This window comes from Aegilops tauschii, chromosome 6 (assembly GCF_002575655.3).
Source record: "Aegilops tauschii subsp. strangulata cultivar AL8/78 chromosome 6, Aet v6.0, whole genome shotgun sequence".
Classification (NCBI taxonomy): Eukaryota; Viridiplantae; Streptophyta; class Magnoliopsida; order Poales; family Poaceae; genus Aegilops; species Aegilops tauschii.
In genome coordinates this window covers 480,157,473-480,228,724 of record NC_053040.3, presented here as the reverse complement: position 1 = coordinate 480,228,724, position 71,252 = coordinate 480,157,473, and the positions used below count along the sequence as shown (strand labels likewise).

General features: G+C 45.1%; 3 protein-coding genes and 2 long non-coding RNA genes across 5 annotated transcripts; all 5 read right to left on the bottom strand.

Moving 5' to 3' along the window:
• Positions 1-27,831: 27,831 nt before the first annotated feature.
• Positions 27,832-28,952, bottom strand: LOC123494383 (uncharacterized). Its single transcript, XR_012188232.1, has 3 exons — positions 28,797-28,952; positions 28,587-28,715; positions 27,832-28,172 (listed from the first exon to the last, which is right to left on the bottom strand). It is a non-coding gene; the product is annotated as an uncharacterized lncRNA (long non-coding RNA).
• A 5,324-nt stretch (positions 28,953-34,276) lies between these two features.
• Positions 34,277-36,072, bottom strand: LOC109784884 (transcriptional corepressor LEUNIG_HOMOLOG-like). Its single transcript, XM_045230147.2, has 5 exons — positions 35,882-36,072; positions 35,631-35,738; positions 35,467-35,545; positions 35,279-35,391; positions 34,277-35,164 (listed from the first exon to the last, which is right to left on the bottom strand). The coding sequence occupies exons 2-5, from the start codon at positions 35,715-35,717 to the stop codon at positions 35,000-35,002; spliced, it is 444 nt and encodes a 147-aa protein (XP_045086082.1). The 5' UTR covers positions 35,718-35,738; positions 35,882-36,072; the 3' UTR covers positions 34,277-34,999.
• A 794-nt stretch (positions 36,073-36,866) lies between these two features.
• On the bottom strand, positions 36,867-45,952 carry LOC109784883 (transcriptional corepressor LEUNIG_HOMOLOG). Its single transcript, XM_020343500.4, has 18 exons — positions 45,617-45,952; positions 45,484-45,516; positions 45,282-45,379; positions 43,367-43,476; positions 42,974-43,269; positions 42,785-42,860; positions 42,588-42,699; positions 42,041-42,090; positions 41,673-41,975; positions 41,460-41,564; positions 39,977-40,192; positions 39,738-39,876; positions 39,563-39,672; positions 39,305-39,454; positions 38,258-38,413; positions 38,025-38,141; positions 37,623-37,820; positions 36,867-37,382 (listed from the first exon to the last, which is right to left on the bottom strand). The coding sequence occupies exons 2-18, from the start codon at positions 45,513-45,515 to the stop codon at positions 37,239-37,241; spliced, it is 2,412 nt and encodes an 803-aa protein (XP_020199089.1). The 5' UTR covers position 45,516; positions 45,617-45,952; the 3' UTR covers positions 36,867-37,238.
• Positions 45,953-49,094: 3,142 nt separating this feature from the next.
• LOC120965991 (uncharacterized) lies at positions 49,095-66,831 on the bottom strand. Its single transcript, XM_073502226.1, has 6 exons — positions 66,765-66,831; positions 66,263-66,342; positions 65,036-65,200; positions 50,795-50,903; positions 50,063-50,163; positions 49,095-49,308 (listed from the first exon to the last, which is right to left on the bottom strand). The coding sequence occupies exons 1-5, from the start codon at positions 66,829-66,831 to the stop codon at positions 50,066-50,068; spliced, it is 519 nt and encodes a 172-aa protein (XP_073358327.1). The 3' UTR covers positions 49,095-49,308; positions 50,063-50,065.
• Positions 66,832-67,334: 503 nt separating this feature from the next.
• LOC120965989 (uncharacterized) lies at positions 67,335-68,697 on the bottom strand. The gene is made up of 3 exons (XR_005758951.3): positions 68,566-68,697; positions 67,850-67,939; positions 67,335-67,386 (listed from the first exon to the last, which is right to left on the bottom strand). It is a non-coding gene; the product is annotated as an uncharacterized lncRNA (long non-coding RNA).
• Between the last annotated feature and the right edge of the window lie 2,555 nt (positions 68,698-71,252).

The following is a 71,252-nucleotide window of genomic DNA, read 5'->3' as shown; positions in this document are numbered from 1 at the left end:
AAATTTCTCTTGGTGGAAGTGTAGATCGGGGCCTTCTCAACCAATCCCGAGCAAATCAACAAGTTTGATTGGCTAGGGAGAGAGATCGGGCGAAAATGGAGCTTGGAGCAACAATGGAGCTTTTGGGGGAAGAGGTAGGTCAACTTTGGGGAAGAAGACCCCCTTTTATAGTGGGGGGAGCAATCCAACCATTACCCCCACTTCAGCCCCGCAGAGAGCGGTACTACTGCTTGGCCAGCGGTACTACCGCTTAGCCAGTGGTACTACCGTTCCCTCTTGCGGTACTGCCGCTGGGCCCTGAGCGATACTACCGCGGTTGTCAGGGCGGTACTACCGCACTCGAGCGGTACTACCCCCCCCCCCCCCCACTGCCGCGTCAAGTACCGTAAAACCCGACACGGAAAAAGACCCCTCGAATCGAGGCCGTACTAGCACGAAGCCGCAGCGGTACTACGGCTGGGGACTACAGCGGTACTACCGCTGTGGAGCGGTACTGCCGCTTATAGTACCCAAGCGGTACTACCGCTCCGGCCCGCGGTACTACCGCTGGGACCAGAGAGGGCACAATGAGAGAGGGGAACGAGCTCATCAACGAAGCGGAAAGGCTCGGAGGGTGTGCAAAGGAAGTGTACGTGATGATTCCACCCTAGCCTTTCCAAAGCGGACCTCCTCTTGATAGTACAGTGATCCCTACGAAACTAGTCCACCAAACTAATTCGAAAGTACTACACCGTCTTTGCTTCAAACTCCGAGGGGAGGGAATCGTCTCGTGCCAAAGGATGAATCTCCGAAAAACTCAATGCACACGATTAGTCCGCAAAAGCATTGTCATCAATCACCAAAATATCTTAGGGATAAATATGCCCTTACAATCTCCCCCTTTTTGGTGGATTGATGACAATACGGGATTTGCACAAACGGGAAAAGACAAAGGACATAAGCAAACCCCCAAATCTCTAAAATATAGACGGGCTCCCCCTAGATGTGTGACATCAAGATAAGTGCTTTGGACTGCACGACACACATACTAGGATCAACACTCCCCTTGTATTTTAGAGACCAACAACCTAAGCGTGATTCAAGAGAGCAGGATATATAACATAATAAGCATGCAACTCATGAGATACCAAAAGACTAGAGACATAGATAAAGATATGAAAAAGGATAAGGTAGCATATGTCTCACACCATATGACTGGAACTTAGGTCTCACGGAACACAAACCAAACAAAGCACAAGGTAGCAAACACAACGAAAGCACAAAGACAAAGACACACTCGCAACACAACGACGCAAATCCCTAAACTCTCTCCCCCTTTGGCATCGAGACACCAAAAGGGGCAAAGAGCTAACCTACGGCTCCAGGTGAGAGCATGCTGAGGATCTCGAACATCAGGACTCTGCGTGATCATCTACACCACCATCCTCGGCCGGAAACTGCTCGGCATCTGAATCGGTCCACGGACAGTGCTGCTGGATCCACTCCTCCTCCTCAGTGATCTGACCCTCAGAGCCGCTGGTGACTGTCGCACCCAACTGACGCATAAGCTCCTTGTGACGTCCCCTTGCCTTCTTCTCAGCCACATGAGTCATGTACTGACCGTGAGACTCCATGCAGAACAGCTTCTTCATCTTGTGTTTGAGCTTCTTTGCCCAAGAGGGCTCTGCCGCAGAAGGCTCTGTCCCAGAAGGCACATAATCCTCATCGTCATCATCGGCCTCATCCTCGCCCTCGGTCTCCATGGTAGCGGCAGAAGACGGAACCCCAGATGTAGGAACGGAGGTGCCCCAATTATCCTTCTTCCTCAGACGCTTGATCTCATGAGAAACCAACTCTCCAGTTTCCAGCTGCTCCGCGGGAAAGGAACGTCTCCAGGCCTTCTCAATGAGCAACATGATGAATGGACCATAGATCAGGCACTTGCGCTCAGAAATGGCAGTGAGAAGTTCAGACCACATAACATGAGAGATGTCCAGGGACTCGCCAGTGTTTGCTTCCTTCTCACGCTGGCAGAAGAGAAGCATATCCACGAGATAGGAGTGAACCATATCCAGATTCCCGATGCGAGGAAAGAGGGTCTCTCAAAAGACACGATGAAGGATGTCCAGGTAGGCAGACAACTCATAGGTCTCCTTCTTAGTCACAGGGTGAACCTTCACAGTGCAGTAGGGCCAGAGGGCTTGCTTGTGAGTGGAGTTGACGTTGTGGTGAGGGCGAAAGCCAATAGGAGTCTCAAGCCCGCGATCTTCCACATGAAGTAACTCCATGAAAGCCTTCCACTTGACAGACAGTAACTTGCCATTTGTCATCCAGGTCAGAGTCCTTTCTACATCAGTTCCAAGATGGACAGTAGCAAAGAACTGAGCCACCAAATCTGCATCAAAGTCCTTGTTGAACTGCATGATTCTGAGAATGTTGAGCTGAGTACACATCTGAAGAGCTTCACCAAAGTATTCGGGATCCTTCTCCATGGCATCCATGTCGATGGAGCGAACATTAACAAAGAGATTCTTCTTGGCCTTGATCACATCAAAGTAGATGGCAAACTGAAAGCGGTTCCAGAACGGGCGGTTGACCAAACTGGGTTCTTGGTCTTCCGCATAGGGGTTGCGGCGACGCTTTGCCCAGAACTCCTTCGCAGACATCTCAGTCACAGTCTTGGCCCTTGGCTTCGGCCTGTTGGCAAGTTTCTTCTGACGTTGAGGATTAGCACTTGAGGAAGCACCCACTGGCGGCGGTGGAGCACTGGAGGAACCACCAGCAGACTCATATGTGCGGTACCGCTTTGACGTTGAACGTCCGGGGTTGACATGGCGGACTTGCTACTCAGGATGTTCATCACCTGGAACCAAACACACGAACAGAAAACCAACACGAAAGAAGAAAGCGTAAGCCTCCAAACAAAACAACATGGATCAAACAAAGGTAGGGAATGATGGAATCTGGCAGACAGCGGTAGTACCGCTGGCCATAGGCGGCAGTACCGCCCAAGCGGTAGTACCGCCCCAGCGGGAGCGGTAGTACCGCGCAAGACGGGGAACCGGCGGTTCCTACTGCCGTGGTCAGATCCGGCACTACCGGACTGCCAAATTCAAAAATAATCCTACCAAAACTTAATCCACATAGTCTAGACGCCTTCTCCAAACTTCTCAAGTCGAGATTTAGCCAAAAATCTAGAGATGCAACCACTATTGCCCCAAAAACACTAGATCTGAGAACTAGACAAAAAGAGAGAAAGAACGAGGGCAATACCGGCATCCATGGCAAGAGGACGAGGTGGGGGTCGACTCCACCGAAGGGAATGGAGAGGGATGGCCCAGAGACGGCGGCCCGCCGGAGCCCTCCCGCGGCGAGGAGTCGCTGGAGAGAGGGAGAGGGACGAAGGGGTGGTGCGAATGGTTATGGGGGAGGAGAAACCTCCCCCTGCCCCGACATAACCCCCTGATCCCGCCCCCCAGCGGTAGTACCGCTCGGGTGGGCGGTAGTACCGCTTGTCAACATAAGCGGTAGTACCGCTCGGGTGGGCGGTAGTACCGCTTTTCAACATAAGTGGTAGTACCGCGCACCACCAGCGGTAGTACCGCCCAGCCAATACTCCAAAGACTAGACACAGAGGCTTAGCTCAAAATAAGAGAGAAACAAACGGCAAGAAAAGAGAGCAAAACACACAGCAACAAAAGCATCAGCACGAGGACAAGAACCACACACCTCTACAAGAGAGGGCGGTGGCCGAGGCCACCTATGTTTGAGTCAATTGGTATGGCACCGCGAAGAATTATCCTTGAGCCCATGACCAAAACTCGTCTTTGAAGCACAAGTACCATCAAAAATGGCTAATGTGAAAGAGTTGATCAATTTATGCATAATAAGGGGAGGGAGATTTCATTAAGAGAACAACACTCCCCCTATGTCCATGCCTACACCTAAACAAGATAACAAGTCGAGTATGGTGGGGAGTGCAAGTGCTCAAGCAACATTGCTCGAATCAATGATATTTAGCTCATGCCTTAACTCGCGAAATCTTGCTTCATCCAATGGCTTCGTGAAAATATCTGCAAGGTTATCATGAGTGTTGACATAGTTGAGCTCGATCTCCCCTCGCCTAATATGATCCCGGATGAAGTGATACCGAATCTCAATATGCTTCGTCTTGAAGTGTTGCACCGGGTTGAGAGAAATCTTGATGGCACTTTCATTGTCACACCAAAGAGGCACTTTGTCACAAATGACACCGTAATCCTTTAAAGTTTGCCTCATCCATAAGAGTTGTGCACAACAACTCCCGGCCGCCACATACTCCGCTTCGGTGGATGAGAGAGACACACAACTTTGCTTTTTGGAAGACCAACTTACCAACGAGCAACCAAGAAATTGACACCCTCCGGAAGTGGACTTCCTATCCACTTTGTCTCCCGCCCAATCGGAGTCCGAATAACCTACAAGCTTGAAGTTTGCTCCTCTTGGGTACCATAAGCCAAAGTTTGGGGTATGAGCCAAATATCGAAAGATTCGCTTGACCGCCACAAAGTGGCTTTCCTTAGGTGCGGCTTGAAATCATGCACAAATTCCCACACTCAACATGATATCTGGTCTAGATGCACAAAGGTAAAGTAATGAACCAATCATCGAGCGATATACCTTTTGATCCACCGCTTTACCATTGGGATCGATGTCAAGTTGGCACTTGGTGGGCATTGGAGTGGACGCCGGCTTGACATCACTTAGCTTGAATCTCTTGAGCATGTCTTGAGTGTATTTGGCTTGGTTGATGAAGGTTCCTTCTCTTCTTTGCTTTACTTCGAAACCGAGAAAGAACTTCAACTCTCCCATGGAAGACATCTTGAACTTTGAGGTCATGAGTGCGGCAAATTCCTCATTGAAAGCTTTGTTAGGGGAACCAAAGATAATGTCATCAACATATAGTTGGCACACAAACAACTCCCCTTTGACCTTCTTAGTAAAAAGAGTGGGGTCGATTAGCCCAACTTCAAACCCACGATCTTGTAACAACTCGGTAAGGTGGTCATACCACGCCCGTGGGGCTTGTTTAAGGCCATAGAGTGCCTTATCGAGTTGATACACATGATCGGGAAAGTAGGGATCCTCGAACCCGGGGGGTTGTTTGACATACACCAACTCATTAATAGGTCCATTAAGAAAAGCACTCTTCACATCCATTTGTTGCAACTTAAAGTTGTGATGAGAAGCATAAGCAATCAACAAACGAATAGATTCAAGGCGAGCAACGGGAGCAAAGGTTTCACCGTAGTCGATACCCTCGACTTGGGAGTAGCCTTGTGCCACCAATCATGCCTTGTTGCGGATGATGGTCCCATGAGCATCTTGCTTGTTCTTGAATATCCACTTCGTTCCAATGACATTGTGGTTCCCCGTTGGCCTTGGCACTAATCTCCACACCTTGTTGTACTCAAAGTTGTTGAGTTCTTCATGCATGGCATTGAGCCAATCCGGATCTTCGAGAGCTTCATATACCTTTTGGGGTTCCACACAAGAGACAAACGCGTGATGTTCAAAATAGTTTGCCAATTGTCTACGAGTGCTTACCCCCTTTTGAATGCTTCCAAGTACATTCTTCATGGGATGACCCTTGGTGGAGATCTTGGAAGCAATCTTGGCGGCACGACACTCCAATTCCTCCTCAGAGGTGAGTTGAGGAGCGGTCACTTGATCATCTTGAGCGCCGTCTTGAGCTTGTTCTTGATCTTGAACTTGCTCGGAGGAGAGAACTTGACCTTGGTCATCACTTGGTGTTTCTCCACCGTCTTGATCATGATTTTGCCCTTGGTCTTGTTCATGATGTTGAGGGCCTTCACTTTGTTCTTCGGAAGCATGTGGGCCTTGGGTTGGTGATGGCTCCACTTGAGTGGAGCATTGTCCTTCTCCTTCGGCCACAAGGGGTTCCTCAATGGCTAGGATAAAACCAACACCCATTCTTCTTATGGCTTGAGGAGGAATTTCATCACCTACATCACAAGTGCCACTTTGCTCCACTTGGGAGCCGTTATTCTCATCAAACTCCACGTTACACGTCTCCTCAATAAGTCCCGTGGATTTATTGAGGACATGGTAAGCATGAGAGTTTGTAGCATAACCAACAAATATGCCCTTATATGCTCTAGCCTCAAATTTAGACAATCGAACACCTTTCTTGAGAATGAAACACTTACACCCGAACACCCGAAAGTACTTGAGGTTGGGCTTGTTACTGGTGAGTATCTCATATGGAGTCTTGTTCAAGCCCTTGCGGAGGTAGAGCCGATTGGATGCATGACACGCGGTGTTGATGGCTTCGGCCCAAAAGTTGTATGGAGACTTGAACTCCGCCATCATGGTCCTTGCGGCATCCATCAACGTCCGGTTCTTCCTCTCCGCAACACCATTTTGTTGAGGGGTGTAAGGTGCGGAATATTGATGCTTGATCCCCTCATCACTAAGAAACTCATCCAAGGTGTAGTTCTTGAACTCGGTGCCGTTGTCACTTCTTATTGTCAAGATCTTTGCATTGTGTTGACGTTGGGCTTCATTTGCAAAGTCAATGACGGTTTGTTGGGTCTCACTCTTCCTCTTGAAGAAATACACCCAAGTGTATCTTGAATAGTCATCCACAATTACCAAGCAATACTTTCTACCCCCAAGACTATCAAAGGATGGAGGCCCAAAGAGATCCAAATGAAGGAGCTCCAAAGGCCTCTTCGAGTAAATGAGAGTCGTGGGAGGGTGAGCCTTCTCATGAAGCTTTCCTTCGATACAAGCACTGCAAGCACGATCTTTAGCAAAACTAACGTTTGTTAGTCCACGGACATGGTCCCCCTTGAGAAGACTTTGCAAAGATCTCATATTGACATGGGCTAAACGGCGATGCCAAAGCCATCCCACGTCAACTTTAGCCATTAGGCATGTCGCGGTCTTAGTGGGTCGCTCCGAAAAGTTAATCACATAGAGACCATTCTCGACATGCCCAACAAAGGCTACTTTAAGAGTCTTGCTCCACAAGAGGGCCACGGTATCAATATCAAAGAAAGTGGCAAAGCCCATGATAGCAAGTTGACGAACTGAAAGTAAATTGTATGCAAGGGACTCAACTAGCATGACCTTCTCGATCGTGAGATCATGAGAAATGACAACTTTCCCGAGTCCCAATACCTTAGAAGACGAGGCATCACCCCACTCGACATTGGTGGGCATAGATGGAATCTTGTGCACGTCCACTACCAAGTCCTTGCTTCCGGTCATATGATTTGTAGCTCCACTATCGAGCAACCATGATCCCCCACCGGAAGCAAACACCTACAAGAGATCAATGCTTGGTTTTAGGTACCCATTTTGTAATGGGTCCTTTGATGTTAGTAACAAGGGTCTTAGGAACCCAAATGGACCATTCAATATACTCATGAGGAGAACCAACAAATTTGGCATAAACATGCCCATCACTAGCACGGCATAACACATAAGAAGGATTAAAGTCGCCGGCTTTGTTGGATGGGGTGGTATTGCCCTTCTTGACACCGTCACCCTTCGCATTGTTCTTCTTCTCCTTGGAAGCACCCTCTCCCTCCTTCACAAAAGTTTGCTTGAGAGGAGGAGGTCGTTTGGTCTTGTCATTCTTCTTCTTGTTCTTGGGCTTGGGTGCGAACCCAATCCCCTCCTTGGCCACATCTTCCTTTTGGTTTCTCAAAAGGTCGTTGAGGTTCTTCTCACCTTGTATGCATGACACAAGGCCTTTCTCAAGCTGCTCCTTCAACTTAGCATTCTCCTCAACAAGGTGCACATGCTCACAACAAGGGTTAGTAGCATTTGCATTATCAATTATCACCATATGAGGAAAGGTGGCTTTCTCCTTAGTTAGCTTTACTTGGAGTTGATCATGAGACTCCTTGAGGCTAGCATGAACACCCTTCAAGACTTTGTGAGCCTTGTCGAGAATGTCAAACTCCTCTTTAAGTCTAGCAAGATCAACCCAAGTTTTGCCTTCTCGGAGTTTAGCACAGGAGACACAACAAGAGCATGATCAAGATCTTTCTTTAACTTAGCATGATCATCGTTGTATGACTCCTCAAGAGCCAAATGAAGACCACGCTCTTCATCAAGAGCATTGGAAAGATCCGAAATCTCATCGGCATAGTCACGACTATGCCCCTCCATCTTAGAGATGGTATCTTCATGAGCCTCGATCATGTCATTGGCTTCACCAAGTTGTTCCAAGAGAGCAACGAAGTGCTTCTTGGATTTACCCTTGAGTTTACCCATAAAGGTCTCAAACTCATTTTCCTCCACATTTGTCCCCTCATGTTCATCAATGCTATCCGTCGAAGAAGGATGATTAATGATGGTAGTTTTGATGGTGGGGATTACCTTGCTGGTGGCTTTAGCCATGAGACACTTGGCGGTGATGTTCTCATTGGGTGAGTCGAAGAGAGACATCCGTGGAGTCTTCGCAATGGCAACGGAGGCCATGGCAACTGACTCACCATCTTCATCATCGTCATCATCCTCATTGTACTCTTCTTGTACCACCAATGCCTTGGGAGGAGTCTTCTTGGTGAAGTTGCTCTTGTTGGGGAACGACTTGGCCTTGTCCTTTCTAATGAGCTTGCCACCATTGTCTTCCCTCTTCTCGTAAGGGCACTCCGCAACAAAGTGGCTCACATTGCCACAATTGAAGCAAGTCCTCACTCATTGCTTTCCCTTTGCGCCACTTGAATTGCTCTTGTTGAAGTTTGGCCTTGTGTTCTTCTTGCTCCAAAATTGCCTTGAAGCAAGAGCCATGTGTTCATGATAGGCATACTTCGTATCTTCGAGGTTGCCCTCCTCTTCTTCCTCTTCATCCTCTTCCTCCATACTAACCTTGGCCTTTAGAGCAAGGTTGGGCTTCTTTACTCTTTGAGAGCGAAGAACCGCATTGTCGGCAGTCTTGTCCAAGATGCTCATAGCAAAAAACTCATCCAACACTTCACTTGAGGACAAGGTGTGAAAGTCCGGCCTTTGACGAATTACGGAGGACATGGCTTTGTGGTAGGGCATCATTGCCTTGAGGAATTTGCGCTTTATCCAATTGTCATCCATGTCCTTACTTCCATGATCTCGGAGAGAGACCGCGAGTTTGGTTACTCTCTGAAAAAGCTCACGAGGTTCTTCATCTTCTTTCATTGCAAACTCGTCAGCTTCATCTTGCACTACTTCATAGTTGGAGCGTTGAATGCTTGCGCTTCCCCGATAGAGGGAAACAACTTGGAGCCAAGCATCTTTGGCCACGGTGTAAGGCCGGAGATGAGGAAGATCTTCGGGTGGGATTGCTTCTTGGATGATGAAGAGAGCATTCTCATTGAATTGATGATCCACAACTTCTCTAGGAGTGAAGTTACTTCGGTCATGTGGATAAAAACCTTCTTCAATGATTCTCCAAAGGTTAGTGTTCACATGATCTAAATGACGCTTAAAACAATAGACCCAAGAATCAAAATCTACATTCTTCTCAATCTTAGGAGCCGGGCCGGCATGATTTAAATGAGTGGAAGGGAGCGGTCCACCATAGACAGGTGGAGGTTCCACATGGGCAAAGATGTCGGTGCCCTTTTTACCACTAGAAGAAGGAGCTTTCTCGCTAGTAGCTTCCCCTTTGTTGGAGGTAGCATCCATCACCTTGTTGGCGGGATCACCCACTTTCAACGGTGCGGTGGAAAGCTTAAGCCCTTCTAAGTATTTATTAAACATGCTTTCGACCTCGGTAGTCATGGAGGTTTTTAATGTGTCCAACGCCACATTTAATTCCTCACGAGAGACCGCGGTTCCCCCATCTCCCGTAGACGAGACCGGATTCACACCGGAGTGCTCCTCCACACCGTCTACGACGTCAACCATACTCTTCGGATGGTAAAGTCCTTAAAAAGAGACGAGGCTCTGATACCAATTGAAAGGATCGATATAGTTGACTAGAGGGGGGGTGAATAGGCAACTAACAATTTTTAGCTTTTTTACCAAATTAAACTTTGCATCAAAATAGGTTGTCTAGATATGCAACTAAGTGAGCAACCTATATGATGCAATGACAACAAGCACACAAGCAAATAAGAGATATAACACGAGTAAACTTGCGAAAGTAAAGGGACGAGATAACCAAGAGTGGAGCCAGTGAAGACGAGGATGTGTTACCGAAGTTCCTTCCTTTTGAGGGGAAGTACGTCTCCGTTGGAGCGGTGTGGAGGCACAATGCTCCCCAAGAAGCCACTAGGGCCACCGTATTCTCCTCACGCCCTCACACAATGCGAGATGTCGTGATTCCACTATTGGTGCCCTTGAAGGCGGCGACCGGACCTTTACAAACAAGGTTGGGGCAATCTCCACAGCTTAATTGGAGGCTCCCAACGACACCACAAAGCTTCACCACAATGGACTATGGCTCCACGGTGACCTCAACCGTCTAGGGTGCTCAAACACCCAAGAGTAACAAGATCCGCTAGGGATAAGTGGGGGGAATCAAATTTCTCTTGGTGGAAGTGTAGATCGGGGCCTTCTCAACAATCCCGAGCAAATCAACAAGTTTGATTGGCTAGGGAGAGAGATCGGGCGAAAATGGAGCTTGGAGCAACAATGGAGCTTTTGGGGGAAGAGGTAGGTCAACTTTGGGGAAGAAGACCCCCTTTTATAGTGGGGGAAGCAATCCAACCATTACCCCCCACTTCAGCCCCGCAGAGAGCGGTACTACCGCTTGGCCAGCGGTACTACCGTTCCCTCTCGCGGTACTGCCACTGGGCCCTGAGCGGTACTACCGCGGTGGTCAGGGCGGTACTACCGCACTCGAGCGGTACTACCCCCCCCTCCCACTGCCGCGGCAAGTACCGTAAAACCCGACACAGAAAAAGACCCCTCGAATCGAGGCGGTACTAGCACGAAGCCGCGGTGGCACTACGGCTGGGGGCTACAGCGGTACTACCGCTGTGGAGCGGTACTGCCGCTTATAGTACCCAAGCGGTACTACCGCTCCGGCCCGCGGTACTACCGCTGGGACCAGAGAGGGCACACTGAGAGAGGGGAACGAGCTCATCAACGAAGCGGAAAGGCTTGGAGGGTGTGCAAAGGAAGTGTACGTGATGATTCCGCCCTAGCCTTTCCAAAGCGGACCTCCTCTTGTTAGTACGGTGATCCCTACGAAACTAGTCCACCAAACTAATTCGAAAGTACTACACCGTCTTCGCTTCAAACTCCGAGGGGAGGGAATCGTCTCGTGCCAAAGGATGAATCTCCGAAAAACTCAATGCACACGATTAGTCCGCAAAAGCATTGTCATCAATCACCAAAATATCTTAGGGATAAATATGCCCTTACACCCTTGAAGTACAAAGTGTCATCATCAGCAATAGTGAAGAATGAGGGCTTTCCTTCTGCGAGGTAGCGCTTAATCTTGTGGGCTTCAGAGTCATATCCCTGTATTCTCTTGATGGAGTCCAAGAGATCTGGTTCGACAGCCAGGGTATTGAGGGAACCCTGGAAAACAACACGGAGGTTCATCTTGCGAAACTCCTTAGGAGGGGGAGCGAGTGCACCCGAAGAAACAATATGGAGGTTCGGCTTTCTGAATTCTTCAACAAGCTAGGGCTGAACTTTGTGAACCTGGAGGTGGTTGCAGTAAGACTTGCGGCTCAAGGCATCAGCCATTACATTAGCCTTGCCTGGCGTATAGGAAATACCCAAGTCAAAGTCTGCAACAATCTCCATCCATCTCTGCTGACGGAGGTTCAGGTCTGGCTGAGTAAATAGATACTTCAGACTTTGGTGGTCAGTGAAGATCTCGCAACGATTATCGAGAAGGTAATGTCGCCACTGCTTCAGCGCATGAATGACAGCAGCAAGTTCGAGGTCGTGAACTGGGTAGTTCTCTTTGTGAGGGAGCAATTGCCGAGAGGCATAGGCAATCACTTTGCGGTCTTGCATTAGGACACAGCCTAATCCTTGACGGGAAGCGTCGCAGTAAATGACGAAGTCCTTAGTATCAAGTGGAGCTAGCACTGGGGCAGAAGTCAACTTGTCTTTGAGTGCCTGCAAACTTTCCTGACATTTGTCTGTCCATTGGAACTTGACGCCCTTATGCAACAGGTTAGTCAGAGGCCTGGCGATCTTGGAGAAGTTCTCGACGAATCGACGGCAATAGCTGGCGAGACCGAGAAAACTTCTGACTTGCTTAACATTCTTGGGAGGAGTCCAATCAAGGATAGCCTGGACTCGTTCAGGGTTGACGGCAATACCACTTAGAGATGACATGCCCAAGATAGGTTACTTCGGGTAGCCAGAATTCACATTTGGAGAACTTGGCATATAGTTGATGCTCTCGTAGCTTTTCCAGCACAAGACGAAGATGTTCAGCATGTTCCTCTTTGTTCTTGGAAAATACCAGGATATCATCCAGATAAACCACGACGAACTTGTCGAGGTAATCCATGAATATATAGTTCATCAGACGAGAGAAGGTGGCTGGAGCATTGGTTAAACCGAAAGACATGACGGTGTACTCGTATGAACCATATCGAGTCACGAAGGCGGTCTTTGGGATATCCTCTTCGCGAACACGGATCTGGTGGTAACCCAACCTCAAGTCGAGTTTAGAGAACACTGACGAACCAGCCAGTTGATCATACAAATCATTGATCCGAGGAAGAGGATACTTATTCTGAATGGTAGCTTGGTTTATAGGACGGTAGTCTTGGACCAATCGGTTTGTCCCATCCTTCTTCTTGACAAAGAGAGAAGGTGCTCCCCAAGGAGAGCAACTTGGGCGGATGAATCCTTTGCGAAGGGATTTGTCGATTTCCTCCTTAAGCTGAAGGAGTTCATGTGGCGGCATCTTGTAGGGTCGCTTGGCTATAGGAGTGGTGCCTGGTTTCAAGTCGATGATGAATTCGACAGCTCTAGCAGGGGGAATCCCTAGAAGTTCTTTAGGAAAGACGTCGAGGAATTCACGCACGACGGGAATGTTTTCAATGCCCTCGAGTGGTGCAGCGTTCAATGCATTCAATGCATAGAGCCTTGCCTCGGCATTTTGCACCAGATGAGCTTGGTAAGTAACTATTTCATCTGAAGGGTGTAGCAGATGGACGGTCTTAGTGGCACAAACGATAGAAGCAGTATGCGCTTTTAACCAATTCATTCCCAGAATGAGATCAATGCTACAGGACTTCAGTACGATGGGAGAGACAAGAAATTCCAGTCCTTCAATTTCAACAGGAACGTCGTGACTAACCATAGAGGTTTGACATTGGCCCGCAGGGGTGTGTACCACTAGCGGAGTGTTCATCTCTTCGTATTTAATGCCATGCATGAATGCAAATTCTGCTGATATGAATGAATGGGATGCTCCTGTATCAAATAAAACGGATGCTGGTACTGAATTTACGAGAAGAGTACCCATCACGGTAGCAGGCTGGTCTTGAGCTTCGTTGAGATCAACGTGGTTGGCATGAACACGACCATAAGACTTGGCATTTTTGCTGCGGGGCTGGTTGCTTCCATGGCCAGTTGCTGGAAGGGCCAGTTGATTCTGGTTCTGGTTGCATTCTCTAGCACGGTGTCGTGGTTGACCACACCTGAAGCACAAACCATTATTGGGAGTGGGAGCAGGAGCTCGGGGTGGTGGTGCTGGAAGCCTTGGCTGCCTAGTTGGAGGAGTAGGCAGACGAGGTGCAGCATAGGTCTGCCTTGGGGCAGGTGCAGTTGGCTGGTACATGCTATTGGGAATCCATATCTTACGCTTCTGCGAGGGCGGGCCTGAAGATGAGCCCGTGTCACGGTTGCGCCTGTGAGAGCTCTGGTATTCCTGCAGACCAGTTTCGACATTAATGGCCTTGTTCACCAAGGTGGCGAAATCAGTAAAGTCATGCACTAGAAGTGCGAGCTTGATGTCAGCTTGAAGGCCATCACGGAACTTCTCCTGTCTGCGTGCATCAGTTGCAATGTCCTCTTCAGCACAGCGAGACAAGTCCAGAAACTCCCGCTGATAAGCTTCAGCAGTTTTGTTGCCTTGGGTGAGGTTGCGGAACTCACGCTTCTTCCAGTCCATGACTCCCTGAGGAATGAAGCGGGCACGGAAAGCAGCTTGGAAGTCTGGCCAGGTGATGATTGTTCCAGCTGGTAGAGTACGCCTGTGGCTGTCCCACCATTGAGCTGCGGGTCCCTTCAGGAAGAAGGAAGCAAAGGTGACATAGCTGGCAGGGGCTACATCGGCAGACTCCATCTCATAGGTGATGTCACGGAGCCAGTCATCAGCATCCAGAGGCTGAGTTGAGCTGCGGTACATAGTTGGGTTGAGGCGCATGAAATCCTGCAGAGTTACTGGGGTTGACTGCTGGTCCATATTGGGGCGAGGAAACTGAGCCATCATATTTTCCATGAATTGGCGGTTCAGTTCGAACTGTTGGATCATACCAGCCATGTACTCAGGTGGTGGTGGGGCATTGCCACCACTACCACGACCACCTGGTCTAACCATCCTGCTAATATATAACAGGGGTAGTTCAGCATTGAGAAATTTGCAAAGACAAGAATCATTCATGATGAAACATGCATAATGAAAGGAGCACGATAGCTACTACATAGTAGTCGGCATAACTTACAAAAGGGGTCATGCATAGAGTTCAGTACACGGAGTTCAGTACATAGACTAAAATACCATAGGCGGCACACAGGCTCGCGGCGAATGCATCTAACACTAACAAGCAAGCCTACATCAGTCCCAAGAGGTACTGTGGAGGTAGGTGTAGCCTGAAAGCTGGTAGTGTCGCATCGGGAACTCCACGTCAGCAACCTGGGGTCCGCGAATACTCTGGTGCAGAACCTGACGCTCAGGTGGCAGAAGAGGAGCAAGTGCGGGAGAGTAGCCTCCCACCTCTGGCCAGCCGACACCCTGGGGCATCACAGTCCTGGCTAGCTAGATCGCAGAACGGGGCAGCTCTCTAGATCGGACAAAGGGGTGCAACAGCGTCAGAGCACGGTAAAGGTGCTTACGGGTGGTGTACAACTCGTGGCGAAGAGCTCGGTTAGCTCGATCCAGCCCATCAGCATGCAGAACCAGGTTCTGATGGTAGAAGGGCTCTCGGGTGACAGTGGAATAGGCAGCAGTATAGTATCCCTCTGCACCAACATCAGATGCGATAGCAATGTGCCTGAAAGGGGAGGTGTCCAACTCCCGATACTCTCCACGAAGACGTGTCAGAGCAGCATAAGCAGCATCATGGACAGCCATATCGATGGTCACTCCAACACCATGAGCGGTATGCAGCACAGTAGTGGAGTCATACTCCCGAGAGTAGAGGTGGACGATGGCACGGTACTACTCCTGGCTAAAGTCCTGGTACTCCTCGTAGACGGTGTACTCAGGGTGCCAGCGATAACCCAGATAGGTCATCATCTCAGCTAGCACAGCAGGTGATCCCGGGGCACCAATGGCCGTCGTGTGGCGCACGACCTGCCTCGTGGGTTCCATCTGAAAGCAAAGATGTTTCAAAGGAGTTAAATGACAGTGTGGGAATTGTTCAAAATACTATTCTAAGAAATAACTATGGCTTATCCAACTTTGGGGTGAATGTGGTCACGAGATCCTAGTGTTAGAGTTAGTAAATTCGTTTAACCCGAGTAGAAGAGAGTTCAGAGTCCCAGAGTAAAGGTCGAGGAGTAAAAGATCCTAGTACCACCCAATGGCGACGTGGGCCCGTAAGACACATAGCCATGTTAGTAAAAGTTTTGTAATGTCTAGACTCGACTTCGGCCAAGGAGTGTGGAAAGGGGGATTCCTGCAGGCAGTCGGCTCTGATACCAACTTGTGACGCCCCCGATTTAATCGTACACTAATCATGCACGCAAACGTGTACGATCAAGATCAGGGACTCACGGGAAGATATCACAACACAACTCTAAAACATAAATAAGTCATACAAGCATCATAATACAAGCCAGGGGCCTCGAGGGCTCGAATACAAGTGCTCGATCATAGACGAGTCAGCGGAAGCAACAATATCTGAGTACAGACGTAAGTTAAACAAGTTTGCCTTAAGAAGGCTAGCACAAACGGGGATACAGATCGAAAGAGGCGCAGGCCTCCTGCCTGGGATCCTCCTAACTACTCGTGGTCGTCGTCAGCGGGCTGCACATAGTAGTAGGCACCTCCGGTGTAGTAGGAGTCGTCGTCGACGGTGGCGTCTGGCTCCTGGCCTCCAGCATCTGGTTGCGACAACCAGGTAGAAAGGAAAGGGGGAAAAGAGGGAGAAAAGCAACCATGAGTACTCATCCAAAGTAATCGCAAGCAAGGAGCTACACTACATATGCATGGTTATATGTGTAAAGGGCCATATCGGTGGACTGAACTGCAGAATGCCAGAATAAGGGGGGATAGCTAGTCCTGTCGAAGACTACGCTTCTGGCAGCCTCCATCTTGCAGCATGTAGAAGAGAGTAGATTGAAGTCCTCCAAGTAGCATCGCATAGCATATTCCTACCCGGCGATCCCCTCCTCGTCGCCCTGTTAGAGAGCGATCACCGGGTTGTATCTGGCACTTGGAAAGGTGTATTTTATTAAGTATCCGGTTCTAGTTGTCATAAGGTCAAGGTACAACTCCGGGTCGTCCTTTTACCGAGGGACACGGCTATTCGAATAGATAAACTTCGCTGCAGGGGTGCACCACATAACCCAACACGCTTGATCCCATTTGGCCGGACACACTTTCCTGGGTCATGCCCGGCCTCGGAAGATCAACACGTCGCAGCCCCACCTAGGCACAACAGAGAGGTCAGCACGCCGGTCTAAATCCTATGGCGCAGGGGTCTGGGCCCATCGCCCATTGCACACCTGCACGTTGCGAATGCAACCGAAAGCAGACCTAGCCTAGTAGGCGTTCCAGTCCAATCCGGCGCGCGCCGCTCAGTCGCTGACGTCACGAAGGCTTCGGCTGATACCACGATGTTGAGTGCCCATAACTGTTCCCGCGTAGTTGGTTAGTGCGTATAGACCAAATGGCCAGACTCAGATCAAATACCAAGAACTCGTTAAGCGTGTTATTTTGAAGTAACCGCGGACGTCGTCCAGGGCCAGGCTCACCTCTCGCCTAGGTGGTCTCAACCTGCCCTGTCGCTCCGCCACAAGATCCACTCGCGGGTACTCCTACGAGCCGACCCGACTTTAGTCACCACAGGTATCATGTATAGAGTATATAAGTATATACCCGTGATCACCGCCCAAGTGATCACGGCCCGATAGTATAGCACAGCAGACGGATAAGAATGTAGGGCCACTGATGGAAAACTAGCATCCTATACTAAGCATGTAGGATTGCAGGTAAAGGTAACAACAGTAGTAGCAAGGACAGGCTATGCATCAGGATAGGATTAACGGAAAGCAGTAACATGCTACACTACTCTAATGCAAGCAGTATAGAGAAGAATAGGCGATATCTGGTGATCAAGGGGGGGCTTGCCTGATTGCTCTGGCAAGAAGGAGGGGTCGTCAACAGCGTAGTCGGTCGGGGCACCAGCAGCGGCGTCGGTCTCGTAGTCTACCGGAGAGAAGAGGGGGAAGAAACAATGAATACAATGCAAATAGATGCATAACGATGCATGACATGACAAAGCGTGAGGCTAGGTGTGCCCAAACGCGGTACTAGGTGATACCTGCTAAGGGGGGAAACATCCGGGAAAGTATTCCCGGTGTTTCGCGTTTTCGGACAGATGAAACGGAGGGGAAAAGTTGCGAGTTAAATAGGTTAGGGGTGTGTGGAGGACGAACGGGCTGCGTATTCGGATTCGTCTCGTCGTTCTGAGCAACTTTCATGTAGAAAGTATTTTCATCCGAGTTACGGATTATTTTATATGATTTTCTAAAGATTTAATCATTTTCTAGAATTACTTAAATTAACAGAAAAAGGAATATGACATCAGCATGACGTATGAGTGACTTCAGCAGTCAACAGTCCGGTTGACTGGTCAAAACTGACACGGGGGACCCACCTGTCATAGACAGTGGGTTAAACAGAGTTCAAACTAATCTAAATTTAGTTAGTAAAACTACTGGGCCCACCTGTCAGTGTCTAATTAACTAAACTAATTAGTTTTAATTATTAAAATGTTTTAATTAGAGGATTAAGAGGTGGGACCCGCACGTCAGTGGCTGGGGCCTGCCCAGTCAGCACAGTTGACCAGGTCAACTGGTCAACAGGGGTCCAGGGGCCCCACTGGCAGTGACACGGAGGGTGGCCCCAGGTGTGCCACGTCGGCGGCCGGCGCCAGAGTTGCGCCGGCGAGCTCTCCGCGGCGGCGAGTTCGCCGGGGAGGCTCGGATCTTCGCTACAGAACGCCAAACCATGCGTTTTCACCTGCGTTCGAACGCTGACGCTGCCGCGCGTCGAGTGGTGCCACTGGACCCACCGGAGATGGCCGGAACAGGGAGCTGCAAGGTCGCCGGCGTCGATGGTCTACGGTAGCTCGGCGAAAACGAAGAACTAGCGTGCGCATAAACAATCTAAAGCGCCAGGCTGCACCACTGGAGTGCCCCAAGCACGATGGTGTGCTCGGATGGCCATGGCATCGAAGGAAGCGACGACGATGAGCGGCACGGCGGAGCTGCATTCGGTCGTCCACGGCGGCGACGTTATGCGCAGCAGAGCGAGGGGGAGGCAGGGGGAGGACGTGTGGTGCTCACCGTGCGGGCGCAAGGAGGCCCCGTGAGTGAACGGGAGCGCAGAGGGAGGCCGCGGTCGACGGGAATCACCGGCGGCCGAGGCGGAAGGGGACGAGGTGGATCCGGCGCTGTGGTGCCTCCCGGCTCCAACGGCGGGCACCGGTCGACGTGGAGGACGACGTCGGACGCCTACGGCATGTCGGGGGTGCAGGGCAATGACGGTGGCCGCGGGGACGACGGAGAACGGCGGCGAGCACGCTATGGCAGTGGGGAAGGAGGGAGCGGCGTGGATCTGAGGGGAGAGGGAGAGGCGCAGAGGCCGAGAGGGAGAGCGGGGGCGAGTGGGAGAGGGGCCCGAGGAGGCGGGGGCGCTGGCGACCTTATCCTCTCCTCGACGCCGACGAGGGAGGTCTGGTGGCGACGCGCCCCTGTTCCGACCCGGGTCGTGGGAATAGGGAAGGGAGACGAGGCAGGGGGGCTGGGCCGGCGGTTGGCCAGCTGGGCCAGGTGGGCCGGTCTGGCCTGTGAGCTAGGCCGCCTGGTCCAGTGAGGGGGGGTTCCTTTTCTTTTCTTTTCTTTATTTTTCTTTTCTGTTTTATTTCACTTTAAAATACTTAGGCACTTTCTAAAAAATTGTTTTCTCCACAATAATTACAAGTGCAATATTTGGCACCCACCGAACATTTTTGTTTTGACTTTTGAAAACTTTGGGTGTTTGTCACTAATTCATTTTTTTGAATTTCAAATGTTTTGAACTAACACTTGATTAGCAACAGTAATAGAGATGACATGGCATCATCAGGAGAGTTTTACTGTAGCCTAATTATCCGGGCGTTACAACGCTCCAAGCAAAACACATATCATGTGGTGAATACAAATATAGTCTCAAGTAAAGTTACCGATAGATGAAGACGAAAGAGGGGATGCGTTCTGGGGCATCCCCAAGCTTAGGCTTTTGGTTGTCCTTGAATTTTACCTTGGGGTGCCTTGGGCATCCCCAAGCTTAGGCTCTTGCCACTCCTTATTCCAAAATCCATCAAATCTTTACCCAAAAACTTGAAAACTTCACAACACAAAACTCAAACAGAAAATCTCATGAGCTCCGTTAGTATAAGAAAACAAATCACCACCTTAAGGTACTGTAATGAACTCAATATTTATTTATTGGTGTTAAACCTACTGTATTCCAACTTATCTATGGTTCATACCCCCCCCCCCCCATACTAGCCATAGATTCATCAAAATAAGCAAACAACACACAAAAACAGAATCTGTCAAAGACAGAACAGTCTGTAGAAATCTGTATCAAACGTATACTTATGTAACTCCAAAAATTATTAAATAAATTGGTGGACGTGAGGAATTTTTCTATTAATCATCTTCAAAAAGAATCAACCTAAAAGCACTCTCCAGTAAAAAATGGCATCTAATCTCGTGAGAGTAAAAGTTTCTGTTTTTTACAGCAAGATCGCAAAGACTTCACCCAAGTCTTCCCAACGGTTCTACTTGGCAGAAACACTATTAAAACATAAAACTACATCTAAACAGAGGCTAGATGAATTATTTATTACTAAACAGGAACAAAAAGCAAGGAACAAAAATAAAATTGGGTTGCCTCCCAACAAGCGCTATCGTTTAACGCCCCTAGCTAGGCATAAAAATAAGAATAGATCTAGGTATTGTCATCTTTGCTAGGCACTTCAATTGAACACTTATAAACCTTAGGAAATTCTTTCTTTTTGTTGATGATCAAACTCTTAGGCAAGAAATCAAGAAACTCGTTTGTAGCAAAAGGTTCCTTAATGATAGCAAAAAAGTTGGGGTGAACACTTATTGATTTGAGATCTTCATTCTCCTTACTAGAAGATTCACCCTTATTTTTAGGAACATACATAAACTTGGCAACTTTGGTAGGAGGAAGGTTCGAAGTGTTTCTAACGGCAGAAAAGGCAGAGCCTAAGTTGGTAATAATATCCTCGAGTTTATCAATTCTAGTGGAATCTTGATCTATCTTTTCATTAACTATGGGTTCCTTTTCTCTAAAAAAAAACAGAGTAACTCCTACCTTAGATCCATATTGGGTAATTTGGTTGTGGATCTTTTTATCCAAATTCTTGATCAACTCTACAGTGGCAATTTTATTTTCAATAATATCAAGCCTTTGCATCACATGTTCCAAAGTTAAAATAGTTCCATTAACCAAAAGAGGTGGTGGGCCTAACAAATCTATCATAGCATTATAAGAATCAAAGGTATGGCTACCCAAGAAATTCCCTCCGGTAATTGTATCAAGAATATATCTATTCCAAGGAGTGATGCCTATGTAAAAATTGCGAAGAAGAACGAAAGTAGATTGCTTCCTAGTAGATCTATTCTGAGCATTGAAAATTCTATACCAAGCATCTTTTAGATTTTCTCCTTCCCTTTGTTTAAAATTAAGAACTTCATTATCGGGAGTACTAACAATGATAGGAGGACTGGCCATGCCGGCGAAATAGACGATCTAACTCACAAACACACAAGAGGCAAGTGAAAAGAGGCGAATGGAAAAACGGCGAATAAAACGGCAAAGGTGAAGTGGGGGAGAGGAAAACGAGAGGCAAATGGAAAATAATGTAATGCGAGGGATAAGAGTTTGTCATGGGTACTTGGTATGTCTTGACTTGGCGTAGATCTCCCCGGCAACGGCGCCAGAAATCCTTCTTGCTACCTCTTGAGCATGCGTTGGTTTTCCCTTGAAGAGGAAAGGGTGATGCAGCAAAGTAGCGCAAGTATTTCCCTCAGTTTTTGAGAACCAAGGTATCAATCCAGTAGGAGCCTGCACACAAGTCGCCTAGTACCTGCACAAACAATCAAGAACCTTGCAACCAACGCGATAAAGGGGTTGTCAATCCCTTCACGGCCACTTGCAAAAGTGAGATCTGATAAAGATAATAAGATAGATATTTTTTGTATTTTTGTTGTATAGATTGGAAAATAAAGATTGCAAAATAAATAGTAAACTAGAATTGTAGATTGGAAACTTATATGATGTAAAGTAGACCCGGGGGCCATAGGTTTCACTAGTGGCTTCTCTCATGATAGCAAGTATTATGGTGGGTGAACAAATTACTGCCGAGCAATTGATAGAAAAGTGCATAGTTATGATGATATCTAAGGCATTGATCATGAATATAGGCATCACGTCCATGTCAAGTAGACCGAAACGATTCTGCATCTACTACTATTACTCCACACATCGACCGCTATCCAGCATGCATCTAGAGTATTAAGTTCATAAGAACGGAGTAACGCATTAGGCAAGATGACATGATGTAGAGGGATAAACTCAAGCAATATGATATAAACCCCATCTTTTTATCCTCGATGGCAACAATACAATACGTGTCGTTTCCCTTTCTGTCACTGGGATCGAGCACCGCAAGGTTGAACCCAAAGCTAAGCACTTCTCCCATTGCAAGAAAGATCAATCTAGTAGGCCAAACTAAACCGATAATTTGAAGAGACTTGCAAAGATATCAAATCATGCAAATAAGAATTCAGAGAAGAACCAAATAATATTCATAGATAATCAAGTTCATAAACCCACAATTCATCGGATCTCGGCAAACACACCGCAAAAGAGTATTACATCGGATAGATCTCCAAGAACATCAAGGAGAACTTTGTATTGAGAACCAAAGAGAGAGAAGAAGCCATCTAGCTAATAACTATGGACCCGAAGGTCTGTGGTAAACTACTCACACATCATCGGAGAGGCTATGGTGTTGATGTAGAAGCCCTCCATGATCGAATCCCCCTCCGGCAGATCGCCGGAAAAGGCCCAAAGATGGGATTTCACGGGTACATAAGGTTTCGGCGGTGGAAAAGTGGTTTCGTGGCTCCCCTGGATGTTTTCAGGGTATAAGAGTATATATAGGCGAAAGAAGTAGGTCGGTGGAGCTACGAGGGGCCCACGAGGGTGGGGGCGCGCCTACCCCCCTGGGCGCACCTCCCTACCTCGTGGCCGCCTCGTTGCGTCTATGACTTCCACTGCAAGTCTCCTGGATTGCGTTTGTTCCAAGAAAGATCCTCGCGAAGGTTTCGTTCCGTTTGATATTCCTTTTCAGCGAAACACTGAAATAGGCAAAAAAATAGCAATTTGCACTGGGCCTTCGGTTAATAGGTTAGTCCCAAAAAATATAAAAGAGCATATTAAAGCCCATTAAACATCCAAAATAGATATTATAATAGCATGGAACAATCAAAAATTATAGATACATTGGAGACGTATCATCGATCAACTTAGTATCGCAGTTCTCTAGGTACTGTCGCATGAAGCGGTAGTACCGCTTTACTACGGGTTGTGCCATAACGGTAGGATTTGTCCCCACGTATAAAAGGGGGTCTTCTCCCCAATGGATCTTATCCGTTGAGATCATGTTTGCCCTCCATTGTTTACCTCCTTTGAGCTTGCTATCTCTCAATCCCTCCAATGATTCTTGATAATTCTTGAGGGAAAAGGGAGAGGAGATCTAAATCCACATTTCCACCAATCACTTTCCCCTCTTAAGTGAGGGGAACCCCTATGGATCTAGACTTGGAGCTCTTTGTGTTCTTCTCTTTGTTCTTCCTGTCATTTTTCTCCATAGCATTAGTTGTTGTGGTGGGATTTGGGAGAGAATGACTTGGGCACTTCGTGTGCCCTTGCCATTGCATTTGGTGCATAGGTTTGAGTTCTCCACGGGGATACGTGGAAGTGAAGTTTGAGTAGCATATTACTCTTGGGTGCTTGATACCCTAGATCTTGTTCCTCTTGGGTGCTTGGGCGCCCTAGACGGTTGGTGGTGTCATGGAGCTCAATCATTGTGGTGGAAAGCTTCGAGCCAAGCGTCGGGTCTCCAATTAAATTGTGGAGATTCCCCCGAGCAATTTGTACTGGTTCCGGTGACCACCCCCAAGGGTTGTCAATTGTATGGGTTCGGTGACCGCCCCCAAGGGTTGCTATTTGTACTGGTTCGGTGACCGTCCTCAAGGGTCTCTTACCGGAATTACGACATCTTGCATTGTGCGAGGGAGTGAGGATATTACGGTGGCCCTAATGGCATTTTGGGTAGCATTATGCCTTCACACCACTCGAAATGGTGATTAGAATTATTAAGTGTGTGAACTTCGGGATACATCGTCGTCTCTGCGTGCCTTGGTTATCTCTTACCCGAGCTCTTTAATTATGCACTTTACTTTGTGATAGCCATAGTGTTACATGCTATCACTTAGTTGTTTATCTTACTTAGCATAGTTGTTGATGCACATAGGTGAGCCTACTCGATTTAGGTTTTGTGCTTGACAAATAAAATGATATTTTTATCTCGCATTTGTTCAAACCTAAATCATAATTATTTTAAAACGCTTATTCACACACACCCCCATGGCGACATCCATGATCTTTCACTCACGTTCTTGCAAAAGTTGGGGTCATTTGAACAATATCCAAAATAGACCATGTTCAATAGATGTTGTCCGAGTAGGCAAGAAGGCTCTGTCTAAGAGCACGTTCTTTCTCGACATCCTTGAAATGGCCCCAACTTTTAATTTTCATGGCCATGTATGGCCAATTCAAGGTACCATGCCAGATTTTTTTGTTTTCGACAAAATTTGCATTTTCTAAAGTTTTCTCGGTTAAAAAAAGACCAATAAATGGTCAGGCGTGTCGCAATTTGCATACGGTGTCGGAAATTGTTCAAACATGATATGTGTGCCTACCACTGGCATTCCTACCTGCTTGCAAAAGTTGGGGTTATTTTAAGGATGTCCAAAAATACACCATGTTGAACGGACGGTGTTCGTGTAGGCTAGAAGGCTCCGTGTGAAAGCATGTTGTTTCTCGACATACTTGAAACGACCCCCAATTTTTTTCCTATGGCCTTGTATGACTAATTCACGACACCATGCCAATTTTTTAAGTTTTCGACAAGTTGCATTTTCTAGAGTTTTCTTCGTGGGAAAAAGATGACAAATGGTAGGACGTGTCACAACATGCATACAGGGTCGAACGTCGTTCAAACCAGACAGGGATGGCTCACATGGGCATACCCAACTGTTGAAAAAGTTGCGGTTAGTAATGAGATTTTTTAAATAATACTATGTTCAACAGAGAGTGTTCAGGTAGGCCAGAGGGTACGTTTGGGAGCACTTCAATTCTTGACATCCCTTAAATAGATTGATTGTTTTCATGGCCTTGTATGAACAATACAATGCACCATGCAAGTTTTTTGGGTTTTCGACAAGTTTTGCATTTTTTTTGGAGTTTTCTATGTTAAAAAATACCGATATATGGTCAGGCATATCGCAACTTGCATACAGTGTCGAAAGACATGCAAACCAGGCATGGATGCCTATCATGGTCATGCCCACCTACTTGCAAAAGTTGGGGTCATTTTAAGGATGTTGCAACGGAGGGTGTTCGGGTAGGCTACAAGGATTCGTTTGAAAGAACATTTTTTCGGCATCCAGCAAATGACCCAAACAAATTTCCGCCATATTATATGACTAATTCAAGGCATTATGCCAGGTTATTTGGATTTCTGACAAATTTTGCATTTTCTGATGTTTTCTCAGTGAAAAAGGACCAATAAAGGGTCGGACATGTAACAACGTGCAAACGGTGTCAGAAGTCGTTCAGACCTATGCCTCATATGTCTGTGCCATACTGCTGCAAGAAGAGACATTTATCCATAGTCCAGAAAACCACCACTTCAGAGGAGTGTGCTAGATTAGGCTAGACGGGTGCATCCGTGACAATGTAGTTTTTTTTTAATTCGAATGATTCTATTATTTGCATTTTCTGTCATTATCAATCAACATGAACATTTTCTTATGTACTAGCTTTCTTTAAATTTTTCAATAATTTTGAAATTATAAATTATGTATGAAAAAATTATAAAATCAAACACATTTTTCAAAATTACTAACAAATTCCTAACAATTGATGTTGAACACAAATTTCAGAACATGTACTTTAAAAAACAACTATTTTTTAAACACAAACATTTCTTAATTTTGTGAACAAAAAATTCGAAAATGAAAACATTTTTAAAATTCGACTCCCGGTGGGAGCGGATTTAAACAGGCCTGGGCAAAAATTTCTGCAATAAAAAGGACTGTGGGGCTGTTGCTCTACAGTAAATAGTCAAAAAAAATTAAAGGTAAGAACATTTTTTGGCATTCCCAAGAATATTTCAAATTTTTGAACAGATTTCTAAAAGAATAATGATGTTCAGAAAAGAGAAAAAGAATTAACATAAAACAAAAGATAGAAAAGAAAAAAAATTAGGGCTTGGCCCTCACTAGGCGACGACATTGCTCCCGTTGGGCCAAACAAAGCATTCGCTGATTTGCAAAAAGTGCATCTCTTTTTTCGTAATATTTTTGTAAAAAATTCAGAGAGTTTGAAAAAGAAAAGTAATCCACCAATTTGTGAACTATTTCTAAAATTTGAGAATCTTTTTGTAACACAATTTCTACCTATACAAAAAAATCGTTGGTTTGTAAAAAAATGTAAATTTTGTACAGATTTTAGAAAAACTTTCACTAAAAATGTTGCATAAAAATTCATTAAACTGAAAAGATTCACAAATTTGAGAAAAAGCTGACGGCGCCAAAGACGATGGAAAGACCTTTTTTTAGGAAAGACGATGGATATACCTATTTACCGCTCCTTGCGACAAATTATGGCTCAATCACACAGAGGCGAGCGAGCTAGTGACTACCCTTAATTAGAAGGGGGTATAGAGAGATCTCATTCATTGTTGTGTTTAGGCAGATAAAACCTAACAATTTGGAGCACACATAGCAAGAGTCGACAACTCAAACTAACTTACTATATATATTGTCGCTCACAACACACGGCGATTTCACAACTTTGCTGATTACAAAGAGATCAAGATTACAAATGAGTTACGGTTGAGCATAGGAAATGTTACATCTTACATCTGACAAGCATTCATAAAACGGAATAGGGGGGCGGGGAGAGCGCAACTTTAGTCCTTTTCATGTTTGTTATCTTTGCGCGGACGCGGTGTTTTGGCTCCTACGTGCATATGCACCCATTGTCTAAATGCACATTTTGAAAAGTTAAAAAATCTAGAACAAAAATCCCGCAGTATATTTGGACATTCTATGTGCATGCACAAAATATGGGTGAAAATCGACATTTTTTGTGGCTTGTGTAAAAAGATAAAGAAATACAAAATGAATAGTTGTAATGAAGCATCAGAATTTGTCTTTTTTTACACAAGCCACAAAAAACCTTGTTTTTCACCGAAAACTTTGTACACGCACATAGAATGTCCGGATATACACACGGGATTTTTGTTCGGAATTTTTCAACTTTTCAAAATGTGTATTTAGACAATGGGTGCATATGCACCTAGGAGCCATTGCCAATTTCCGCACATACACACACCTATCAAGATAAATACACTTCCTTCCTCTCACATATTATTCTTACTTCCACAGCTTGACAGATTTGTCGTGGCTCGCGGAAGCCACCATCCCGGTTACCGGTGATTGTGCCAACGCGGCAATTATACCTTCGTGAGCTTGTACCATCATAATTTGGTTGTTTACCATGTCCCATAGCTCCAAAGACTGCATCGACGATAAATTTTGAGTGAATTCCAGTATTTACCCCCTTACTTTGACATTTCTTACGCGAATTACCTCATTTAACAATTTTTCATCCGGATTACCCCATTAGCGATTGTTGTGCCAACTTTTAACCCTTTTAACGAATTTTATGTTGCGGATATATAGCTCCTCTACTGGTTGTTTTGCCAGGCAAAGGGTCGATGGAGTTATGTCTACTAACAGTAATATCAGAGGCTGGTACTTGGATTTTTTGCCACTTTCAGAGGATAATTTATGTCTACTAATTTACAGCGCCTTTTGCCAACTTTTACCCCATTTTAAAGAATTTTATGTTGAGGATTACCCTGTATATGATACTAAAGTACGGAAAACAATAACATCAAAATTTGATGTTAACATCTTATATAAGCTAATAACAGGACCCAAACATTACAAGACATATCAACATAGCTTCGGCTAGCATATGGATGTTATAGGGAAATATTAGCAGCCTTCAAATTATAATTAGAAAAAAGAACCTTAACAACAAAGCAGAAATGAAGATTTCTAAAGATAGCTAATTAAATTTACTGGTAGAAAAGTACAAGGGTACACACTTCGCAAAAACAATTAGACATGCTTCAAATGCAGATAGTAAAGAGTTTGAAACTCAAATGTTTGAGCGAGTGCTATACCTGGTAGCCTCCAATCACCAAGAGGTTGGTATAACTTGGATGGAACACACAAGAATAGAACGCATTTCCATTTGAGCTGACCTCATGAGTGCACTCTCCTGATGATACTGACCAAACCTTAACTTGATCCTCACTGACAGATGCCAGGTACTCCCCACTGTTATCCCAGCACAACCACTGCACGCTTATGTTATGGCCCTGAGATTATAATCAAACGCTCAAGTTTGAAGATTACTTGGCACAAACTTAATGATTGCAATCACGAGCTTATTTAAAAGCACTGGAAAAAATAGCGCGCTATAGGGCCGCTAATAGCACGCTATAGCGTGAAGGAAATTGTCTTGCTAAATTAATCAGTGTACAATGTCTCGTTAATGGCATGCTATAGCGCGCTATAGCATATGCTAATAGCATATTTTTAGGGGCGACACTATTTTGTGTAGCGCGCTATTTTTTTCATTGTTTAAAAGAGAGAGGGAGGAAGGGAGAGAGAGGCAGGGGATTTGAAATGTGAATGTGCAGGGGCAACAACAGAAGAAAACATTGCAAATGAACTTCTCATTGAAAGAAATGAAACATTGCAACATTGATGCATCTGTGTTCAAAACAGACCTGCAAGGTGTACTTTTTGGTATGTGTGTCAACGTCAAATATAGAGACAACATTTCCTGTAGTAGCTGCGAGTAATTGTCCAGTGCTAGGTTGGAAACGAACGAGAGGACCGTCCTGTCCAAAGTCAGACTTACAAAACAGCAAATTATTCAATCATATTGTATAAGTTATTAAGAAGATTTTTAAGGGATCAGAAAGAAGAGTGTTAACCTTCATGGCACCTAGATAGGTAAGCTGAGTCACGTTCCAGTACCGGATTTCACCATTCCTATCACAAGAACACAAAAGGTCTGTCTTCTTTGGATGAATATCTAGTGACACAATTGGATATTTATGCCCAGAGAATGTATGATGAGAGAATCGAGTCTGCCAAACAAGAAATTGAAGTTTCAAGCAATATACAAAGTGCAAACACACAGATAATACACATATATGAATTATGCTCTCTAATTCATTTTCACAATAGTCATGTTTCATATTATAATCCGAGTCATGAATAATATAGATAACTGAAATAACCTCCACAGCCTTTTCCAGTACTCTAGTAGTGGTAGGTACATCGAGAATGGCGTTCTGGCTCCCGGGAGAGCGCGCACTTCCCGCATGAATAGTAAACAAAACATACTCCCTCCGTTCCTAAATATTTGTTTTTCTAGAGATTTCAACAAATGACTACATACAAAGCAAAATAAGTGAATCTACATTCTAAAATATGTCTACATACATACGTATGTTGTAGTCCATTTGAAATGTCTAGAAAGACAAATATTTAGGAAGGGAGGGAGTATATAGTAAATGCTTTCAAAAAATTCTGGATTTTTTGTTGATGTTCCTATTAGTGTCGCAAGCATCCTTAAAAATTATGCGAAACGGAGCAGCAGCTTTTCTCCGGTAAAAAAAACAAATTTAGGGTAACATTTGGTGTTTATTTTGTTTTCTTTACACAGGACAAAATGTTTAATCTTTTTGCCTACAAATTTATATGTAGCACGTGGATGTGACAAAGAACACACAGAATTTTGTGTTGGAATTTTTTTGGCATTTCAAAAAATATTTTTGTGCGCAGGAGCGTGCGCTCCCGGAGCACCAACAGATTTCCGTAAGTACATCTTAGTACTGAGAAGTGGAGTGCATGGGCGACTCGAGCGGCGGCTAGGGTTTCAAGAGCTGCCACCTACACATCCCCTCCCCCTCCTCGCCGCCACCCGAGGAGGTCGCCGGGCAAGCCCGCGCGGCCACCGGTGACGGTGACGGCAAGGCCTTCGCTGCTTTGTTCGCGGAGGTATGGATCCACGGGGCGGCGGCCCCTGCCGGTGCGGCGTCACCGTTCGCGCCTTGGACGGTGTGTGCAAGGGGCTCAGGTCGGTGTCCTCGGCCAAAGAGGTGGTGGGGCGTCGGCGCTTGGCGGCAACAGCGTGGAGGCCTTCTTCCTTGCCAGATCTGAAGGTTTGTTACTCCCTCCTTCCCGCCCCTTCCCCTTTGCGCCTGTTGCCAATGGCTTCTGCTGGATCCGGTGCTTTTGGGGATGGTGGTGTAGATCGGGGCTGGGGGAAACCCTAGGTTCGGCCCGGCAGTGACGTCGGCTTTGGGTGTCGTATTCTTCTTGGAGGCGGTGTTGTTGTTCCTTTTCTTGCCACCTTTGTTTCTTCTCCAGGGTGAAAATCCAAAATCCGGCCTGGTTGGGCAGCGGTGGCGCCATGCGTGACATCCCCTCCATGGAGGTCTTGCCTGGGGAGCTATGGATTCGGGTGTGGGTTGTTGAAGGTAGGGGCTTTGGCCAGCGGCTGATTCCTGCGGGTGTAGTGCTGAGGTGTTGTCCCGCTGCCCTGCGTCCGCCTGTCTGCTGCTGCCAGGCACTCTAGGTCCGGGTCAGTGTGTCCGGCATGGTGAGTTGTCTTCGTCGCGAAGGTCAAGATCTGTGGGTGCCCTGGATTTTGAGTTTGCCTCTCTCTAGCTCTCGGTGAGCATCTCCCAAGTCCGACGGTGAGCGTCTTTTGAGCCAAGACGTGAGGGTTGTGGCCCTCTTCGGTGGTGGAGGGAGGTGTTGCGTTCAACCTTTTCAGTGTTCATCCTTGTTCTTGTCGTCCATTCAGTTCAAGTTGTCCCAGTGGTGCTTCTACTGCTCTTTGTCCTTGGCGCCTGAGAGTTGCGGTCATTTGCTTCTGCTAGTTGTGCTTTATCTTTGTATCTCTAGTTACTAGCTTTGCGATGTGCTGTAAGTTGTGGAGAGTGCCCCATTGTATCTTTCGGGCGTTTTCTGATGTTTCTTTTTATGTCGTTTGTATTCTGTTTCGTGTAATCTTCGCCGGTTGATGGCTTTGTTAATTCAAAGCCGGGTTAGGTCCGAGCCTACTTCAGGCTCGGGCTGAGTCTTTTCTGTAATGAGGCATAAAAGAAATAGGCCCCCCTAAATAATATTTGGTCAGCATACCATTGAGTGCATGTTGGGCAAACTTTGGCAAAACTCAGTGGAAGTAGATTTGAGCAGTAAAAATTTAAACTGGACAATAGTTTTCCAGTTTATTGATGACTTGCGTAAAAGAGAAGCATGAACTACGCCGAACACATGAAGCTTGGTGCCGAGGCTTATTTGTTGTATCGCTTGGTCTGGGTTACGATACGCATATCTGCCTAGCCTTTTTTTCAAAAAAGAAAAATCACTGACATGTACCAACAAGGTATGGTTGTGGGCGTGCCGCGTGGGACCTTGCCACTAGGCTAGCTGCATTCAATAGATATACCAATGTGGTTCGGACGTTCGGTTCAGTTCATATATTTAAAAAAAGAGGTAAATACACCAGGGGTTTTAGAACTTGCACGTGGCGGTCACTTTGGTGCACAAAGTTGAAAAATACATATTTGTGGTCACTAAACTTATGAGACCGTTCAAATACAGTCACTCTCCCCGTACGTCACTCTCCCGTACGCGCGCGTATACGTCGACGCAAGCGTGGCACAGGCTGCTGTCAGTGACACATGGACGCATTTTGGCACAAAAACCTTTCTTTTCGTTTTTGTACAAAAAAGTCAACCACCGATGGGACCTACCTGTCAGGAGGAGCGATAATTTATCTAAAAATGTATGAACGGCCAAGTCTCGAACCCCATAAAACTATCACAATAGACGTCACAGCCACTGCACCAGAAGTCTGTACGCAACTACCAGGGATAATTATTTTAAGGATTTTTATCAGTTTTGCCATCGGTCGTACTACACTACTCAGTTCTGCCACTAAATTTTTTCACTGCTCAGAAATGCCACTGTTTCGTTAGGCGCGTGCTCAAAAAAGCCATTTTTTCACCGTTACCGCCAGGTCAATGGACGTTGACCAAAGGTAGATGACGAAAATACCCCTATCCCATTTGTCAACTATCCTCTCTTTGTTTGAGCTATGGGCCCACCTGTAAGGCGAGCATGAAAATAGAAGAGAAAAATTGGAGCCAGGAGATTTCGAACTCAAGACCACGTCCTGGACAGGTGCGCGTGCTAACCAGTTGAGCTAAGGGAAAGTTTTGATACAAAAGGAAACGTATATCCTATATCCTTTAGGTAAATATAATATTCAAACCAAACAGTATATAATATCCTTTCTTGTTGCTCACTACTCCATTTCTCCAGCTAGCTAATTCATGCATCACACGCTAATTGACAGCAACAACAAATATGATAGCAGGAGCACATGATTTTCTAAATTCCTCTGAATATTTCAGCATGGTGCTTGCCCATTTTTCTGAAAACAACACAAATGCAGCAAGGTTTACAAACTTCACAGGTGCAGCCTTTTTTTACTTCCAGTATCCATAATTCCATAGCCATCCTGACCATCAGAACACGTGTACCAAATTGCACACGAGTATCAACAAGGGACCAATCAGCTACTACAAATTCTACACAAGAAATTCCATCTCTAGTAGCTACTATGAGCCACACACGCACCACACTAAGAATTAGCATACTCACCCTGCCGGAATTTTAGAGGCTACAACATGTTGGGGCGTCCGGTGGCCGACGCACTTCTCCGATTCAGGACGGTTGTCCGTCGCCATTGCCATGGAACAAATCACTTCAAGGCATCACGGGAGGTGGCGGAGCTGGACTTGGGAGGAGCCGCGAAGTCAGGCGGGAGAAATGCCGGAGCTGCCTGCCTTGAGTGGCGGTGCTGGGCGGGAGGCAGCGCTGGGCGGGCAGCGCGACGGCTGTGGCGAGTGGAGTCGCGCCGGAGCTGGGCGGGCAGCCGGGCGACCGGCGGTTGCAGTTGAGCATCGGCAGGCGACGGCTAGGAATTGTGGTTCCGGCTTGAGAAACTAATACGAGCAGGTTAAGTATTGGATAAGGGTAAGTACATCTGCTCCTCAATCAAATGCTTCAATCGGGTGTGGTGGTTAGCTTGCCCGCTCACCACACTTACGTCTCTGGTTGGATCCACCTCATCTCTCTTTTCCTCCTAATTTCTTTTCCTACTCCTTGACAAATTGGGCCCACACCATGGAGAGAGATCTTGCAAATGAGCCCAGGGGCATTATAGTCATATAACATGGTCAACGTCCATTGATCTGACGGTAACGGTGAAAAAATGGCTTTTTTTAGCACGCGCCTAACGGAACAGTGGCATTTCTGAGCAGTGAAATAATTTAGTGGCATAACTGAGTAGTGTAGTACAACCGATGGCAAAACTGATAAAAACCTTTTTTTTAATGTAAAAAACGGAAGCGCTCGTCGAGCAGAAATGGGTTGTGGTCCACGCGATCCATTTTACACTTGTTTTTTCTTCAGAAATTTGAAGATATTATGTAAATTATAATGCCAATAATAAGATAACTTCCAAAAATTGTTCATGTATTATTCTAAAATAATACTTATGAATTATAAAATATTTGTATAATAATAACACAAATAGTTTTTTAATATTCATAATTATAAAAATGTTCATTTTCTAGAAACATTCATAGCTAAAAATTTCATTTATCATTACACCTGTCTGTTTTATTTTATAAACTAGACGAAGTCCCGCGCATTGCAGCGGCAACCTTGTTAAAAATGTATGGATATGTGGTAGAAGACTAATATTAATGCAAAAACAAATATAAACGTCTGTTACATGAATTAATTTCCTGGAAACAAATTCATGCATGAGGTTGGTGGAAAAAGTAACTTATGACTCCATGCATGACTTGATGATGTGGCATTGTTGCATGGAGAGGAAAATTACATAGTGGGTTGTACCTATTTAGGAATAGATGATTCGTGGATCATAAAAAAAATTCATGTATTATTTTCAAATTATATTTATGAATAATAAAAATATTTGTATAATTATAATACTAGTACTTTTTAAAAGTAAATTGGTAAATACTACTTTAATTATACAAGCATTTCAATAATTACATGCACATTTGGTATAGTTTAAAATGTTCATACTTTAAAATCTAAATTGTTGGTATGAATATGTAATCGTGTCAAATATTTAAATTATAATTTTGTTGAATATAAGTCATGAGTAAAAAATATACACAAGTTAATATTTAAATTTTATTAACTAAACATTTTTTTTTGTTTTAAAAGAATGTTTAAAGTTTATACAAGATTATATATGCAATTCAAAATATGTATGTGCGTTAAAAAACTACATGACATTTGTAAAAAAAAACACTGTAAAAATATGTGTGTAAATTAAAGCATGTGCATTGCATTAAAAAATGTTGACACATTTCAAAAAAATTATATATTCGTGTAGTTTACACAACGTACAATTATATTCACATAATTCAGAAAACTGTTCGCGTGGTCTTTTTAATGCTTGAACATATTTTGAATTACACAAACATTTTTATATGGCACGTACTTACATAGAACAAGAGTGATAAAAGCATATACATTGTTTGTCCCTAAACTACATCACATGTCGCTGTTGCTGTTGCACTGTTTATGGTTATTAGATAGATTTCTTCATTAAAAAGTTTCAGTCCGCGCTAATAGGATATATAAGGTAGTCGTGCTAAGTAACATTTAGGTACTGTTGGCGTGGTGGTTGTCCAATCGAGCCACCTAGCAGTACGAACGTGTGATCGAAATCACCTGCCCCACTATTTTGCCTTTTTTATTTGAGGGGTTTCCTACGGAAATAAAAAAAGGCTGAGGGCTATTCTAAAAATCTATCATACAGGAACGTTTACAGTGGCTGACAGCGGGCCTGTGCCATGCTGACGTCGGCGAATACGCATGCGTACGGTGAGAGCGACTGTATTTGAACGGCCTCGCAAGTTTAGTGAGCACAAACACGTATTTTGCAACTTTATGCACCAAAGTGACCGTCGCGTGCAAGTTCTAAGACTCCTAGTGTATTTACCTCTAAAAAAAACTACTTTCAGGTTTTATTCACAAATTTGAACCAAAATTTTGAACTTCCAGAAAGCTAAGCATAACTTACATCTCTAGCATTCCATAGCTTAATTGTTTTGTCAAAAGCAGATGTTGCCATCTGTGTAGAGTTAGGTCTGAAACAGACATCGGTGATAAGGTAAGCATGCTCTTCTGGTAAATGATGTGTCTGGAAAGTGTCCATGTTCCAAACTACAGCCTGGGAACAAAAATCAAGTGAGGCACCACATATACTCATAAACACCAAAGGTGCAGAAGTTCCAATCTTAAGAGAAAAAGGTTCACACAGCATGGCAGTTGCTCTTACTCGCACCTTGTTTTCATGTCCAGCACTTGCCAAGATCCTGCCGTCGGAAGAGAAGTTGCAGCAGACTAACTTCCTGCTGCTTGCTGGTCGCCAGCAGTTAACCTCGCTGAAGGTGAAACCTAGGCGAAAAGGGGCAAGTTACATAGACGATGGTGTTGGCACAATACTGGAAAACATCAGAAACACTATACTACCTTTTGAAGCCGCCGGATCAGGCTCTGACGGGCTTATTTTAAGTTGAGTAAAAATGCCCTTTACGTCTTCGAGATCATCCTGGTAGACACAACAATCACCTTACAAATCTTTCCGACGTATAATGGCCGTAAGTTACATCGAGCAAAGCGTGAGAGTGAGCTACCGTTTGATTTGAAGAGGATGCGAGTCCAGTACCATCCTCACCATGCATCATTGAATCTTTTGGAACATGGCGCATGTTGTCAGCCATTTCCGAGTCCTTCAGGTGTATCTGTGGATATAATAAGAAATTAAACATAGGTACATGGTGCCAAGCAAATATTACCTACCACGACCCTTATTTTGAAACGGAGGGAGTATATAATAACTGTGGGTACATCACATCAGAAAGAAGCTGATTTCAAGCCTGATTACTAGGGATATAAGTTGCAGCAGCCACGGACGCGGCAAGCCCCGCCCCGGCCATGCACCGGAGGTGGATCCGAAGGACCGGTCTCCGGGTCTCCGGCAGCGAGGAGGAGGAAGAAGAAAGGAGGGAGCCGGTAAGAGGGGAGAGGGAGCCGGCGGGGCGAGCTGGTGTGGTGTGAGTGTGAGCCAGTGAGAGGGACGGGCCGATGGTTGTTAGCGAGAAGACTTGGTTAATTAATTAAGGATAATCTTGCTTTCCCCTTATAACCACCGACGGCTGCTCCACGTTTTGGCTGGTTTGCCTTTGGCGTGCTGTGGGATTAACTAAAAGGACAGCTGGTATAGGACGGGCGTGTAGTTTTAGATCATCAATTTGATTAACTAAATATGTGGTATGTCTCGTAAATATCATATAATTGGATTCATATGTGGATGCAGTTTTCGTACAGATATTTTTCATCACATACAAATTACAATACATAATTAGCTAGCTAAATTGTCAACCTAGTACTCCTATACACCCAAATGGAGGTTTTTCTTTTTATAGAAGCTAAACAAGTAATAACAGCTCTTGATCTCTCATTCTATCTCTGTTCAGGAGAGGGGGAAACAATATGTTCATCACTGGTAACGAGTTAGGAAAAAGCTGAAGCAAGCCACTGGAACACGATCAAAATTAAGTTGTGGAATACCTCAAAAAAGTTGTTGAATGTTTCAAAAAAAAAAGTTGTTGAACACGAGAACAGCGTATGCATGTGACATTGCAAAGAAAAAAAGGGACGACTCCCTCCGGAAAAAGACTTATAAATAATTCCTTCTGAAGCTGTAACATATGAACACTATCTCTTTTAGTGTTTAAATTATCAACTTGGCATCTCAAAACCTGACGGACTGCACACTTCAAAACCTGACAAACTGGAGCATGCATACCAATACTTGCAAGCAGCAGCGTACCAATTTTATGCAGAAGATCAAACAAGAACAGCAGCAGTAACAACTCAGAACTAACTTACCATATACTGTTGCTCGCAAGACCCACGATTTCACAACCAACCGACAGAGGCTAATTGCAACGAGTTCTTCCAGTTAAGCACCGGAATGTTACATTTCTTCTTTCCTGTCTTTACGCTACACACACACCACCTATCAAGATACATACAGTTCCTTCCGCAGACTCGCCGCAATCAGCCCTAAACAGCTCGACCGCGGCGGGCAACCAGCCAAGCTACTCTTTCCTTATTCGCCTTGATGGAGGTACAACACAATCGACAACAACTCATTCTATGCCTCGACTGATGGAATATCAATTTATCTGGAGAAGAAGAAAAACTATCTAGGCACATCGGCTTTATTATTATTATTGTTACTTCCACAACTTGACGGAGTTGTCATGGCTCGCAGAAGCCACCATACCGGTTACCGGTGATTGTGCCAAAGACGCAATCAGACCATCGTGCGCCGGTACCGTCATGCTTTGGTTCTTTACCATGTTCCATAGCTCCAAAGACTGCACCGACAAAAATGCCGACAATAAATTTTTAGTGAGTATAAAAAAAAAAGTCACATCAGAGTTTTAGTAGCATATGGCTAAATACTCCCTCTGTAAACTAATATTTTTAGTGAGGCGAAAATGACTAAAGATGTTCATTGGCAAAAATAATACAAGGGTGCACACTTCACAAAACAATTGGACATAATCCTAATGCAGAATATTAAATTTAAAACTCAATGGAAGAGCAAGTACTACCTGGTAGCCTCCAATCACCAAGAGATTGGGATAACTTGGGTGGAACACACAAGAATGGAACTTATTTCCATTTGAGCTGACCTCATGAATGCACTCTCCTGATGATACTGACCACACCTTAACTAGATCCTGGCTGACAGACGCAAGGTACTCCCCAGTGTTATCCCAGCACACTGACTGCACGTCTGTGTTGTGGCCCTGAGATTATAATCAACGCTTAAGTTTCATGATTACTTGGTACAATCTGATTGATTACAAGCACCGCCGCATTAAAAAAAATCCCAATGATGAGGGATTTGGAATGTGCATTTGCGGAGGCAATAACAGAAAACATTGCAGATAAACTTCTCATGAAAGAAATGAAACAGTGCAACATCGATGCGTTTGTGTTGAAAAACAGACCTGCAGGGTGTACTTTTTGGTATGTGTTTCAACATCAAATATGGAGACAACACTTTCACTAGCAGCTGCGAGAAACTGTCCGGTGCTAGGTTGGAAACGAATTTGAGCAGTACCACCCTGTCCAAAAAAAAGTAGTCAGACTTACAAAAAGACAGATTATTCAATCACATATTTTTTGTTCATTATATAAGTTATTAAGAAGATTTTCAGGGGCCCTAAAGAAGAGTACCAACCTTTATGACACGAATACAGGAATGCTGAGCCACGTTCCAGTATCGGATTTCACCATTGCCATCACAAGAGCACAAAAGTTCCGTCTTCTTTGGATGAAAATCTAGTGACGTAACACTATAATTATGCCCAGTGAATGTATGCTGCGAGAATGCAGGCTGCCAAACAAGAAATTCAAGTTTCAGGCAATATACAAAATGCAAACATATATACATACAGCTAGTTCAAAATTCAGGGGTCTGATGGTGGCACACTTAAACAATCGCCACATAGTGGATGCATTCACCTCTGATAGTACATTTGTATTATGCTCTAATTTATTTTCACAATGCTCATGTCTCGTATTATAATCTGAGTAACGAATTATACGGATAACTGAAATAACTTCCACCACCGTTTCCCATACTCTAGTAGTAGTAAGCACAGATCAGTACTTAGACACAGTGTGCTTGAGCATATAGTGGCTTATGTTGCTATACAAGGCAGTGAGGCATAGCAAATTTTTAGCACCCCTGAGCAATAGTTTGTCAGCATACCATGGAGTGCAATATTGGGCAAGATTTGGCGAAGCTCACTGGAAAACGGATTTTGGTAGTAAAAATTTGAACTGGACAAACTTCTTCTGTTTTCTTGAATGGCTGCGAAAAAGGAAAAGCACAAACTACGCCAAAGAGATGAGCAGCTTGGTGCCGTTGCTTGTTTGTTGTATCGCTTGGTCAGGAATCCCATGACCGTATCTGCCTAGCCTTGTTTTCTAAAAAAAACACTGAAATGTTGGTATCACAGCTTAAAAGCGTGAAAATAGAACATGCCTTGCATGAGAGTCGAACACGGTATCTACTGGTTGTGTGTGGGGGGTCTTGCCACTAGGCTAGCTGCATTGAATAGATACCAGTATGGTTGGGTCCCGTTCATACAAAAAAATTAGAACAACTTTTGAGTTTGATTCACAAAATTCGAACCAACATTTATGAATTTCCAGAAAACTTAATCTTGTTCTAACAGATATTTTTTGCTGGCACATACATAAACTGATGAGCGTAACTTACATCTGTAATGTTCCATAGTTTAACTGTTCTGTCAAAAGATGAAGTTGCCAGCTGTGTAGAGTTAGGTCTGAAACGGACATCAGTGATAATGAGACTATGCTCTTCTGGTAAATACTGTGTCTGGAAAGTCTCCATATTCCAAAGTACAGCCTGAGAGAACAAAAATCAAGTAAGGAAGCACACCCATAAACACCAAAGGCAAGCAGGTTCCACTCTTCATAGAAAAAGGCTCATTTATAGCATGGCAGTTACTCGTACCTTTTTTTCATGTCCAGCACTTGCCAAGATCTTGCCGTCAGAAGAAAAATTGCAGCAGACTATCTTGCTGTTGCTTGTTCGCCAACAGTTAACCTCACTGAATGTAAAACCTAAACAAAAAAGGGTATGTTATGTATGTGATGTTTGCAAATACTAAAAACATCATAAGTGCTACCTTTTGAAGCAGGTGGATTAGGTTCTGTTGGGCTTTTAAGTGCAGCAAAAATATCCCTTGCATCTCCCTCATCATTGGACAAGAAAGATTCAACATTGTCATCCAATGAGCCAACATCACCAAAAGGTTCAAGATCATCCTGTTACATAAAACAATAACCTTACATATCTAACTGGCATAGAATGGCTGTAAGACAAATCCAGCACAACATATTAGATGAGAAAAGGTAAATGAGCTACCATTTGATTTGAAGAGGATGCGAGCCCAGTTCCATCCGCACCATACATCATTAAATTTTTTGGAACATGGCGCATATTGCCAGCTACTGCAAGTCCTTCAGGTGTATGTGTGGATGGAGTTGACGGTGGAGAGTTGGCTGAAGGGCCCACCGTATTTCCTGTTCCAGTACTATTTGCTGGGCCTGACGATGTAGCTTGCTTTCTTTTTCTGTTGTTCTGGAGATAAACAATTAAACATAGTTACATAACACCAAGCAGATATAATATAAGATAACCATGACTACATCACAAAGAAGCAAATTTAAAGTAAATCATGCATTCAGATATCTTTTTATGGAAAATCAGTCCACTAGTCAGCATTAATTAGTTCAAATAGCTGAAACAAACAATACAAGGAAAATACATTTGAGGTTAACAACATGTTGAGCACATGAAATGTTATGGATATGGATACTTGGGATGTTAATTGCAGTAGCCGCCAGTTAGTTCGAAATAGTACAACAAAATCTCTACTCTCTACTTTTTCTACACCTATAAAAATCTGAGTTGGTGATGATGGTGTGCCTGCCATCTTTCACCAGTAGCCGTCGGATCTAGATCTGACGCATACAAAGCAAACTGCAGCAGTTTTGCAAAAAGATGCCCGACACTTGTTTTCATATTTACAAACAACTCCTTGTCTCTCACAATCAGCCTTAGCTCTTCCCCACCACATCCAGAAGGCCACGGAACAATCTGTTGTGATGGCCGCTGCCGGCGCCATCCACCCCCAATCTTGGTGTTCCGTGCAATGCGCGGGCATCTTACTAGTTTTTTTCCTATAAAAGACTCAGTTGGTGATGATGGTGTGTCTGCCATCCCGTCATTTCTGACCATCAGATCTGCATCTAACGACTGTGAGGTAAGTTGTGGCATTTTTGCAACAATACCCCACTTCTCAGCTCCAATTTGCAGAAAACCCCTTAGTATCTTGAAACCAACCACATCCCTTCCTCACCTCATCAAAACAGCCTGAGGAATATATTTTGAGTGAAACGTAATAAATTTTTAGTGATATATATACACCAAAACTAGAGTGTTTTTCTTTCAAGTTTGTGGACATGAATTATTCTACTTTGATCCGTTGCAATGCACTGGCACATTGCTCGTAAAGAAACAAAATCGAAGGTCAATAACTTGTCAGGAAATCACCCCACACATGTGCGCCCAAAAGAGGAGGACAGGGGATGGGGTGGGGCGGGGGTGGGGAGAGGGGGAACGGAGACAAACATGAAATTTGAAACTTTTAATGCCATGGAGTTTACTTAGATTTGTTTCAATGGAATAACTAAGTCGACAAATTCCATAGTCATCTCCATACAGATTTTTCGTGATTGTACTCCCTCCAGGCATTATTTCCAAGAGAACTGTTCCCAAGGAAACCAACAAAGAAAAACAATACTGTGCCAAGTGTCTTTTCCTGGGTTGGGCATGATGTCAATACCTGTTGCATTTGCTGCTGATTTAGCTGCTGCTGTTGCTGGTTCTGCTGCTGCTGTTGTTGCTGCTGAAGATGTTCCTGTGATTGCTGAGAAGATGTTTGCTGCATCTGGATAACTTTCCGCCATAGTTAGATTCCAGCCGTATACAGCTAAATAAAATAACCTCTTAAGACCAAACTCCATGTAAGGAATAGAAACTTCCAGAATAGACAAACCTTCATGAGATATTCTTGGTCTGCTCTAATTTTTGGTGAACTTGATTGCATTGGGGAACTAATGCAGCCATCAGTCCCAGCAGGTTGTCCGTCTTTACCATTCATGCCACCCCTGGTCAATGTCGTAAATCTGCGGGGGTCCATATCCCCATAATTAGTTGAGTTGTTAAGGTTCCCTTGTACTTGAGCCTGTGCTAAGAGTTGCTGTTGCTGTTGTGGTGACATAAGTTGGAACTGTGACTGTGTTGAAAGAAATGGCTTCTGCATTTGGGCACCTATATTTGGCCGAAGTTGGTCTATTCCCTGTAAGATGATAATTAGATTCAAGAACATAGTATATGGAGGCAATAAATATTTGGAGAACTTACAGTTAATGGCCAGCCCTTCAAGGGTAGACCACTCACTCCTTGGTTCAGTCCTGTTGACAGGAAAAGACACCTCACCACAAAAGCAGAATGAACAAAACGAGAGAACGATAATTTTCATCTTGAGAACATTTGCTAAGTAATATATCACGTTATATCCAGGAGATAGTCCCACCGACTAAAAAACCTCAGAAAAACAAATTTAGTATGGCTTCTATATTCATTAGCCTTTAACTTTATAAAGCTATTGCACAAATTTACTCATGCTACACAAAGATAAAAGGAAAGTTAATTAAGAGGGTTATTGGAAGTCCATCTACGCCATCATACAATAAGCGTAATAGGTTACTATCATTCAAAATGGTGTTTATCAGGATAGAAACAAGAGATGGTAACGATGCACTTTGAAGCATAAAAATTGCATAAGCTTTCATCTAGAAATTTGGTTCCCGCAATTCTATGACAAAAAGACAGGAAAGACAGCAAGTTTGACACAGCAATGCATTTCTTGCCAATTGCTGACTCTAAAAAGGAAATCAAGGAAAGCTACCTGCACCACCTAATCCAGGTTTTTGCTGAATTATTCCCTGTCCGTATAAGGAAGATGGATCCATGGGCATAGATCTTTGGGCTACACCCATGTTGCCTTCACTCTTAATGTCCTGTTAGAAATCAGAGTATTCATTTCAGTGACTAATGGAAGAAACTGTGAACTAAAATAAAACAAGAAGGGGTGCTGTAACCCACAATTGTTTGTTGATTCCGAGCCTGAATCTGTTGCAGCGTAGTAGATACATTTCCAGGATTTCCAGGAACTAATTGCCTGTTTCCAAAAAAAAATGTTTTAGTGAGAATAACAATAACACACGAATACATAATCTGTCTTCTCTTTTTGAAAAATCTATCAAAAAATTGGGCTGAGATCTGGAGGATCACCCTGTATGGTTTGTTGCAGCCGACTTAAGAAGAGCCATCCTACTAGCATCGATAAGCTGCGATCCTTCGGAGTCCATTGGATGAGGGTGCTTCAAGCGCTCTTCGTACATCTTAGCAGCTAAAACACTAGCTGTCGATGGCCCCAGAATGGCATCGGAGTTTAGGCCATTTATTGGACCGTTAAGCGAAGGGTGGCCTGAATTAGTTCGCTGCATTTGAGCATGCCTTTGTTGGATGAGTTGCAATTGTTGCATCTGCATCTGCTGCTGGTGCTCTCTCGCTTTTATTTGTTGTGCCTGTATTCAAAGAAATATACATGGCGTAAGGATGTCCTATCAAAATATGAACTCATGCATGGTGAGTGACTACGCAAATTGGCAATTCCCAATCTACCTCTAGGTAAGCTGCTGCAACCTCCGAATGTTTCTCATTTGTCCTTGCAATAAATATATCCCAAAAGACAGACCACCACTCAAAGAGAAAGCCCCCAGGAGCATCAATTGCTGCATGACAAGTCAAAATTAACCACAGTGGTATTTGGATGAGTCTCCTCTACATCTATAAAATAATAATAATAATAACAACAATATGATTAATAAAATGAATGAATACCACATGCATAAGGTGTTGGAAGGTATTAAAACGGCACACAAGGTACTAAAACAGCAACTGTTTCTGTTTCACACCATTTCCTAAGGATATGACTAAAATGGCAATATTCTGTTTCACACCATTTCCTAAGGATATGAGTTCAATTCCCATGTATGGCATTGTTTGCCTGTCCAGTATGCTCATGTTACTAATTTTACCTTGCATGTGTGGTGCTGTTTTCCACTCTAGTTCTCTTTCCAGATGTGAACATGTGCCACTAGCCATGTGGTAGATAGGTCCCTTTAGGATACGTGTTCATATCATGATATAAACTAATGTAGATTCTAGAAGCTGTGCGCATCCAATCCTGCTATACAACTACAGTACCATTCAAAATAGGTATGCACCCCATGGCAATGAAACTGTAAACCGTTATTACTTGAGAAACTAACAGGTCAAACTGTACTTTCTTAATTTCTATTTATACGTTGTTTACTTCTTTAGTAGCGTTCAGTAGAAACATGACTGACATGTGACAACTCTCAACAGCTTGTGAGAAGGTGCATCGTCAACTCATCTATATAATATATCTGAAGAACTCACACGTATAATTAACCCTACTAGACATAGTAAATCTATCTGAATCTTCAACCCAATTTAAGCAAAACAGAACACACTGACATGATCCAAATCATCACTATGGGAAATAGCAGCGAATTGAGAACTAGACAGTAGCCTAGTGCCAAGGGTCACAGTGGTGCACCCTGCGCCCAGAGTTCGAATCCCGTCGGAAACGAATTTCTGACGCCTCACTCGGGTGGGCTTCTTCTATAAAAATATGTCCAGGATGCTAGTGCCCATGGATCTCTTTTTTTTGGATATAACAGCGAATTCATCCGAATCACCATCAAGAAACTCATTACTGTATGGTAATGCTATCCCAAGATAATTCGTGTTTGCTGTATGAACAAGACCACAAAAGATCCATGCAGTTCTGCTTTGCATGCATGCACAGCACAGCACAGCACATCCATACAATACATTCATGTACTCCCAACAAAAGACGCTAACAACCAAGTAACTGAAATACTCCCAACAAACCAGATCAACACAAGTTAGTTATAAGCCACCGGGCGCAGGTATAATAAATTGTAGCCTTGATCAAGTAAGATGAGTAAAAGCATGCAAACAACATCCAGAACACAAATGCACCACAATTACCGCCGTCCTCGCGATAATGATAGTTACTGAAGACTATTTACACAGCTCAGGGAATGACTCCCCCGAAAGCCATGCGCCCAGCGTGACCTCAAAGATCTCAAACCTCTCTTGAAATTTGAAAATATTCCACCTCATTCAGCTCGAACCCTCAAAATTCCACCCCGTGTACCCAGCAACCGTGCTGAATTTTCCCCCAAAACTCTGCAAAGCCACCTTCAAGGCCTTGAACTCCCTGCCCTGATTTGGCACAAAACTGCCCGCTGGGTCAATTAAGATGAGGAATTCCCAGCCCTACTACTTAGCTAGCACGAACCCACCATTACACTCGAATTCTCAGAGCAACCTAAGCTGAGAACACTGGGAAAGTGGCAAACCACTCCGCATTCCGAATTCACGTCCCCACCTACAGACGCACACCCCTCACAAACCAACCTAACCCCAGAAAAACAGCACGGGGATTCAGACAGCTAAGCGGCAGCTGGGGATGGATGCTCACCAACTGGGTCGGCAGCGACCTTCCCCTCCGCCATGAACGCCTTGGCGGTCGTCTGCAGGTTCCGCTTGAGCAGGTAGTCGTAGATATACACATCGAGCCTGCACCACCACCAGCAAAAAATTAGCCAAAAACAGAGCAGCGAAAAACCCACCCCCAAACAACACATCGAGGGAGCGAGGGAGGAAGGAAGCAGCTCGCTCACATCTTATCCGCTTCCCAATTGCTCTGCGCCATTCTGCAGCCACGAGAAGAGCCAAAACAGCGGAAATCAGTCGGGGAGGCGGCCGAATCGGGCGCGAATTCGCGGGGAACGAAGGGATCAGAGGCCACATTACCGGCTGGGGGCGGTCCCGCGGCCCGGGGCCCCGGAAATCCCGCGGAAATCGGGCGACGGGGCGGCCGGCGGGAGGGCCGGTAATGCTCGATCGGCGGCGGCGCGCTGGCGGGGGCAGGCGCGCCGAATTCGGAGCGGGCGGCCGGCGGGCGCGCGCCCCGAGCGCTGGCGAGCGGGCGGGCGAGCGAGCGAGCGGGTGGCTGGCCTCGGGTAGCACCACCGCCTCGGAGCAAGAGAGGAGAGGAGTAGAGTAGATGGGACAGGGGAGGGAGACAGGGAGCGAAGGAGGGGGGAGGAGAGGGTGTGGGGGTGGGGGTGGGGTTTGATCCGCGGCTCGGAATCGTGAGCCGGGTTCACGAAGGTTCGGATGACAGGCGGGCGCCGCAGTGCTTTTTGCAGAACCGCGCCCCGGGAACCTGCTATTTCAGTAGAGCGGCATCCTGTTTGGCTTGCTGCCAGTGGTAGAACACTAGGATACTATGACAAAAATGATTGTTGGAACAAGAATGTGTCAAACAACCTCAAGACTATTTCTGTCCTATGGATCCCAAGAAATATTTTGATATATGGTTGCTTATTTATATATGTGTAATATTCGCATTTAGTCGATGCACTCCGCTCCACCGCCCCATGTCACGATGACATCGAGACCGAGGTGGGAGAGACGTGGGAGCGCTTGCCGGCGTCGCGCGCCAGTGCGTCTCAATAAATTTTTTGATGTGAGGCTAGTGCATCCTAGGAAATACATTTAATATGTGGCTGCTTATTTATATGTGAAATATCCACATTTACGTCGAGGCATGCAGCGTCACCTCCAGGCTGTCTGATCGGATCATGAGCCGGATGTGCACCCCATCGTTTCGGGTCAAGATGAAATCGAGGCTGGCGTAGGAGACCTGGGAGCATTTACCGTCGCGCGCCAGTGCATCGTAGATTTTTTTATGTGTGGCTGCTTATTTATATGCGAGATATTTGCATTTACGCCGAGGCATGCGATGTTACCTTCGGGCTTCTGGTCGGATCATGAGTTTAATGTGCACTCCACCGTCCTAGGTCACGACAACATCGAGTCTGACGTAGGAGACGTGGGGGCGTTTGCCGGCACTGCTCGCCAGTGTATCAAAAGAAATATTATGATATGTTCATGCTTATTTATACGTGAGATATTTGCATTTACTTCAAGGCATGCGACGATTGCCTCCAGCCGCGAAAATAAAAAGGACTAATTAGAGGAGTGCATGCCAAAGTTAAAATGTTGGAAGACCTCATTTTTTACACACAAAGCCCCCCTACGCCCGTGCTGGCAATACGCAGGGAAACACAGGGACCGCGAGGCGAATCCGTCCGACTAGACTCGGAGCCGAGGCGGCAGGCTCGGAGGCGTGGGGATTGGAGCACTCGATTAGGCTCGGATTACTATGGCGCTCCCGGTGCGCCGCGCCGAACAGCAAACACGAAATCCAGCCAGCCCAGCGCGAGCAAATGATGTGGCGGCGCGAGCCGCTGGACCCGTTTGGTGTCTGCTGTTTCGCCAGGGGATCCGTGAAAGGGCGGGGGCGAGGTGTGGTGAGCTTTCACAGTGACGATGTCCCGCGTGTCCGGGATCCCATGCGGCCCGCCCCGCTGTGGCCACCTCTGTGCCCGCTGCGCTGCGTGCGTGTCCTCGTGTGCAGTTTTTCTGTTCGGCTTTTGGTTTTAATTCTTTCGTGCACGTAAGGGAGGGCGGGGAAGCTAGCTGTAACGCAGGTGGAGCTTTTGAATGTGCACGTAAGGTAGGCAGAGCTGTGTATTGCCCTGATGCAATTGATGCCGGTGGTGACGTACGTATACATACAGCCTTTTAACGTACGTACGTACGTGTGAGAAGGTCACCACCAAAAATATAGATAAATGTTATACTTTGTGTATTTATCAAAGTATTTCAAACTATTCATATTGTATCAAAGTAAGCGAGGTGGTATTTGCTTAACGTCTTTCAAACTATTCGTATTGCAACCTGAGAAACCTCGATACACCCATCCATAAAACTGTTGCATTGCAAGGTATAGATAAATGTTATACTTTGTGTACGTGAGGCAAAAGGGCGCGATGCCAGGAGCTGACTGTAAAATCAGTAACTGTAAGTAAGCTAAAACAGAATGAAATGAAGCCATATCAAAAAAATTAAGGGGGATACATATATAACAGGAAGAATCACCAAAGAACCAGTTGGAAACAAAGATTGTTCACGTGCACAAAATGAGAAGCCACCAAACAGCATACAAACATAGAAAGCACACTTCACGATAGATTTAACACCAAATATCATAAGCATAGAGTGTGCGACAGCACGGGGTGGCTTAAAGACGATCCAGAAATTTGCATAGGTACCTAAAGTCTTAGCATAATAGAAATGACAACATGACACATCCAAAATAAAGTGCAGCATATGTACAATAAGTCCAGATCATTTCGATAGGCATAGCGGTAGTTACTCAGTAGGAGAACCGGCTTCTAATAGCGCGACCTTTTATCCAGATGCCCTTCCAAGCGGCCGCTCATGTCTTCCATTTGGTCTGGAAGATCTCCAACAGAATACCCACGGCAACTGCATTTCGAATGTGCACAGAGAAGTAGTGCATATATCTGACAGCAAGAAGCCAACCTCTAGCAAGCTCCTTCTTATTGGTGCGTGACTCCTTTAACTCCCGTGCAGGCGTTCGGCATGGCGCTGCTGTCGTTTGGACGAAGCAACGTTTAAGTCTCTGACAACCGTGTTGGTCATATCCTCTAGGTATCTAACAGCCTTTATGGCAGCAGTATCCTCAGCAGTCTCGTCGTCCATGCAATAAAGTCACGGCACGAAGATGTCGCTGATTGGTCCAAGATCCAAGGTAGAGGTGTCGAAAGAGACAGTTACACGAATTGTGCCATCCTCATGAACAACACGATCGTATTGGGATGGTGACAGCAAAAGGTGTGCTAAAAGGCTGTCAAGAACCGTCCTGTGCGGGATCCTAAAAACTCGCTGGGTATCCTGCAGTGCACGAGAACACAAAACATAAGGTCATCATGGAAACTGGTCGTGGATAAATGCAGTCATAGTGATGAAAAGGAGATATTATGTATCTAGGTTAATCTAGTTGTTACAGAGCATGTCACAGCCAGATACCATTTAGAGACGGAAAGATACCATGATCATATATGTTGTAGTCTGCTTGTCAAATACATAGGTACATCAGTTAGCAACACATGGCTAAACGAATGAGCTTCACAAGTACAAATCCATTACAAACCAAAGCACTAACTGTAGAGTATGATTGTTCATAGACAATAAGGTGAGGCCATCCATGAATGGTAAAATGGAACACAACATTATAAGTAACATGGCATATGAAAAGCGATGCTAAGATAGAAGGGGCCTTTCCATCCAACACGCGATGAAGACCAGTAATTAACATTTACTTTTTGGATTGGAGGATGATTCTTTGAACTGAAGATGAAAAAACAGAGGAGGAGCATTGACGATAGAAGTACCGATACAATTTTTGAAGCTTGTTTTTACGTGTAAGAACCAATTAGCATCAGTGAGCGGTTATAGGATGCAACTCATCAATCATATATATTGTTGTTTTCTTACCGAACAAACATCAAGTGGAAAAACTACAAACAATCTTCACTGTCCATCCCCGCGGCACATCATCATTCTTGGAACTGGAAATAAAGAAAGGTCTAAATTGGCAGTAATATGGTATGAAAAAGAATTAAATAGTATTCAACTCCAGCAGATTATATAGCTTACACTAAGCAGAAAAATACACTCAAATGGGGTCATGCTTTCTACTCCACAATGCTTAGAACTGAGGGGAGTTAACAAATCAATAATAGTAAATAGGCTCAAAATTACAATTTGTTATTATCGTCGTTGGACGACCAAAATTAGCAACACAATCAGAGGGCCGTGTAGGCATCTACGTTTAATAACAGAAAAGGTAGGGGACGTGTAGGCATCTACGTTTAATAACAGAAAAGGTTGACATTAAATATACAGAATCATGAGAATGTATGTTCTTACATTGAAAAGATGTTCATCGTCGTCATTGGAAGGAGGCACAAAGAGACACATAATTTTCAGATGTATAACAGTATAAGCACATTTTACACTGACTATGATATAAGCAGAAATGGATCACACTATAGTCCATCTACTATATAGTCCAGTTAATTACTGCATGCTCATTTCCTCTAAATGTGAATATATATGTAACATTGAGAACATGATATATCTTGGGGTCTGGGATAACACATCTAAATCCTAGGTAGACATCCAGGTCTCCTATAAAATTAGGAACAATAAAAGCAGAAAATACCAAGATTACTATGATTTTGTTTAACTTGGGGCATCAAATGTTCATGCAAAAGATAAGATCATAATAGAAAGGACCAACATATTTCCAATAGAACTCACCTTCTAATTTTTTTGAGGATTCTTTCGGTACACAACATAAGCCTTCAAACATTTGAGCACATGATATATCTTGAAAACTGCAGCACCTTGTGCAAACCAACCTGCACAAAAGACACAATGCATTTTCTTTTCTTCAGAAACACCACTTTTGGCAACAGAAAACAAATTATAGTGGAACTAAATAAGAACACGTTGGCATTCTTTGGATTCTTGACATGGTAGCAAGGAAAAAGAACATGCTCCAGCAGGCAAATTAGAATTGGCAAGATACTAAGAAGCACAACACAAACTGATCAGCAGTATAATCTTATTGGCATCCCCGAGGTAGTACGCATGTATACCACTGCAAACTTATTGGCATTCTAAACTGCAGTTGACGCATACACCAAGTCACACATACAGAACTGCAAGTGTATTTTCTTTTCATAGATAAACAAACTTAACTATCTCAGCAAGTACCAAAACGTAAATGATCTCACTATCTTTATCTAGTCATACCAAATAAAAATCAATACCAAAACTAGATCAGAGTCAATAGATCTGGAGTATTCTCTCCGAAAAGGGCATTCTACTGGACCATGGGGCTTTCACAACAATAAAACTATAGCAACTACTGTCAACCGATTAGTATTTTTATATATAGACCAAAGAACAGTAAGATTCACTCACATAAACCCTAGATCAACACTACAGAAATATGGAATCTATAAGCTGCTGATAGCTCGTGTTTACCTTGTTCATTGGTGGCACCATGGACTGGATTTTCCTTGTTCCTGTCGCCGGCATGGTGGAGAAGAGCTCCCTCCATGTGCTCTTGGTCCAGTGCTCCAAATAGAAGACCCTGCAATACACATACGACTCAGCTGTGAGCGCCTGGCATAAGAGCATAGGCCAACCAATAAGGATGCCAACCAACAAGGGATGCCAACCAACAAGGGATGCCAACCAATAAGGATGCTTACTCCATTCTAGCACAGTTTAAGTACGAGCAAAAGAAAATACATAACTGAAACCCCATTATAGTACTGCTATCTTGTCTGCATATAAGAAAGCAGTCAAAACAAAATGACCACATCCTGTACCTTGAAGCGAAGCAAAAGCACTTCTATAAGATAACAACAATCACCAGACTACAACTATCAGCAATACCCCTTGGCAACCTTAGACCAACACCCGAATTGCTTCCAAGATACAAACCATCAGAGTCATGAGAGATGATACATTATGTATGTGAATGATATCTGAATCTTAGAATAGCAGGTAGACTTCCTTGTATCTATTTGGAGTGCCAAAACAGCAGGAATTTGTTAACTGGAAATCATATGAAGTTACATCATGACATTTATTTTAAGCACTCTTGCTTGCAGAAGTGGCAAAACATAATGGAATACCAATTTCAAACCCAATAAGGTTTAAAAAGTGTATGTCTAGTAACTAATACAATAGATTACTAAAGAAAGGGATCGATTGTTAAAAGACTCGAAAGTAAAAAGAAGAAGAGCATATGGCCATTTGAGCAATGATTGTACGTCTAATGGGGGCCATTTTCCAGTCTTTTCTCTAGCCGACAGCCTAATTGTATGGCTGTTGAAACCATTTAAAAAAATAAAGGCTAAGGAAGAAGTGTCAACCTCAAAAGAACATGACGTTGCTACCAGCTAATAGGTGACCATGGGATCTTGTATCATAGTTGTATTGTGATCTGGTCCTAAATATAGCAAACCAAATACTCACGTCCCCACAACAAAGCATAATTGTTTAACTAAAACAAAAAGCTACATGCAAGCACATAGCAAGAGAAAAGGTTCGACATAATGTCCAGCATTTGTATCAATCGGTCATATATAAAATCATTTTGCCGCTATAAACAGCATTGTAATGGTGGAGTAATCACCTGAGAAAATTTAAATTACAAATAAAATATCTAAGACTAAGCTCTAATCGGCAGCACGCCTTGGCGCGAGGGTGCCGGTTCCAACGATGTGCCCAAGCAAATAATGGTGAAGTTCGTAGAAAGCCAGGCTTAGCGTGTGCGTTCAATGAGGATAACAAAATAAAAGAAGAAACATTCACACGTAATCAGAGCAAGACATCATCGATGGATACCAAAACTATAGAACAATACGTCTCCATAGCCACCAGCTAGTAGGAAAAGGGGCTTTTACCCCAGTTTGTAAGGGCCTTTTGTCCCGGTTTTCGAACCGGGACTAAAGGGTCGTTACTAAAGCCCTAACCCTTTAGTCCCGGTTCTTACACGAACCGGGACAGAAGGTCCTCCACGTGGCCGCTGCTGCCAGCCCAGGCAGGGGGGGCCTTTGGTCCCGGTTGGTGCCACCAACCGGAACCAATAGGCAGGGCCTTTTGTCCCGGTTGGTGTCACCAACCGGGACCAATAGGCATCCATGCGTCAGCATTTCAGGGGCTGGGGGTTTTGTTTTTTTAAAGGGGGGGGGGGGGGTTGGGGGGTTAATTTAGGTGTTTCATATATTGTGTTAGCTAGCTAATTAATAGAGAGAAGTGTCCTCTCTTATCTCCGTGCTTGGTCGACGCTACGTACTATATACGTATGGAGAGGACTAGACACGCTAGCTAGTAATCAAATGAAGGAAACAGAAGATCGTCATGAACATATGCATACAGAGAGAAGTGATATCGACCACCTCTCCTTCTCCGAGAGATTGGTCGAACAACAAGTTCTCGTATATCTATCCGACACTACCGGCTACATATATACAATAATTATCTCTTACAATACAATCTCCTAATTAAATTGTAAGAACGCAGGGTCCACATAGTATTCTCCATTTTTAGCGATCACGTGGTCAAGGAAGAATGCCGCCAATTCCTCTTGAATTGCTCGCATACGATCTGGTGCTAGGAGTTCATCCCACTTCCGAAACATCTAATTTGAAGAAGGGGGTCAATACATATATATATATATGAATAAATGAAACTCAACACAAATGATGGTAATAAAATAAAATTGTGAATATTATTGCTTACGCACTTCATATTGTTCGTCAGAGTAGCCCCTCTCACAGGTCGTGTAGCGGATGGACTCGCAAACGTAGTATCCACAGTAATTATTCCCGGGTTCCTGCCACAACCACTTTACAAGAAATAGAGGTCAATCAAACTGATAAGCAAGCATGCTAAATGGTATTGATGAAACTAGCGCTTGAATCACTAGGAGATGCGCGGAACATGCTACTATAGTACTTACTTTCGGGTGTTTAAATTGCAGCTTCTTCGGCAGTCCCGGAGCTTTTGTGGTGAATTTTCTCCAAACCCTGCCAGACAAAGAAAACAATTACTTGATATCAGGAAATGAACAAAGTTGCTGATATGGTGGATAATGATCGATTTAACTTACTTCTCGAGTATTTGAGTCATGTTCGCAAGTCCTGGGGATCTTTTCGTCTCGAGTCTAAGACGGTTACTACTCCCTGCTCAAGCTTAATCTCTAGGAGAATATAGTGGAAGCTGCGCATGCATGCATAAGTCATCAATTACATTACCATAACCTGGACTAATAAGGGAAACCGAATATGCACAAGACAGTAACACTCACTTGAAGTTGTAAGGAAAGAGTATTATATCTTTGTTTTGATTTAATACCAACGATCGTAGCAAGTTGGCCTCGGCTTCTTTGGCATGTTTTTCAACCGTATATGCATCTATGATATTTGTGTTAATGAACCCAATATCACCGATTTGTCTTTTCTTCAATTCGGCGATCTTCAATCTGCATAATATAGTGAGGATAATTATAAATACATGCAATGAAAGAGCTGACCTATATAGAGAGACTTAAAGACAGAAGTAGTACTACTTACAGACAGTAGCAAGTGATCGTTGTTTTATCGAGGGCCTTTTGATTGTAAAACTGGAAGAAATCCTCAAATGGAACATTCAGCAGTTCAATTCCAACGAGGTCATGCTCCGGTTTAACTCTCAGCGTCAAAGTATTCATCCCATCAGACTTTCTGCAGGTTTTCATGTACCAATCATGTAATCTTCGCATCATCATTGTTAGAGATCTTTCATCTTTGACGAGAGGCTTCCCGTAATGGTATTTGTGTTCGTCCACCTCCATGATTTCATAATGTACATCGTCGGGCAGGTAATCTCCAAGATTGCTATAACCGGCCACCATCCTCGGATCATTAGCGACGATGTCTTTTGACACCTTGAGCGGGGGGCACGATTGGTTCGCTTGTTCGCCGAGCTGGGCAATTTTTTCCCAGCTCGTCGTTCTTTTAACCTTTGATCACTGACAGTACTTCCCGACCACTCCGCTTTGGCATATGTCTTTGCAAGAATGCGCTCATAGTTGCCTCTCGGCGGAGACTTTGGTGGTTTTGTCAGGGCAGCCAGAGTGCGCTTTGCTTTCACCGGATCTACCTTCTCCTCCGGAGGTGGATGTTTCTTTGCTTTCACCCCTTCAAAGAAGTTTGTCACTTCGGTTCGCACGATCTTCCTGGTTTCCTCCTCGGTCCTCTCGTATGGTAACTTCTCTGGAGTCTTCAGAGAAGGACAGAATCTGTATTGCCTCCCACCTCTGGCAGCTGTACTGCTAGACGCCGGCAGAGCAGACGGAGCGGCTGCGGCTGTCTTCTTTCCTTGCTTACAAGGCGGAGGAGAAGGACTATGACGCGCCGGAGCAGCCGCAGCGGCGGCGGGTCTCTTCCGCCCTTGCTGATGAGGCGGAGAAGGAGGAGGCTGGCTGCTCTGGCGCGCCGGCGCGGGCGGAGAAGGAGGCGGAGTGCCGCCACGCGCCGGAGAAGGAGGCTGAGTGCCCTGATCACTCGCCAGAGGAGGAGGTGGAGGAGGAGGCGGAGTGCCGCCACGCGCTGGAGAAGGAGGCTGAGTGCCCTGATCACTCGCCGGAGGAGGAGGCGGAGTGCCCTTACTCGCCGGAGCCGTCCAGTTCGGAAGGTTGATGAGCTCCTTCCGCCATAGGCACGGAGTCTTCAGAGCTAAACCCAGCCGAGTCTCCCCTTCACCGGTAGGGTGGTCAAGCTAGAGGTCCTCAAATCCCTCCGTTATTTCATCCACCATCACCCTAGCATATCCTTCTGGAATCGGCCGGCAGTGGTAGGTTGCGCCGGGTTCAGGAGGTAAAACAGAGCCAACAGCCGCCTTAACTTTGAAGTTCTGCCATTGCGCCATAAGGTGGCAATGTTGAGACTCCGTGATAGCATCCACGGGGTAGCTAGCAGGAGCCGTCAAGACATGCTCCAGCTGAAGCAGCTCGGTGGAAGCCACGCCGCTTCTCCGCTGAGATGGCGGGGTAGCTTCGGGGGTAGTTTCGGCATGTCAATTGTTGTCTCGTTCCTCTAGCGCTTGAACCCTTTCGTGCAGCTTCTGAATTTGGGTCTGCTCCATTTTTTTCCTCCTCTCCTGGCTTTTGTAACCGCCTGCGTCCGGAAAACCAGCCTTCCACGGAACGGAGCCTGGCGTGCCTCGTGTCCGTCCAGGGTGCTCAGGATTCCCGAGGGCCATTGTGAGCTCGTCGTTCTCTCTGTCTGGAATGAACGTCCCTTCCTGCGCTGCATCGATATATTGCTGAATCTTCTTGACTGGTATTCTCAAAAGCTTGTTCGTCCAAACGCACCTCCCTGATACAGGGTCCAAGGTTCCGCCAGCCCCGAAGAACCAAGTCCGGCAACGGTCTGTCCAGTTCATTGTTTGTGGTTCGATCCCTTTTTCAAGCAGATCATTCTCAGCCTTGGCCCACTTAGGCCGGGCTTTGAGGTAGCCACCTGACCCCGTGCGATGGTGAAGCTTCTTCTTCGCAGCATTCTTCTTGTTTGTCGCTGACATCTTCTTACTCTTTTCCGATGTCTTGTGGGCCACAAATGCGGGCCAGTGATCTCTGATCTTCTCATACCGGCCGATGAATTCTGGTGTCTCTTCTTTGTCGACAAACATTTTCAGCTCATTCTTCCACCTCCTGAATAGGTCTGCCATCTTCTTAAGAGCATGAGACTTGATTAATTGCTCTTTAACTGGCTTCTCCGGATCCTCCTCTGGCGGTAGGGTGAAATTTGCCTTCAGCTCAGTCCAAAGATCATCTTTCTGCATATCATTGACATAAGACACCTCAGGGTCTTCCTTCTTAGGCTTATACCATTGGTGGATGCTGATCGGGATCTTGTCCCTAACTAGAACCCCGCACTGAGCAGCAAATGCATCCTTTGTCCGGATGGGTTCAATCGGTTGGCCGTCGCGCGCGATTGCTGTGATCTCAAACCTTTCATCCGAGCGCAACTTTCTCTTCGGGCCTCGTCTCTTTACCGCAGTTGTGCTCGATCCGGAGGGCTAGAAAAAAGAAGAAAGACGAGTGTTAATTAATATGTGTACATACCAAAACAATGAATGCATCAATTAGCTAGTCAGGACAGGCTTAACTAATATATTTACCTGGCCGGACTCTGTTTGGTCACCGGAGCCGTCACCACGGGCTCCTTCTTGCACCAGCATTGGGTCACCGGAGCCATCATAATCATGTCTTTCCTCCTCCACTCTTCGATCACCGTAGCCTGCTTCTTCACCCTGTTCTTCCAGACCATCATTGTCGTTAAGATATGACAAGATATCACCTCCGGCTAAGATTATGTCCCCCAACACCTCTTCTGCTTGCTCGTCTCGTCCGTGCTCCATTGTTTCTGCAAATATTACAACATGACAATTATTACACAAACATGACAGCAGGTGGTTAGTGCAAACGTAGACCTAGCTTATTCCGGCTTTGGGGTTGCCTCGGCAACGCTTCAAGGGTAGGGGCGCGGCGGGAGGGGGTAGGAGACCGACATCGTTTTTTTCTAGGGTTTGGGTGTCCTCGAGAGTTTTGGTCGAGCGAGAGGGCCGGGGGGTGCTCCCGTGGTATAAGTTATCACGGTCGACAGGGGGTATAAATATCGACCGTCCATCATGTCGAGTTATATATATCGACAACGACGACATACATACATGGGAAAATAATGTTATCGGGGAGGGGGTATATCGACCCCCCATGTGTTGAAGTTATCGGGAGGGGGTTATATCGACAACGACGACATACGTACATGGGAACATATATACACAGAGAACATATATACATGAACATACATATATATACACAGAGAACATATATACATGAACATACATATATACATTTTTATAAAAATGCAATAAAAAGACAGGAAGGAAGGGGCCAGTGCCGGCCCTGACCAAGGCGACGGCGGCGCGTCGGGGCAGGGGCAGAGGCGACGGCGGCGTGATCGGGGCAGGGGCAGAGGCGTCGGCGGTGAAGGGCGGGGCAGGGCGACGGCGACGACGGGGACGGGCCGGGGCGGCGCGCGTCGGGGCAGGGGCGCGACTGACGGCGAGGGCGCGGGCAACGGCGACGGCGACGACGGGCACGGGCGACGGCGACGGCGGGCGGCGTCGGGGCGGCGGGCGGCGTCGGGGCAGCCTAGGGGCATCGGTGTCGTCGGGGCAAACTGCAGATGAACTCCGAAAAATTTCCTAAGTGTTTGCTTATATAGCAAAGCCTTTAGTCCCGGTTCGTGGCACCAACCGGGACTAAAGGTAGGCATTAGTCCCGGTTGGTGCCACCAACCGGGACCAAAGCCCTCTTTTCAGCAGCGCAAAGGGCGGGAAGCGGCGGCCTTTGGTCCCGGTTGGTGCCACCAACCGGGTACGTACCAATGCACCCCTTTAGTCCCGGTTGGTGGCACCAACCGGGACCAAAGGCCTCTTGCTGCCCGCGTCGCGGCCAAAAGTTTAGTCCCACCTCGCTAGCCGAGGGGCGCCCGCACCAGTTTAAAAGCCCCGGCGCGGCTGCTGTCTCGAACTCCTCTCTATAGCAGGCTTCTGGGCCTAACTTTGGCGCGCTGCCCGTTGAGCCCTCTAGCCCTTCTGGGCCTGTATTTGCAAACCCGAGGATTGGAAGGCCCAGCGGGCAGCGCCCCAACAATTTTTTTGCTGTATTTAGTTTTTTTGTTTTCTTTTTTGCTTTATTTATTTTGTTTTGTTTCTACTTACGACAAAAAACTTATTTATTTTATTTTATTTTGTTTCTAATTACTTATTTATTTTACTTTATGATAATTCTTTTGCTATTAAAGTTTCTATCAAAAAAAGTTCTTTATGAAAATTCTTTTTGCTGTATTTAGTTTTTTTGTTTTCTTTTTTGCTTTATTTATTTTCTTTTGTTTCTACTTACAACAAACAACTTATTTATTTTATTTTATTTTGTTTCTAATTACTTATTTATTTTACTTTATGATAATTCTTTTTGCTATTAAAGTTTCTATCAAAAAAAGTTCTTTATGAAAATTCTTTTTGCTTTTAATGATTTTGAACAGAAAATACTTCGATAATTTTAGTTGCATCAATTTTATATGATTTTAGTTTCAATAATACTAGAGGTTTCTTATAATGTTTTGAACAGAAAATACTTTGTTAATTTTAGTTTCATAAATTTTATTAAAGTTTATTTTATTTTGTTGTAACACAAGAAGTCCGGAGTTGTAATAAGTTATTAAAAATAAAAAATAGGCGCAATGCTCGTTGATTTGCTTCAAGCCTTTCGGAATAGTGTAGACTGCACTGCACATAGCTCCATGCAGCCTACCTTATTCCTCAAGGCTTGAAGCTAAGCAACGTGAGCATTGCGCCTCTTCTTCATCGTCTCTGCACTCAGGGCTTATAAACCGCTCCTAGTGCCTCTCACCTAGCGAGGTGGGACTAAAAAACTGCTTAGTAAGAAACTCTAGTACTGGTTCGTGCCACGAACCGGTACCAAAGGTGCTCGTGGGGCCACAGCCTCATTAGTACCGGTTCGTGGCACCAACCGGGACCAAAGGGTGGAATTGGTCCAGGTTCGTGCCACCAACCGGGACCAATGGCCTTGCACAGCGGCGTGGTGGTGGGAGTTTAGTCCCACCTCGCTAGCTGAGAGAGAGCCGCACCTGTTTATAAGGTGCGGTGCGCCTGAGCTGTCGAGCTCCTCTCTAAAGCAGGCTTACGGGCCTAACCTCTCTGTACATGCCTGTGGGCCTACTGGGCCTTCTGCGGGCCTGAATCCTGGCCCATGGATGGGTTTCTAATTGTATTCAGGCCGTGGTGGCCCAGTAGGTGGCATAATTTTTAATTTTTGGCCTGTTATTTTTTATGCATTTACTAATTATTTTGAGCTATAAGACCCTAAAATTGAAAAGCATTTCAAATGAACTCTGAAAAGGTTGAAAGTTGGCATGGTATCATCATTTCATCCACATAGCATGTGCAAGAAAGTTGAGAGGGTTACGGCAAAAACTAGATGCACTTCGTGTACAAAACGGACAATGGTATCATACTCGTCTGTTACAAAGTTGGCATGGTATCATCATAATAGTTGCGGGAGAAGTCTTCACTTTTTCTTCGCTTGTGTCATTTGCTTATTGCACCGTAACCATGGATAATCTTCATCGTTTATCAGGATGCTTGGGTCAGCCTTGACTTTGAAGGGAGGAATTTCATGAAACTTTTCATAATCTTCAGACATGTCTGTCTTGCCCTCCACTCCCACAATGTCCCTTTTTCCTGAAAGAACTATGTGGCGCTTTGGCTCATCGTATGATGTATTCGCTTCCTTATCTTTTCTTTTTCTCGGTCTGGTAGACATGTCCTTCACATAGATAACCTGTGCCACATCATTGGCTAGGACGAACGGTTCGTCAGTGTACCCAAGATTGTTCAGATCCACTGTTGTCATTTCGTACTGTGGGTCTACCTGTACCCCGCCTCCTGACAGATTGACCCATTTGCACTTAAACAAAGGGACCTTAAAATCATGTCCGTAGTCAAGTTCCCATATGTCCATTATGTAACCATAATATGTGTCCTTTCCCCTCTCGGTTGCTGCATCAAAGCGGACACCGCTGTTTTGGTTGGTGCTCTTTTGATCTTGGGCTATCGTGTAAAATGTATTCCCATTTATCTCGTATCCTTTATAAGTCAATACAGTCGAAGATGGTCCCCTGGACAACGAGTACAACTCATCACAAACAGTGGTGTCACCTCTGAGACGTGTTTCCAACCAACTGCTGAAAGTCCTGATGTGTTCACATGTAATCTAGTCGTCACACTGCTCCGGGTGTTTGGAGCGCAGACTGTTCTTGTGTTCATCGACATACGGGGTCACCAAGGTAGAGTTCTGTAGAACTGTGTAGTGTGCTTGAGACCAAGAATATCCGTCCATGCATATTATTGAGTCCCCTCCAAGCATGCCTTTTCCAGTCAGTCTCCCCTCATATCGCGATTTAGGGAGACCTATCTTCTTAAGGCCAGGAATGAAGTCAACACAAAACCCAATGACATCCTCTGTTTGATGGCCCATGGAGATGCTTCCTTCTATCCTAGCACGGTTACGGACATATTTCTTTAGGACTCCCATGAACCTCTCAAAGGGGAACATATTGTGTAGAAATACGGGCCCCAGAATGACAATCTCGTCGACTAGATGAACTAGGACGTGCGTCATGATATTGAAGAAGGATGGTGGGAACACCAGCTCGAAACTGACAAGACATTGTGCCACATCACTCCTTAGCCTTGGTATGATTTCTGGATCGATCACCTTCTGAGAGATTGCATTGAGGAATGCACATAGCTTCACAATGGCTAATCGGACGTTTTCCGGTAGAAGCCCCCTCAATGCAACCGGAAGCAGTTGCGTCATAATCACGTGGCAGTCATGAGACTTTAGGTTCTGGAACTTTTTCTCTGGCATATTTATATTCCCTTTATATTCGACGAGAAGCCAGTCGGGACCTTCATACTGAGCAGGCATTCAAAGAAGATTTCTTTCTCTTCTTTCATAAGAGCGTAGCTGGCAGGACCTTCATACTGCTTCGGAGGCATGCCGTCTTTTTCGTGCAAACGTTGCAGGTCCACCCGTGCCTCAGGTGTATCTTTTGTCTTCCCATACATGCCCAAGAAGCCTAGCAGGTTCACACAAAGGTTCTTCGTCACGTGCATCACGTCGATTGAAGAGCGGACCTCTAGCTCTTTCCAGTAGGGAGGTCCCAAAATATAGATTTCTTCTTCCACATGGGTGCGTGTCCCTCAGCGTCATTCGGAACAGCTAGTCCGCCGGGACCCTTTCCAAAGATTACGTGTAAATCATTGACCATAGCAAGTACGTGATCACCGGTACGCATGGCGGGCTTCTTCCGGTGATCTGCCTCGCCTTTGAAATGCTTGCCTTTCTTTCGACATTGATGGTTGGTCGGAAGAAATCGACGATGGCCCAGGTACACATTCTTCCTACATTTGTCCAGGTATATACTTTCAGTGTCATCTAAACAGTGCGTGCATGCGTGGTATCCCTTGTTTGTCTGTCCTGAAAGGTTACTGAGAGCGGGCCAATCGTTGATGGTTACAAACAGCAACGCGTGCAGGTTAAATTCCTCCTGTTTGTGCTCATCCCACGTACGTACACCGTTTCCATTCCACAGCTGTAAAAGTTCTTCAACTAATGGCCTTAGGTACACATAAATGTCGTTGCCGGGTTGCTTAGGGCCTTGGATGAGAACTGACATCATAATGAACTGCCGCTTCATGCACATCCAAGGAGGAAGGTTATACATACATAGAGTCACGGGCCAGGTGCTGTGATTGCTGCTCTGCTCCCCGAAAGGATTAATGCCATCCGTGCTTAAACCAAACCATACGTTCCTTGGGTCAGTTGCAAACTCAGCCCAGTACTTTCTCTCAATTTTTCTCCACTGCGACCCGTCAGCGGGTGCTCTCAACTTCCCGTCTTTTTTACGGTCCTCACTGTGCCATCGCATCAACTTGGCATGCTCTTCGTTTCTGAACAGACGTTTCAACCGTGGTATTATAGGAGCATACCACATCACCTTCGCAGGAACCCTCTTCCTGGGGGGCTGGCCGTCAACATCACCAGGGTCATCTCGTCTGATCTTATACCGCAATGCACCGCATACCGGGCATGCGTTCAGATCCTTGTACGCACCGTGGTAGAGGATGCAGTCATTAGGGCATGCATGTATCTTCTGCACCTCCAATCCTAGAGGGCATACGACCTTCTTTGCTGCGTATGTACTGTCGGGCAATTCGTTATCCTTTGGAAGCTTCTTCTTCAATATTTTCAATAGCTTCTCAAATCCTTTGTCAGGCACAGCATTCTCTGCCTTCCACTGCAACAATTCCAGTACAGTACCGAGCTTTGTGTTGCCATCTTCGCAATTGGGGTACAACCCTTTTTTGTGATCCTCTAACATGCGATCGAACTTCAGCTTCTCCTTTTGACTTTCGCATTGCGTCCTTGCATCGACAATGACCCGGCGGAGATCATCATCATCGGGCACTGGTTCCTCTTGATCTTCAGCAGCTTCCCCCCTTGCAGCATCATTGGGCACATCGTCTGGTTCCTCTTGATCTTCAGCAGCTTCCCCCGTTGCAACATCACCATATTCAGGGGGCACATAGTTGTCATCGTCCTCTTCTTCTTCGCCGTCTTCCATCATAACCCCTATTTCTCCGTGCCTCGTCCAAACATTATAGTGTGGCATGAAACCCTTGTAAAGCAGGTGGGTGTGAAGGATTTTCTGGTCAGAGTAAGACTTCGTATTCCCACATATAGGGCATGGACAACACATAAAACCATTCTGCTTGTTTGCCTCAGCCACTTCGAGAAAATCATGCACGCCCTTAATGTACTCGGAGGTGTGTCTGTCACCGTACATCCATTGCCGGTTCATCTGCGTGCATTATATATAATTAAGCGTGTCAAAAACCATTACAGAACATCATGAATAGATAATTAAGTGACCAAATTAATAGAAGTTCATCATCACATTAAAACCAAAGTACATACATAGTTCTCATCTAACAACATATATATATAGCTCTCCAGAGCATCTAATTAATTAAACCATACATTGAAACTATGTAAAACATTTCAATGCGAAAACAAATGCGATCATAATCGCAACCAAGGTAACAATTGATCCAACGGCATAATGATACCAAGCCTCGGTATGAATGGCATATTTTCTAATCTTTCTAATCTTCAAGCGCATTGCATCCATCTTGATCTTGTGATCATCGACGACATCCGCAATATGCAACTCCAATATCATCTTCTCCTCCTCAATTTTTTTATTTTTTTCCTTCAAGTAATTGTTTTCTTCTTCAACTAAATTTAACCTCTCGACAATAGGGTCGGTTAGAATTTCCGGTTCAACCACCTCCTAGATAAATAAAATCTATGTCACGTTGGTCGGTATATTTGTCATAAACAATAAATGAACCAAATAGTTATAAAAAGATAATATATACCACATCCGAATCATAGATAGGACGAGGGCCGACGGGGGCGGATACCAAAACCATCGCACTATGTAATAAGAAGGAATAATAAAAGTAACAAAATTAGACAAGTAACTATCTAAAGTAAGAATTTTTTCCTTTCAGAAAGAAGATAAGAACAAGAGGCTCACCACGGTGGTGCTGGCGACGAGATCGGCGCGGGCGATCGACGGCGATGAAGACGGGGACGGGACATGACAGACCGCTAAACCTAGACAAATCTCGGGGAAAATGGAGCTCGGAGGTCGAGTTTCGAGAGGAGAAAGATTAACTAGTGTGGCTCAGACATTTCATCGAACACCTCATGTATATAGGAGGTGAGCTAGAGCACCCAAATGCCCTCCCCTCGCCGGCCAGAAAAAACAGAGCACTCTGGAGTGCTCTGCTGTGGCGATGGGGTATATATAGGGAACTCTTTGGTCCCGGTTCGTGGCACCAACCGGGACTAAAGGCCTTTGGTCCCGGTTGGTGCCACGAACCGGGACCAATGCCCCCTTTAGTCCCGGTTGGTGGCACCAACCGGGACCAAAGGCCTTGTGCTGCCCCGCGTCAAAAGTTTAGTCCCACCTCGCTAGTTGAGAGGGCTCGAGAGTGGTTTATAAGCGCTGCTGCGCCCACCCTCTTGAGCTCCTCTCAACTGCAGGCTTTCGGGCCTAACTGTTCTCTTTGCCTGTGGGGCCTACTGGGCCTTCTGCGGGCCTGAATCCTGGCCCACGGATGGGTTTCAAGTCGTATTCAGGCCGTGGTGGCCCAGTAGGTGGCATAATTTTTTTCCTCTGTTTTTTGTTTTCTCTTTTGCTTTATTTGTTTTGTTTTGTTTCTACTTACAACAAAAAACTTATTTATTTTATTTCTAATTACTTATGTATTTTACTTTAATTATTTTATTTTTATTTATTTTACTGCTGCTATTTTTATTTATTTTACTGCTGCTATTTTTATTTAATTTATTAAGGTTTATTTATTTTAGTTACTACAGTTTATTTTATTTTATTTTATTAAGGTTTATTTTTATTTTATTTTATTAAGGTTTATTTATTTTATTTACTATAAAAAAATGAACATAGATACGCCTATAGAGAAAATTCGACCTAAATTCATAATAAATTTCTATGAAATTCAAAGAAATTTACTGTGAATTTAGGTCAAATTTCCTGTATAAGGGCATCTATTTTCACTTTGAGAGGAGCTCAACAAGGCAGAGAGGGACGGGCTTATAAACTGGTGTGAGCGCCCTTCGGTTGGCGAGGTGGGACCAAACACTGGCCGCAACTAGGACCACGCCTTTAGTCCCGGTTTGTGGTATGAACCGGGACTAAAGGGTGGTGGGCCAGGAGCGTGGCCCATTGGTCCCGGTTTGTCCCACCAACCGGGACCAAAGGGACCGGACGAACCGGGACCAATGCCCCCACGAGGCCCGGCAGGCCCCTGGCCGCAAGAACCGGGACCAATGCTCGCATTAGTCCCGGTTCGTGATTGAACCGGGACTAATGTGAATATTTCCCTGTGACCAAAGCCCAGTTTTCTACTAGTGGTGATAGTACAACACATTTGAAGGATGAAATGTTCATATACAGGGTAAATTAAAGGATGCAATGTTCATACACGGTAGATATTGTTGTTGGAGGAGTGAGCACCAGTAATCTGCATACGTGGTGGACAGGTCCTGTCGTCTTGAACATCAGTGTCAGAGAGAACGATGACACTCATCATGTTCTCACTGAGCCCGAGTCTTAGATGACACTCATCATGATCTACTTCCAAGTTTTCCTGATAAAGGCCCGCAAAGTGGCATAACATGCATGTAATAAAGGATTGGAGTTTAGCAAATTGATGGCTCTTATAAGCTATTACTCAAGTGAGAAAGCAGGGTTAATGCAAAGTGGCTGATATGCTATTTATCAATAGGAAGAAACATAAATACAGTGACACCCGGCTTAATATTAGCAATCTTGTTTCAAGAACAATGGTATGCAAAATTTACTTGCAATAAACTATTATAATATTATCACTTTTCTACCTTTGCATAAAGATTAAATACCACATTCACAATTAGGGAATTATCGTCATAACAGTTACTTCAATAGGGTGCATAAAACTCCACAAAAATATATTTCAAGGAGGGACTGATGCTAGTGGTACCTAGTCACATCATGTTCTACCTAATGGAAGGAAGCAGGAAATTGCAATTACGTTTCGACAACCTTCCTGAATGAAACAAATAATGCATTCAAACAGTCCGATAAAGCAAACAATCTACATAGTAATTATCAACTCCAACTACCTACATGGACTGATATTTAACCACAGTAATGTTCACTTAAAAGTCGTAACCTAGTTGAGAGACAATGAATCCAAAGACCGACAACTAATGGTATTATCAGTAATGAAGACTAAAAAACACATATTGAAACCATATACAGAGCGGAGCCGGCGAGACTGCTGGTGCCACCCGACAACCTCAAGGCTATCTACTTGTTGGATATGGCTCTCGACAATAGTTTCCGATGACACCAGACTCGTGCTAGCCAGACCTACACACATGGGATCCTCTAACCAATGTAATCTGAAGTATGACGACCAAACAGACAGACTAATATATTTTTCACTGCTATGATGGAGCATTTAGATGATGGCTAATAACAGTGTGGCATTGTAGACATGTTTTAAAGTCAGATCAAATATGTTTTGTAGAGAAGAGTGCTCTAGCTAGAAATAAAGTGTCAAGCCACCTTATGTTCAGCATAAATAAAATAGAAACCCTAGTTTTGTGTATTCTACATGATCACGGTACGAAGATAGATTCAGAGAAGCAACCGGTACATGATCTACCTTGCTTGCCGGGGATACGGTCGAACAGAGACCCTGTGCGCTGGCCACTGGCATCTTGGAGAAGAGCTCCTTCTGTGCGCCTGAGTTCAAGCATAATAGAAGAGACAAAGTAAATATGCTTTTGGCGCATACTTCAACTATGCCTGGCATTAGCTTAAGATACACAAGAAATAGTATAACATTGAGAAGGAAGTTCTCTATAAATGATTGCCTATGTCAAATTATGCCACATGTGACCTTTTGATTTACTGCAACATTTAGCAATGCAAGATGTAGATTTTCCGGAACATAATGGCTTGGGAGATACATACTTAGGCATGAAACTTGCCTGACATGTTTACTAATAGAGTCAAGATCTATGCTTGGTGCCATCACTGTTATCGTTTTATGATTAATAGACCTTCTAGCAGATACATATTATCATGTCAAATTAACTTAATTCACAGAAGGCAAATAATTAACTCCGTCCCTTCACAAACCAGTCTAATCTTGTAATTCTCACAATCAAATCTGCAAGCATAATAGAGCAAAACTGAATCTCGCCTGGAACTAAAGCTCAGGGACGACATGTCCGTGCCGACGGCCACCTGTACTTGTAGCTGAAGTCAAGCTTCAACAGCCGCCATTGACATGTTCGCAACGTGTTGCCACCGGCACTCACCCATTTGCTACACTACAGAACACACAAAGTGCCCAAATAACTAACAAATTGCATCAACAGTCAGTCGGTCGGCGGGGAGATCATCACACTTTGGTATATTGCATTATGTAACGAGGGGGTAAGAGTTGAGAGATGCGTGAAACTTACACAATAAGAACATAACCTCCCCAACCACTCAGGCAATCACGATCAACAGAAGACAACAATGCTTGTGAGATTGTCTCAAATAGTTCTTCAGGTTCCTTTATCAAATAAATGATTAAAAAATTGTTATATTTACAGTACAAAACCTGACAGGGAAATTACTATAGCATTTTTCATGAGGAAATACATAAGAGTAATTAGCAAGTACACATCTCTCGAGCAAGGAAACATACCATGTCTGGTTTGTACATGGACCCACAAGCACCATATAATGATTCCGAAGTAGTATTAAAAACCACAAAAATCTTTTGCCAGTTCCCTGCATAAAGGAATCACTCTTGATCAGATTACCATCTACCTACAGATATAATAGCCACATGGGAAGCCAACATAGGGTTCACAAGAATCAATATTACATGAAGCACCGTGGATGGAAACGGTATATCAGCATACTGTCTACATTTAGAATACAGCTTTGTACTACTTCAGTTCTGTGTTTTTGAAGAGAAAACATCACATTCTGTCAAAGTGCCAACGAACATAATAGCAAAAATAAAGCGGGAGGCAGATAAAGCAATTACTCGAATGCATGAACTCCGATTCCAATTCGAGAGTATCGTAATTAATACCAATTAGAAAAGATTGGCTATATTGAGAAATTCGTGTAACCCAAGTGTAGCAATCACCACATCACAAACAAAACTTCCTACTATAGAAAAAAATAGCACGGCTCGATGTATACTGTAAAGGAGAGGGCAGAGAGGAAGCAGCGGTTGGCTTACCTAGGACGTAGTAGAAGAAGACGGAGAGGCAGGTGAGACAGTAGCAATCCTCTCATCTACCCTCTTCTCCTCTCATTCACACAGCAGCACCTGCACATGACCGCATCTAGGCATCAGATCCAAAAAAATAACCTTCATCTCTCACCAGATCCACCTACTTATCCAACAACAACAACAATCTAAAGGGGCACACCAAAGCACCAAAGCATCTCCAGCGGTACTCCTAACTATCATATGACTACTCATCCAACAATATCAATCAAAAGGGGCACACCAAAGCACCTCTAGGGTACTCCTAATTATCATATGACCTCAAGACTGAACCTCTCCTTGACAACAAAGGCATATTTCAGAAAAAGAAATGTTTCTAGATCTAATGCTCCCTTGGACAACAAACTAACAAAACAAGATAGCTCCAAAGAGCCCCTTCCTTGGAACCTAGCTAGAGTAGTAAACGAATAAAAAACCACAACTCCTTTACAAAAACCTAGCCTTCCTGCATGCAAAAAGGAACAAAACCACCAGAGTTCCTACCAATGTCCAGCCAAGAATAAAAGGCATATGTCCACACCCCACTAAAAACAAGCACAAATTCTTTTGGCCCTTACCAGAATTAAGACAAAAAAGAAAAGAGTACAAAAAGCACATGGCCGTACATGTATACATCCAACCCTAGAATAGAGGAGTGAAAATAAGGAGGAGGAGAAGGGTTGAACCACTGATCCGTGAAGGCCAGATAGAAGGAGGCACCGGCGACAATGGATGAATCTGCAAGAAAAGAAAGACAAAAATCAGAGGCTTGCAACAGGCAGTGGCAAGCGCCAAGGAAGTAGATGTCCTCGTCGCCAGCGACGACAATCCCTTCTCCCGTTGAGGCGGACATGGGGGAGGGCGCTCATCCTCCTGCCCGACCCCGATGTGGAGGAGGAGGAGGGAGGCGACCGACGATGGGCCGGGGAGGAGACGATAGGCAACGTGAGGTCAAGGATGGGGGCCGGGGCGAGCGCCGTCATGATCCTCGTCCTCCTTCCGCTGCTGCTCGTCGGCCTGCTGCTGCTCCATGCCGCCGCCGTTGTGCTCCTCGTCCTCCCTCCGCTGCTGCTCATCGTCGTTGGGAGGGGGGCTCTGTTGCGGCGGATCTGGCCGCCGACGGCGCGGTTCGAGGCGGCGGCGGTGATGTGCGCGGGAGGAGAGGAGGCGCGTGGGAGGGGAGGGGAGAGGACGCGCGCGGGAGGAGAGAGGAGGCGGCGGCTAGGGTTCAACACAGAGCGGCTGCCCTTTAAAAACCTGCACGGGAAATGACCAAAATGCCCTTGGTGGGTCACTGAATTAACACGCGGTGGCACAAACCAGAGGGAACTATTCATTGTAGCAGTGTCCGTTTTCGATTCGGCTGCCCAGATCGTCCGGGAGGAAGATCCGGCGGTCAAAATCGCATAAAAAAATCGATCCGACGGCCGACAGTGGCTAAGCTCTGAGAGAGCTCATGTTCTCCCTAGATACTTATTCCTGGATGAAATGCTTGGGTATGTATTTCTTTTTACATATTTTTCTTGTTTTGTTACAGGAATTAACCCCGTCTATGAAGAGCGTGATCACATGTTAGAGCATCTACAGTTTGACGTTTCAAACCTGGCTCAAACGTCCGGGTGGATGGCTCAAATATCCAGCCCAAATATAAGGTGGATATGAGGAGGCCCGGGCGCGCCCGCCTCGTAAGACTGAGCGATAGGGCCCGCCCCAATTTGTTCATATCCGTGCGCCCTCCTTGCCCGACCAGCCCTCTCCTTTTTTCTGTTTGTCCTCGTCCGCACAGCCCAGCCGGTCAAGGTAACCGGCACCGGACGCCGCCTTGTCATTATTTTTAGGTAAAAATTATTCAAAAGTAAGAGAACAAAGGGTAAGTGAAAAATGGTTTTTTACAGGGAAGTGAAAAATGGTTTAACATAAAAAAAGTAGAGTCATCAGTGCTCACTTTGTGAAGTTCATATCCTTCACAAAGGGTGCATTGATGGCCTTACCCACAGTGAGAGAGAAGCTTAGACCATCCACAGCCCGGTGCATTCGGACGGACAACCCAGTCACTGGCCGGTCAAAAAAAGGCGACCCAGACGACGCCTCAAACGGGCCTCAAACGCTTGGCTGGTCTGCACCCCTCATATACAGCCCAAATATGCAGCAGATATGGGGAGGCCTGGGCGCGTTCTCATCATCGGACTAGTCGCTAGGCCCATGCCAATTCACCCATATATGTCCCCCTCCTTGCCCGACCAGCCCTCTCCTCTTTTCTATTTGTCCTCGTCTACACAGCCCAACCGGTCAAGGTAACTGCCACCGGACGTCGCCCTGTCATTTTGTCATTACTTGTAGGTGAAAATTATTCAAAAGTAAGAGAACAAAGGGTAAGTGAAAAAAGGTTTAACTTAAGAAAAAGTAGAGTCATCAATGCTCACTTTGTGAAGTTCATATCCTTCACAAAGGGTGCATTGATGGCCTTACTCACAGTGAGAGAAGCTTAGAGCATCTATAGCCCAGTGCATTAGGACGGACGACCCGATCACTGGCCGGTCAAAAAAAGGCGACCCAGACGGGCGCATCAAACGCCTGGCTGACCGGCACCCCTCACATCAGGGCCAAATATGCGGCAGATATGGGGAGGCCTGGGCGCATTCTCATCATCGGACTGATCACTAGGGCCCACGCCAATTCGCCCATATCTGTCCCCCTGCTTACCCGACCAGCCCTCTCCTCTTTTCTGTTTGTCCTCGTCTGCACAACCCACAACCCAACCGGAGGTAACCGCCACCGGCCGCCGCCATGTCATTACTTCTAGGTAAAAAATATTCAAAAGTAAGAGAACAAAGGAAGTGAAAAATGGCTTAACTTCAAAAAAAGTATAGTCATCAATGCTCACTTTGTGAAGTTCATATCCTCACAAAGGGTGTATTGGTGGCCTTACTCATAGTGAGATAGAAGCTTAGAGCATCCACAACCCCGTGCATTCGGAAGGACGGCCCGGTCACTGGCCGGTCAAAAAAAGGCGACCCAGACCGATGCCTCAAAAATGCCTCAAATGCTTGGCTGATCAGCACACCTCATATCCAACCCAAATATGCGGCAGATATGGGGAGGCCCGGGCGCGTTCTCATCATCGGACTGGTCGCTAGGGCCCATGCCAATTCGCCCATATATGTCCCCTCCTTGCCCGACCAGCCCTCTCCTCTTTTCTGTTTGTCCTCGTCTGCACATCCCAATCGGTCAAGGTAACCGCCACCGGACGTCGCCTTGTCATTACTTCTAGGTAAAAAAATTCAAAAGTAAGAGAACAAAGGGTAAGTGAAAAATGGTTTAACTTAAGAAAATGCAGATTCATCAATGCTCACTTTGTGAAGTTCATATCCTT

Excerpts from the sequence above, each read along its gene's own strand:
- LOC109784884 (XM_045230147.2), bottom strand. The coding sequence starts at position 35,717 with ATGGCTGACAACATGCGCCATGTTCCAAAAGATTCAATGATGCATGGT. Across the intron at positions 35,546-35,630 it reads CATCCTCTTCAAATCAAACG|GATGATCTCGAAGACGTAAA; the intron begins GTAGCTCACTCT and ends TGTGTCTACCAG. Across the intron at positions 35,165-35,278 it reads GTGCTGGACATGAAAACAAG|GCTGTAGTTTGGAACATGGA; the intron begins GTGCGAGTAAGA and ends TTTTGTTCCCAG.
- LOC109784883 (XM_020343500.4), bottom strand. The coding sequence starts at position 45,515 with ATGGCGCAGAGCAATTGGGAAGCGGATAAGAT. Across the intron at positions 42,861-42,973 it reads GCTGCAACAAACCATACAGG|GCAATTAGTTCCTGGAAATC; the intron begins GTGATCCTCCAG and ends TTTTGGAAACAG. Across the intron at positions 40,193-41,459 it reads ATCAGCAGCAAATGCAACAG|AACAACAGAAAAAGAAAGCA; the intron begins GTATTGACATCA and ends GTTTATCTCCAG.
- LOC120965991 (XM_073502226.1), bottom strand. The coding sequence starts at position 66,831 with ATGTCGTCCCTGAGCTTTAGTTCCAGGCGAGATTCAGTTTTGCTCTAT. Across the intron at positions 66,343-66,764 it reads TTATGCTTGCAGATTTGATT|GCGCACAGAAGGAGCTCTTC; the intron begins GTGAGAATTACA and ends GCTTGAACTCAG. Across the intron at positions 50,904-65,035 it reads CCAACAACAATATCTACCGT|GGTCTTCTATTTGGAGCACT; the intron begins GTATGAACATTG and ends TGTGTATTGCAG.